The 55770-nt window shown below is 41.8% G+C and overlaps 2 protein-coding genes across 2 annotated transcripts; one reads left to right on the forward strand and one right to left on the reverse strand.

The window, feature by feature from the left end:
- The first annotated feature begins 9521 nt into the window (after positions 1–9521).
- LOC132864626 (zona pellucida-like domain-containing protein 1) lies at positions 9522–42451 on the forward strand. Its single transcript, XM_060898045.1, has 12 exons — positions 9522–9640; positions 30829–31128; positions 31703–31812; positions 31894–32120; positions 32332–32522; positions 34690–34762; positions 34842–34939; positions 35044–35127; positions 35270–35441; positions 35533–35629; positions 35727–35753; positions 42031–42451. Exons 3-12 carry the CDS (start codon positions 31719–31721, stop codon positions 42153–42155), a joined length of 1188 nt encoding a protein of 395 aa, XP_060754028.1. The 5' UTR covers positions 9522–9640; positions 30829–31128; positions 31703–31718; the 3' UTR covers positions 42156–42451.
- A 590-nt stretch (positions 42452–43041) lies between these two features.
- Positions 43042–44168, reverse strand: zgc:162608 (uncharacterized protein LOC100037332 homolog). The gene is made up of 3 exons (XM_060898046.1): positions 44123–44168; positions 43912–44011; positions 43042–43828 (listed from the first exon to the last, which is right to left on the reverse strand). The coding sequence occupies exons 1-3, from the start codon at positions 44166–44168 to the stop codon at positions 43042–43044; spliced, it is 933 nt and encodes a 310-aa protein (XP_060754029.1).
- Between the last annotated feature and the right edge of the window lie 11602 nt (positions 44169–55770).

Below are 55770 nucleotides of genomic sequence, written 5' to 3' on the forward strand. Positions count from 1 at the left end.
TATTATTATTATTATTATTATTATTATTATTATTGGCATATACTAAAATGGGGCGGCACGGTGGTGTAGTGGTTAGCGCTGTCGCCTCACAGCAAGAAGGTCCTGGGTTCGAGCCCATGGCCAGCGAGGGCCTTTCTGTGTGGAGTTTGCATGTTCTCCCCGTGTCCGCGTGGGTTTCCTCCGGGTGCTCCGGTTTCCCTCACAGTCCAAAGACATGCAGGTTAGGTTAACTGGTGACTCTAAATTGACCGTAGGTGTGAATGTGAGTGTGAATGGTTGTCTGTGTCTATGTGTCAGCCCTGTGATGACCTGGCGACTTGTCCAGGGTGTACCCCGCCTTTCGCCCGTAGTCAGCTGAGATAGGCTCCAGCTTGCCTGTGACCCTGTAGAACAGGATAAAGCGGCTAGAGATAATGAGATGAGATATACTAAAATGGAAAATTAATTCATTTTTCCATATTTTTTAAAATAAAATATTCATTCACGCTTATTTGTTTCACCACACTGCAAAGTCGAGATGTCAAATGTTCATAAATGCTCACTGCAGTACATTCAGCATGAACTGAGTCAACTAAGCTATTCCACAGACTAGGATTGCACAAGGAACCTGTATGTGAGGCCTTAAAGCTAGACGGCCTTTCGATTTCATAAGATCGGTGAAATTTAGTTCCCTTTGAAATGTGGTCATTGTGATCTATGCTTATTTCTGTAATTTCTCACAAAATATCAGGCCATTCTGTGGCTGGGAAGTTATTTAATTTGAGGGGATTAAAGCAAATAATGTGCATGAAATCGCTCGCTTCGCGCAGTCAAGCAGACAGAGGAAGTCCGTGTGTGTGCGCATGCGCAGGTTTACCTTTGAGCGTGCACTGACAGTTCCATCATTCTGTCTCTAAACGAACAGCTGATCACACCGAGGTGCTCGCTGAGCGCCGATGTTTGTTTATTAGTTTGGTCCTGCGTTTCCTTTCCTTCGTATAGAACATAACGTCTTTTCTTCTCGCTTTCTTTCCGTTACTGTAGTCAGTCTTTCACGTTTCATTCGCACACTCACGTCCTCCATTTTCCTCTCCTGTTTCAAATTTGTATCCCACAATGCCTTGCGCAAATGGGGAAAGCCCACCACGTGATGATGCATGACATAATATCTTGAATTGAGTCATGGTGAAGCAGGGAAAATAGTGGTGATTTTAGGGCCATGTGGCCTTAAATCCATTAATTGTTCTATTTAAAAAAAAATGAATAAAATTGGAAGTCTGTGATTCAAATTCAATAGCTTTCAGTCCATGAAACAAAAATAATTGGGTGTCAGGGAAAATTCTTTTTATGACCTACACTTGAAAAATCTGAAAGGCAGTCTAGCTTTAAACTTACAGCATGTCCACAGGGTCAACATATAGGTATTGGTTTTATCTCCCCTACAGCTGAAAGAGGTTTTACGACCTTGCATGTCCTATATAACCCCACTCTGGTCATGCTGCAGGTGGTCCGAGTGTCAGTTTTCTCGAGGAACTTTCACTGTGGTCTCACACAGCTGGACTATAAGTTCCATGTAGCCTCTTCTTGCCTTTCCAAGCAAAGGTCTTTGTGCAAGAGGCAGCTGTTAGTAACCAGTATGCATTTTGAGGGGGGAAAAGATGATAAGGTAAATAACCCACCTCGTTCACATACATTACACCCTAACCTGTATTTCAGATGGACACATGAGATCTAGGGGGAGTTTCACTCTGTGTAATCATATGGCAGAACTTGTCACCAAAAGACTGCAGAAACCTACAGCCTGGGCTAGGAAGAAATCAGCCCCAGTCTCAGGGGATTGTTTCAACAGTCCACTAGCCAGTTTCCTCTTTCAGTCTTCTCTGTAATGTGTGCCCAGAGAATGCTTCATGTACGGTAGATCATTCTGCTACCTCACATGCATCCATCTATTTCACAAAGATAACTAGATATACAGACAAACAGAGCCTCGCATCCACCTGATAGAGCTTCTGGGATCAATTTTCTTCAAAGCATTGGACTGAGTCTGGTGACAGTTCCTTTCTGTTGTCTCTCAACACGTGATTATATTCAGCTGGTCCAGATGGCTGAACAGTTTAGGGCTTGTGTAGAAATTATCTACAAACAAGCAGCAACCAGAGCCCTGGAATGCTGTCTTGATCAGAGACATCACTGTATTGAATGCGAGTCCTGTGCCTCAGGGGAATGTTGTTTTTCTTAAGCAGACAGTGAAATCCACTGTGTAGCCATTACTGGTGTTAGCTAATGTGAACATTTCAACCCCCAATCAGTTAGTTTAGGCTTCATATACTGGATCATTGCAGTGTGAGTTTGGAAAGGTTTTCTGAGAATGGTATAAAACTTTGCACGTGTCCATGATCACATCATTAAAGTGCATATCACGGGTAAAATCAGGAGCAAGATCAATGTAATTCTCCTATTTTATATTAAACTTTGGTCAAATATCTGTAACATTTTGTGCAATTTTTTTACCTTGACTTTCGTGATGTCGCGTGCGGGACGCCTCCCTCTGAATCCTACGTCAGCGCTGGTTTGTTTAAGAGAAAACGACCTGGTGGTTTTCTGCAAATTTCTTCAACGTTATCACGTAATTATTAAAACGGTTAACAGATGTATCGTAGGAGGGTGTAGCAACACCAATCATGATGGGATTAGTACTCATCGTTTTCCAAAAGACCGGACAATGAGAGAGAAATGGGAGCGCTTGGTCTACACAGGCTGTGCACTGAAACCGTGCAAAGCTCGCGCAGCCTGCTGGCGCTTCCGCAGGTGACGTCACGAATCTGGCTCCAGACTCATCTCATTCTAATTATCTCTAGCCGCTTTATCCTGTTCTACAGGGTCGCAGGCAAGCTGGAGCCTATCCCAGCTGACTACGGGCGAAAGGCGGGGTACACCCTGGACAAGTCGCCAGGTCATCACAGGGCTGACACGTAGACACAGACAACCACTCACACTCACATTCACACCTACGCTCAATTTAGAGTCACCAGTTAACCTAACCTGCATGTCTTTGGACTGTGGGGGAAACCGGAGCACCCGGAGGAAACCCACGCGGACACGGGGAGAACATGCAAACTCCACACAGAAAGGCCCTCGCCGGCCACGGGGCTCGAACCCAGGACCTTCTTCCCATGAGGTGATAGCGCTAACCACTACACCACCGTGCTGCCTGGCTCTAGACTCCCTTGGGATTTTTCCAGACGCGTTTTGTTATTTTATTTTTTTCTGCTGTAGACAGATGGCCTTGTGCAAAATTACCCTTCTGGATGAGTGTGTAAAGGGACATGCTTTCATATAAAAAAAACCTCCAGGATATGCATTTTAAGGGGTACAGGCAGTCTCATGGGTCTGAAGCAGAACAGCCAGGCATAGTCTTCTGTGCCTGTTTTTCTGTCATTTTCCACACCATCCTCATCAACCTTGAATATGTCCTGAGGCATAATAGTCACTAGACACAACACTGAGGAAAAGTTGTTTTTTTTCCTTCTCTAATAATCCTGGATATTTCCCCAGCTTCCCTAATTCATAATATAAGACCCATAGAATTTTAAAACTCCTGAATTCTGACAAGAGTCCATGAGCATTTCTTCCCCTTCACTTTATTCTTAAGAGCTTGTTTCTATGCTCAGGTTATAGGGCTCCAATCTTGTCATTGCTGAAGAACAATGACATGTGCTTTATGTTTACTTTTTTTTCTCTGTGCTTTCTACTCCTGTTCAAATTTGGTTTTGAAACTTTTGGCCATGTTGGTATTTTCCACATTTTGCCTTCTCAGCCACTTAAAGCTAGACCGCCTTTCAGATTTTTCAAGTGTAGGTCATAAAAAGAATTTTCCCTGACACCCAGTTATTTTTGTTTAGTGGAACGAAAGCTACTGAATTCGAATCACAGACTTCCAATTTAATTAGGTTTTTTTTAAAGAACAATGAATAAATTTAAGGCCACATGGCCCTAAATTCTCCGCTATTTTTTCCTGCTTCACCATGACCCAATTCAAGATACTACGTCATGCATCACGTGGTGGGCTTTCCCTGTTCGCGCAAGGCATTGTGGGATACAAATTTGAAACAGGAGAGAAAAATGGAGGACGTGAGTGTGCGAATGAAACGTGAAAGACCGACTACAGTAACGGAAAGAAAGCGAGAAGGAAAGACGTTATGTTATATACGAAGGAAAGGAAACGCAGGACCAAACTAATAAATATCAGCGCTCAGCGAGCACCTCGGTGTGATCAGCTGTTCGTTTAGCGACAGAATGATGGAACTGTCAGTGCACGGTCAAAGGTAAACCTGCACATGTGCACACACACGGACTTCCTCTGTCTGCTTGACTGCGCGAAGCGAGCGATTTCATGCACATTATTTGCTCGGTACTCACATCAAATTAAATAACTTCCCAGCCACAGAATGGCCTGAGATTTTGTGAGATGTTACAGAAATAAATATATCTCACAATGACCACATTTCAGAGGGAACTAAATTTCACTGATTTTATGAAATCGAAAGGTCGTCAAGCTTTAATATGCACACTCTTAATGTTATTCTTGAGGTGTTCGACATAATAGATCATGACAGTTTTATATCAGGTGGTGTGCTCAGGGAAGCGAATCATTTTTGCATTTTTTTGTGTTGGTGTTGGTGTGGATGGAATGTTTTTGAAACAGAAAAAAAACCCTACAACTATGCTTTCAAAAATATCCATATACATATGGACAGGGCCTTAGATCATCCTATGCTTCTTGCTCTGCCCTGTGATCTAGCCCTTGCCCTAGAGGGTGTGCTGACCACTTCTGAGGAAACAGATGGACTTGTTTACTCTTGTGCAGCAGGGATGTTTGAACCGACATCCAATGTACCTCACTACATGCACAAACACAAAACAATGAATTTCACTTTTACTGCTTTGTTTTCACATTTTGTTTCACACAAGAACATTCTGCACATCACTCACCCCACCACGGCACACCATCAGTGGACGATATGGAGTAAGGAATACCCCCAAACAGAATCTGAGAACCTGACAAAACACCCCAAGCCTTTATGTTCTGTTTTGTTCTGTTACATTACTTGCTAGATTCAAAATCAATCGATCAGTCGAATGCACAAGTGCCCACCTCTGCCATCGCAGTTCAAAACAGAAATGCTGCAGTTGTCCACTAGATGGAAGCATTTGTTTCCTGTTTCTACTGGTTCACTAATGCTTGCACTTAAATTTGAAATGGATCATACTCCCAGCAAGTTCTGGAAGAAGAAAAAAAAAGACTGTTGTAGAAAGTGTTGAAGTGTAGTTAGGCATACTGTGGATAACTGTGGTTAACGACAAGGACGCCAAAACAATTTGATCACCAAAACAATGCAGTCATTCATTTTACGTGGCACTTATCCATTGTGGGTCACAGGTGAGCTGGCACCAATGTAAGCAGATACTGGGTAAGAGGCAAGGTACATCCTTGACAGGTCACCAGTCTGTTGTGGGGCTAACACAGAGAGATAAGCCAGTATCTCACTGGGCTGCGACAGCCTGCGACTAGTTGGAGACACAACAATTGCGATAAAATATGCGAATTAGCGACAATTTTCACTTGGAACCACACTGAATTGATATTCGCATATTTTACCGCAATTGTTGTGTCTCCAACTAGTCGCAGGTTGTCGCAGCCCGGCTTTCCCTCGGCAGGCAGGGAAGTAGAGGAAGCCTCACAGAAACTGACTTGAGAAGGGTTCGCGATGGCTTTGCGACACCAGCGCCGCATTTGCGGCTATTTTGAGAGAAATTTTGTCGCACGAATTTTTTGAACATGTTCAAAATTTCAGCGACGAAGGAGCGACACTTTGTGACTCATGCGAGGAAATTGAGAAGCCCTGCGAATGTTTCAAGACACTTTTGAAACTCTCTCGCAAACAGAGATGGGTGTAACGCGTTACTAAGTAACGCGTTACTGTACTCACACTACAGTTGTCGGTAACGTAGTAGTGTAACACGTTACTGTTATAAGTTTATTAATCACATTACAGTTCCTAACGTAGTAGAGTAATGCGTTACTTTTATAAGTTCATTAATCACACTACAGTTCCTAATGGTGCGCACGTTCATTGCTGGATTTCTCCAGTGGATAGAAATCTTAGCCGAATCCGCCCTTAGCAGCTGCACTCTTCCCCATAATCCCAAAATCCCCAGACCGTGCATGCCTGCGCAATAGCCATGACATTAGACTTGCTCATGAAACTGGTGGTGGTGGTGTAATTCCAAGAATGGCAACGGCTACTACGTTTGAGGGGTGGCGATATTCCCACTATTTTCAATATGTGGAGAGAAAGGACAGAAATATAATCGTAAGATGCACCTTGTGCCCAGGTCAGAAGCTATTATCCACTGCTGTAAACACGACATCAAATCTGTCCAAGCACCTGCAAAGGCAACATGCTAACACAAAGCTAATAGCTAAAGACAGTAGGAGGCCTGATACTGCTACCGAATGCATGCCGACTCCAAACAAGCAGCAAAGACTTGATTTCTATCAGGTATCAAAAGCAGAGTTGGATAAGCTTGTTGCTTCTTTTATTGTGGAGGAAATGTTGCCTGTGAACACTGTGGAATCGCCGTCTTTTAGAAACATTCTTAGCAAAATACAGACTACAGGAGAAAGATAGCCATGGTCGGATAGGAAAACCTTTACACGCTATCTGGATCAGTGTTATGCTACAATGGAAAGTAACCTTAAACGAAACTTTGAGAGTTTAGATTATGTGTCTACTTCTGCTGACATCTGGACAAGTCATAATAAAAGTTTTTTGGGAATGACTGCCCACTGGATTAACCCAACCAATTTCCAGCGCGAGAAAGCCGCAATTGCCTGCAAACGAATTAAAGGACGACATACGTATGACGTTATAGCAAGTGAAATTGAGTTTATTCATTCCTTGTTTGGACTGTCACATAAGGTCACCGCCACTGTGACGGACAATGGGTCAGATTTTATCAAGGCTTTCAAAGTGTATGCGCCTCCAGCATCAGATACAGACGAGGGGGATGAGGAAGATGAGGGTGTAGCGTTCACAGATGTTGGAGAAGTGCTTTCCACCAACCCAGAGGGACAGTTTTCACTTCCTCCACACTTTAGGTGTGCGTCACACACACTCAATCTCATTTCAACTAATGATGTTGACAAGTGTTTGCCCTTGTCAAAATGTTTTTTAGAATTCTATAGAAACTCTATAGAAAATCCTATAGGAACCCCTCTTTCTATACAATCTCTATAGAACGCTATAGAACTAATACTCTATAGAAAATAGTTTCTATAGAAGTTGTATAGAAATAGTATAAATTCTATAGAAGTTGTACTCTATAGAAAACAGCTTCTATAGAATCTCAACAGAATTCTATATAAATAGTAGTCTATAGAAAACGATTTCTATAGAATTGATACAGAGTTCTATAGAGGCTCTACTTTATTAGGGCCAACAGAATTTTATAAATTTCATAATGGTTATTACCATAAAAACACAACTTGGTGGATTTTAAAGACCCTACAGAAATTCCAGTCTGAGACAAAAGGCCTTGCATCCAAAGAACAACTTTAGTACTTATCTCCAATAAAAATGTTCTTTATTTCATTTACTTTATCTCACATAATAACACTTCTGATCAACAACTCAATTGATCCAAATGTAAATTACAGTTTAAGACATAATTTAATAAATGTACTTCCAAAATAAACGCTGATATATGCTATATATTAATTTTCAGTCAAGCTCAATGGCATTTGGAAGAAGTGAAACAAACGTCTTTCTTTGTATTTTCATGTAAATATACTTATTTGCTATATCAGATAAATTACATGCTATCAATTCATTAGTGATTTCAACCTCTCTAATTTGATGCCCCTTAACTTTATATATACCTGTATTTAATTGAAACATTATTCAAGTAGATGTTAAACGTCGAAATATACAGTACAATTCTTTTTTACAGTTACATATATCATCTTCACATTCATTTTTACGGGCGGCATGGTGGTGTAGTGGTTAGCGCTGTCGCCTCACAGCAAGAAGGTCCTGGGTTCGAGCCCCGGGGCCGGCGAGGGCCTTTCTGTGCGGAGTTTGCATGTTCTCCCCGTGTCCGCGTGGGTTTCCTCCGGGTGCTCCGGTTTCCCCCACAGTCCAAAGACATGCAGGTTAGGTTAACTGGTGACTCTAAATTGACCGTAGGTGTGAATGTGAGTGTGAATGGTTGTCTGTGTCTATGTGTCAGCCCTGTGATGACCTGGCGACTTGTCCAGGGTGTACCCCGCCTTTCGCCCGTAGTCAGCTGGGATAGGCTCCAGCTTGCCTGCGACCCTGTAGAAGGATAAAGCGGCTAGAGATAATGAGATGAGATGAGATGTTAAACGTCGAAATATACAGTACAATTCTTTTTTACAGTTACATATATCATCTTCACATTCATTTTTACGGGCGGCATGGTGGTGTAGTGGTTAGCGCTGTCGCCTCACAGCAAGAAGGTCCTGGGTTCGAGCCCCGGGGCCGGCGAGGGCCTTTCTGTGCGGAGTTTGCATGTTCTCCCCGTGTCCGCGTGGGTTTCCTCCGGGTGCTCCGGTTTCCCCCACAGTCCAAAGACATGCAGGTTAGGTTAACTGGTGACTCTAAATTGACCGTAGGTGTGAATGTGAGTGTGAATGGTTGTCTGTGTCTATGTGTCAGCCCTGTGATGACCTGGCGACTTGTCCAGGGTGTACCCCGCCTTTCACCCGTAGTCAGCTGGGATAGGCTCCAGCTTGCCTGCGACCCTGTAGAAGGATAAAGCGGCTAAAGATAATGAGATGAGATGAGATTCATTTTTACACACTGCAACCACTAACTGCAGGGTCCCAATCCGACCATCTCTTAAGTGAAAGCAGGAATTATTTCTTTCTTGTTTCTTATGCTTTAAATGTTCAGATACGAAATATAAACCATTCTCAAGAACCAATCGTTCTGTTGACTTTCTATAGGAATTCTATAAGATTTCTATGTATAATCTCTATAACATTTCTATTAAAACTCAATAAAATTTCTATTAAAACTCTATAAAATTTCTACAAGAAGTCTATAAAAATTCTATAAAATTTCATTTAGAAATTTTATAGAATTTTTATAGATTTTTTTCCTATAGAAATCTATAGAAAATTTTACCAAGGGTGACATCTAATACCGAGTCCAAAGCGGTGTACAGAAGTGCCACTGGGAAGTGTTCGGCCCTCTGGACAAAATCAAGCCGTTCCACAGTGGCCGCCGAACTTGTGGAGGATATGTGTAAAAGAAAACTTATCGTGCCAACATCAACTAGATGGAATTCGTTCTATGACGCCCTGTCACGCATCACGGACATCCCTTCCCCAGAACTGAACTCTCTGTGTAGCAGTCTGGGTATTAAATCCTTAACTGAACGGGAATATACTTTTCTGAAGGAATACTGCACTGTTATGAAACCTCTCACAGTAGCGTTGGACATTCTGCAACGGGAGGACAACTGCTACTACGGTAGTCTGCTACCCACACTGGAGACTTTAATGTCCAGGACCTTGGTGCTACGAAATGGGCTCTCCCGGATGACAGCAGGTCTGCCAGATGTCATAGTTGAGGTATGCGCACTGTGATTTGAACTCTGAAATCATGCGTGTTGTATTGTGTGACGCAGATTGAGTCCAAGTTCAAGTTTATTGTCATATTGACATGTTGTCATTGCCGTTTACATTACAGTACATTACATTACATTAAACTTAGCAGACGCTTTTATCCAAAGCAGCTTACAAGAGATGGCAGAAACAAACTACAGATATGCGGATTATTACACAGAATAAGCAAAGCAAATGTTAACAGTGAACCTTTTTTCCGTAGGCCATCAAAACGAGATTTGCACCAGTGCTCGACAGCAAAGATGCCCTCCTCGCTGCCGTGACGTTGCCAAAGTTTAAAGTGCGATGGCTGAGGGAGAACGAGATGAGAGAAGCCGCGAATAATTTACTGCTTGCAGAGTGTCGCGCTCGCGCTTCAGTTCTTCATGCGCCCGTTTTGGGGAATAAGACTCCCGCCGCCTCCTACAGCACTGTGGCTGAGAAGGAGTTCTTTGACTTTGACGAGGAGGAAAACACGTCTTCCTTCAGCTGTGACACAGAAGTCATAGAGTATTTGCAATCGGGGTCAGAGATGGAAGTACTTAATCGGTTTCCTCATATAAAAAAGATATCAGTGAAATTAAACACAGCTACCCCATCTAGTGCGCCAGTCGAGAGGCTGTTCAGCCTGGGTGGTCTCGTGCTGAGGCCTAGAAGAAACAGGTTGTCAGACAACAGATTTGAAAGACTGCTCCTCATGCGCTACAATCATTGCTTTAGTGGGGGCACCCCCAGTAAGTTAACGAAGTCTGTTTGCAAGGCTAGACCGACAATCAAACGTGTTTAATTGACTTCATCTAGGTTAAATGGTCATTGTGGTATTTAAGTTTTAAGGCATTTATGCTGTGTTTTCTTTATAGACTACCTCTTATTTAACTTTTAACAGTGTCTGCAGGCGATTTAATTTGTGCTATTTTTAGTCAGTGCTGTTTTCAAGCTAGCCTCTTATTTGTTTTAGACTTTTTGGCCCTTTTCCACTACCATTTTTCAGCTCACTTCAGCTCACTTCAGCCCGACATGGCTCGCGTTTCGACTATCTAAGAACAGCACGACTCAGCTCGCTTCAGCCCTGCTCCGCCCCCAAAACTCGCACGGTTTTGGAGTGGGGCTGAAGCGAGCCAAACCGAGCTGAGTGAGGCTGGGGGCGTGAGGAGACACTCCCCTGTGCACTGATTGGTGAGGAGGAGTGTCCTCACACGCCCACACACGCCCCGCGAGCATGCTGGGATCTGTAAACACCGTAAACCTGGAAGAAGGAGAATTACGAATTACGAGAATTATGAAGCCTTATGCGCCTCGCCTCATCTATACGCTCTTGCCAGTATCTGTTGGCGTTGTCGGTGACAACAAGCCACAGCACCAAGATAGGCCGTAAGGTGAACCCCGTTTTCGTTTCATCTCGCTCCGACGTCTCCGAACTACGAAATATTTATTTTAAAACTAAGAATGAGTACTAGAAAGTGTGGCGGAAAAAGTTCTCACCTTATAATCCTGTCAATTCCTCGCACCGAGCGATCGCGTGGCGAAGTATTTTCCTCTAAAAATGACGTGTCGGGACATCACGTGACCGGTCTGGACCAATCGCGTTGCCGATTTTTGACCACAGATCAGCTGACAGCTTGCGTAATTACAGTCACATTAGTAGAAAAAGTCTCCAAAACACCCTCCAAAGTGGGTGAAATGTCTTCTAAGTCCTAAATAGTGCTTTAAATACATCACTAAGACAATATTGCATATATGTGGTATATTGAAGTGTTTATATTATTATTAGAATAAAAATAATTTTTATTATCACCATTATTATAGTACAAAATATGGTGTAATGGTCTATGACTAGGACCATTCATGTATTCATTCTCTTAGGTTATTAACTATAAAGTACTGATCAACCATAAAACAATTTGCTTGAAAAACAGACCTACAATGTTACACAGGCAGTAATGGAATAGAGTATTGACTCGTCATTGTGGGCTATACACACCATGGATTAGCCATAAAATGGCATATATAATATATAGGCAATGCTTGTGATTTCAGATCAAGATTTAAGAAATTGTGCAGGAAGGAGAAGAGTCCATAGGAATAATAATACACAATAATAATAATAATAATACAGGGTGGCACGGTGGTGTAGTGGTTAGCGCTGTCGCCTCACAGCAAGAAGGTCCTGTTTTCGAGCCCCGGGGCCGGCGAGGGCCTTTCTGTGTGGAGTTTGCATGTTCTCCCCGTGTCCGCGTGGGTTTCCTCTGGGTGCTCCGGTTTCCCCCACAGTCCAAAGACATGCAGGTTAGGTTAACTGGTGACTCTAAATTGACCGTAGGTGTGAATGTGAGTGTGAATGGTTGTCTGTGTCTATGTGTCAGCCCTGTGATGACCTGGCGACTTGTCCAGGGTGTACCCCGCCTTTTGCCCGTAGTCAGCTGGGATAGGCTCCAGCTTGCCTGCGACCCTGTAGAACAGGATAAAGCGGCTAGAGATAATGAGATGAGATGAGAATAATAATACAACCTATATATAATATTCCAGTTCTATTGCTCAGTTCAGAAGCACAATGGCAGGGATTCAAGTATTCACTACCTATGCAGCGGCACAGTAGAGGTAGGTAAATGCACTAGGCAGCACTATGCACCTGCAGCAGCGGCAACAAAGAAGATGCAAGACTGAGTCATCATACATCACACAACAGAACTATGTGGCAAATTGCAAACTTTAATAGAAAATGTAAACATCAAAACAGTGATATATACACATTACAAATGCAAATTTATATATACACAAAAAATATATATATATATAAAAATATATAAAAGTCCTGTGGCACGGTGCAAAAAGGCAGGGGTCAGCATCCAGGCAATGACCTAGGTGTCAGTGACAGAGAAAGAGAGAGGGGGGGAACACACACACACACACACACACACACACACACACACACACACACACACACACACACACACACACTATAACATTCAGTCAGGTGCTACTCCTCGTCATCACTGTCAGGGCACTGGTCGTCTTCCTTGTCCTCTGTCTGTATTCCACCGTTTGAAGGTAAATTCCTGGGTCACTCCGTGCTTCACAGAAGCTATATGCATATAGCACTGCTTACGTGCAAGAAGTTTTCTCCTTTTTGCCGTTATTTCCAAACTTTCCTCTCCTCCACTGCTGCTAGACGAGGCTGTGGCGGCTGCCATGTTGGTCTCTTGTTTATGAAATGGGGCTACGTCGCGGGTGTTTATGGGATATTTCAGCAACCGTGGAACCTGTTCTGTAGCGAAATCTTATTCCGCGGTCCCAAAATATCATTCCACGCCGATGACATTAGTTCGCTTTTTCAAGCCTTCGTGCGAAAAATTGACAGCATTACAAGGTGAGAACTTTTTGATGACATCATTTCATAATACGTCCATTTTTAAGAATTGGATATTATGTAGTTCGGAGACGTCGGAGCGGAATCTTGTTTCTGAAAGACTTTTCGGGGTTCACCTTACGGCCTAAGACCAGCAACACTAACGACTCCATGTCCTCCATGTTTATTGTTTACTATCCGGGTTGTGAGACTACCGCTTAAAAGGTCACTGATGTCACTGTTTGTGCCGCCTAACGACATCACCTGACGTCCACCCACTTTCGCTAACTCCACCCAATGTGTCCACCCACTTCCAGCCAGCACGGTTCAGCGCGATTGTAGTCGAAATGCAACTCCAACAGCCCCGCTCAGCTCGACTCAGCCCAACTCAGCACGGCACGGCTCAGCCCAACTCAGCCGCGTTGGTAGTGGAAAAGCGGCATTTGAGGATGCTTGTTTTTTTTGGCATAAGCCTGTCCACAGACCCATACTGACTCTTCTTCCTCTGTACCACTTGTTCATGTTGTCATCATGACATTTAAGCCTTAAATTTTTTTTATTAAAGGGCATTAAAGAAAGGCTTGCCTTGTGTCTTACTGATTGAAATAGGAAGTGTGCCTGCACATATAGGCCTAGGGTTTTGGGGTTTTTTTCTTAACGCTGTAGCTGAGTAATGCAATGTAATGTAAGGAGTTACTGTTCATAAAGAGTAATGAAGTAATGTAATGCATTACATTTTTTTTACAGTAGCGAGTCATGTGTAATCGATTACTTTTTTTAAGTAACGACCCCAACACTGCTCGCGAATGATGTTCGCAATTTGTCGCAAGCTGTCGCAGCCCAGTGATGTACTACCCATACACAGCCATTCACACACACATTCACACCTAAGGGCAATTTTTGGCCCTTTTCCACTACCCTTTTTCAGCTCACTTCAGCTCACTTCAGCCCGACACGGCTCGCGTTTCGACTATCTAAGAGCAGCACGACTCAGCTCGCTTCAGCCCTGCTTAGCCCCTAAAACTCGCACGGTTTTGGAGTGGGGCTGAAGCGAGCCAAACCGAGCTGAGTGAGGCTGGGGGCGTGAGGAGACACTCCCCTGTGCACTGATTGGTGAGGAGGAGTGTCCTCACACGCCCACACACGCCCCGCGAGCACGCTGGGATCTGTAAACACCGTAAACCCGGAAGAAGGAGAATTATGAGAATTATGAAGCCTTATGCGCCTCGCCTCATCTATACGCTCTTGCCAGTATCTGTTGGCGTTGTCGGCGACAACAAGCCACAGCACCAAGACCAGCAACACTAACGACTCCATGTCCTCCATGTTTATTGTTTACTCTCCGGGTTGTGAGACTACCGCTTAAAAGCTCACTGATGTCACTGTTTGCGCCGCATAACGACATCACCTGACGTCCACCCACTTTCGCTAACTCCACCCAATGTGTCCACCCACTTCCAGCCAGCACGGTTCAGCGCGGTTGTAGTTGAAATGCAACTCCAACAGCCCCACTCAGCTCGACTCAGCACGGCACGGCTCAGCCCAACTCAGCCGTGTTGGTAGTGGAAAAGCGGCATTAGAGTAGACAGTTGACCTAATCTTGTCTGTCCCTTTTGTCCTTGTCTGAGTGACATGTTGATCCTGAGACACCAGTAAGATGCTGACTTCTTCTGCTCCTCGGACACGTCTGATCCATCCTGATGCCCTGCGTCTGGCCGGAGTCTCATCACATTGCCCCTGTGGAGAACGGCCTCATATGGACAGTCGAAAGTCACACTTGGAAGACGCTCTGGACACTTACAGTAATACATGTATGTCTGAGGACTTCAGTTGACTTGCTAACTTTAGGACTGCAGTTGTCATGAACAGTTTTGTACTCAGGTTTCCATCAATGAACAGTTTATAACTTCAACAAAACAGACTTCATGTTAAAACTATAATGATTTTCCTGTTTTCACAGTTATACTTTGTGACCCTATAGGACACAGTGATAGAAGCGAGTTATTTATAATTACGCTATCTGTTATCACCCAAATGAGGATGGGTTCCCTTTTGAGTCTGGTTCCTCTCGAGGTTTCTTCATGTCGTCTGAGGGAGTTTTTTCTTGCCACCGTTGGCACAGGCTTGCTCATCAGGAATAAATTAGGGATAAAATGAGCTCATGTTTAAAGTCTTTAATTTTCTGTAAAGCTGCTTTGCGACAATGTCTGTTGTTAAAAGCGCTATACAAATAAACTCGACTTGACGAATCCACTTTGGACGGTAGGAGGAAACCCATGCAGACATGAGGAGAACATATAAACTCCACACAGAAAGGTCCCGGTCAGCCGGCAGGTTCAAACCTAGAACCTTCTTGCTGTGAGGTGACAGTGATAACGACTGCACCGCCATGTTAATGTTCCATATTATAACTACCATTAATATTATTTACCATATTATTGCCACTATTAAAAGTAGACGGCCTTTCAATTTCATAAAATTGGTGACATTTAGTTCCCTCTGAAATTTGGTAATTGTGATATATGTTTATTTCTGTAATATCTAAAAAACAAAAAACAAAACCCCAGGCCATTTTGTGGCTGGGAAATTATTTAATTTGAGGGGATTCCTGAGCAAATAATGTGCATGAAATCGCTCGCTTTGCGCAGTCAAGCAGACAGAGGAAGTCCGTGTGCGCATGCGAGGGTTTACCTTCTTCTTCTTCTTTCGGGTTTTACGGCAGCTGGTATCCACAGTGTTGCATTACTGCCATCTACAGGTTTACCTTTGACCGTGCACTGACAGTTCCATCATTCTATCGTTAAACGAACAGCTGATCACACCGAGGTGCTCGCTGAGCGCCGATATTTATTAGTTTGGTCCTGCGTTTCCTTTCCTTCGTGTATAACATAACGTCTTTTCTTCTCGCTTTCCGTTACTGTAGTCGGTCTTTCATGTTTCATTCGCACACTCGCGTCCTCCATTTTTCTCTCCTGTTTCAAATTTGTATCCCACAATGCCTTGTGCAAATGGGGAAAGCCCACCACGTGGTGCATGACGTAGTATCTTGAACTGGGTCATGGTGAAGCAGGAAAAAATAGTGGAGAATTCAGGGCCACATGGTTTGAAATTCATTAATTGTTCTATTAAAAAAATAAAAAATAAAATAAAATTGGAAGTCTGTGATTCGAATTCAGTAGCTTTTGTTCCACTAAACAAAAATAACTGGGTTTCAGGGAAAATTCTTTTTATGGCCTACACTTGAAAAAATCTGAAACACGGTCTACCTTTAATACAAGTCTTGCATTACAAGACAGTGTTATTAGAAATTGTCTTAACTTCTGTGACAAGGTACAAGAAAAGTGAACATGTGGATGTATTTAAAGCTTCGGGTTGTAATGTTTAAAAGTGTTTCTAGAGAATCATATAATTCCAAAGATACCTGATTTACATTATAACCATGCTATACAGTAGACGAGCTTCAGGCTTTCTGTTTACATTTTTGGGACGGAAATTTGCTCCACCAGCAGGGGAGAATTTAGGGCCACGTGACCCTAAATTCATTAATTGTTTTATTTTAAAAAAACCCTAATAAAATTGGAAGTGTGTGATTTGAATTCAGTAGCTTTTGGTCCACTTAACAAAAATAACTGGGTGTCGGGGAAAATTCTTTTTATGACCTACACTTGAAAAAATCTGAAAGGCAGTCTAGCTTTAATATTATTAATTTGCTCGGAGGAAAATGACAAAAAGCGTTAAATGCTTTTCTTCGAAACATATTTCTGTTTTTATGTAACATTTCTTTCAATATTTTCTCACTCTTTTTTTCTCACACTGTTAAGATGGCTGCAACATTTCAATAAGTGCCCCCACCATGACATACAGTAGGAAATGTTATTACGAACTGCAGGTGACATTGTTGAGTAGCTTCAATATAAGTTAAGTTGAGATAAATAAAAGGCAATCTTGTGATACCGTCAAACAAAATATTCACAATCAAATAGAAAAATATACTGTATGTCAATACAATTTATTATTAGATCATATTTAATTATAAAGTGATTCTTCTTTCTGTGATCCTTTTCGAAACAAGTTTTCCATGCACAAAAAATCGAAACTTTCAGTTACAAGAAGTTCTGATGAATGTAATGCATTTTAATACTACAGCTTTCAACCATCACTGTGCAGAAAAAGGTATGTAAGATTACAACCGTTCTACTTTCTTTTGTTTCAGACCAGCAGGGTGTTTTCCTTCAGAGCTAGATTGCTCCTGTTCTCTCATTTCCTCACCAATCACTAAAAGCTGCTGTGTCTGTGACCTTGACCTCAAATGGGTGGTCTATAAAAAGTGACCGATACATTATAATTAGCTTCTTCCCCTGGCTTGTCTTGTCAAAGAAGTGAGTTCAAGAAGCTTGTTAATTCTGCACTATCGTATAATGTGCATTGATGCATAATGTTGATGCTTTGATACTGGCTAGTACCCCTCTCATCTCATCTCATTATCTGTAGCCGCTTTATCCTGTTCTACAGGGTCGCAGGCGAGCTGGAGCCTATCCCAGCTGACTACGGGCGAAAGGCAGGGTACACCCTGGACAAGTCGCCAGGTCATCACAGGGCTGACACATAGACACAGACAACCATTCACACTCACATTCACACCTACGCTCAATTTAGAGTCACCAGTTAACCTAACCTGCATGTCTTTGGACTGTGGGGGAAACCGGAGCACCCGGAGGAAACCCACGCGGACACGGGGAGAACATGCAAACTCCGCACAGAAAGGCCCTTGCCGGCCATGGGGCTCGAACCCGGACCTTCTTGCTGTGAGGTGACAGTGCTAACCACTACACCACCGTGCCGCCCTGGCTAGTACCCCCGGAATGCAATTTCCTTTTTTTTTTTGCTGGTCATATATCAGTCAGTATATTGTGTCACGGTTCTGTACGTGATCATAGAACTATGGCGACATACTCTGTTTCTCCATTAACATTTTGTTAGTTGCCAGATTATACTGATCAACCCTTTAAAGGTGACATATTATACTCCTTTTCTACAAGTTAACACAGTTCCCTGAGGCCTTAATGAAATGTCTGTGACATACTTTGGTCAAAATGCCACATGGATAAAGCACAGCAGCTCCCTTCTCACCGAAAAGAGTGAGAAGAGAAAAGAAAAGAGCCCTGGTCAAAATGGCCTGTTCCTTGAAATGATAATGAGCCATTGGTCACCCCACCCCCCACTTCTGTTAGCCAATCACATAGCACGTGCCTCATGAATATTCAATCACAAAGGCAGATCTCAAGCATTTGAGTGGAGGTGCTCAAATGAGGGGGCGGCATAATGAGCTCACATTTTAATGAGCTCCACTTGTGACATAGAAAGGGGAGCTGAATCTGAACGGCTTGTTGAAGCACATGCTTTCTGAAAGAGGAAGAACAAAAGAAACTCGCTGGATTGTCTTATTTCAGAGTTTGTGGGTTGACAGGCTCCAGATACCCAAATGTATGTGTGTAACGACTGAAAATTTTACATTTTTAGAACATATCCACTTCAAACATTAAGAAAATAAAATGTTAATTTTTAAAGTGAATTAAGTACAAATAGTATTCGACACTCGTGCTCTGCATCAGGTAAAGCACGTTTAAGGACAAAAATTGTTGGCCATGGAGGTGTGGTGGTGCCTGCTTCCAGTTCACAGCTCCAGACTTCCTCAGCTCAGGTTACTCTGTGTAGAATTTCAAAATTTCCCTTTGTCCCTGTGGGTTTTCTCCCATCTCCCATAAACATGCCAGGATTGGCAACGCTAAAAGGCCCACACAGTGGTGCTTGAAAGTTTGTGAACCCTTTAGAATTTTCTATATTTCTGCATAAATATGACCTAAAACATCATCAGATTTTCACACAAGTCCTAAAAGTAGATAAAGAGAACCCAGTTAAACAAATGAGACAAAAATATTATACTTGGTCATTTATTTATTGAGGAAAATGATCCAATATTACATAACTGTGAGTGGCAAAAGTATGTGAACCTCTAGGATTAGCCGTTAATTTGAAGGTGAAATTAGAGTCAGGTGTTTTCAATCAATGGGATGACAATCAGGTGTGAGTGGGCACCCTGTTTTATTTAAAGAACAGGGATCTATCAAAGTCTGATCTTCACAACACATTTGTGGAAGTGTATCATGGCACGAACAAAGGAGATTTCTGAGGACCTCAGAAAAAGCGTTGTTGATGCTCATCAGGCTGGAAAAGGTGACAAAACCATCTCTAAAGAGTTTGGACTCCACCAATCCACAGTCAGACAGATTGTGTACAAATGGAGGAAATTCAAGACCATTGTTACCCTCCCCAGGAGTGGTCGATCAACAAAGATTGCTCCAAGAGCAAGGCGTATAATAGTCGTCGAGCTCACAAAGGACCCCAGGGTAACTTCTAAGCAACTGAAGGCCTCTCTCACATTGACTAATGTTAATGTTCATGAGTCCACCATCAGGAGAACACTGAACAACAATGGTGTGCATGGAAGGATTGCAAGGAGAAAACCACTGCTCTCCAAAAAGAACATTGCTGCTCATCTGCAGTTTGCTAAAGATCACGTGGACAAGCCAGAAGGCTATTGGAAAAATGTTTTGTGGACGGATGAGACCAAAATATAACTTTTTTGTTTAAATGAGAAGTGTTATGTTTGGAGAAAGGAAAACACTGCATTCCAGCATAAGAACCTTATCCCATCTGTGAAACATGGTGGTGGTAGTATCATGGTTTGGGCCTGTTTTGCTGCATCTGGGCCAGGATGGCTTGCCATCATTGATGGAACAATGAATTCTGAATTATACCAGTGAATTCTAAAGGAAAATGTCAGGACATCTGTCCATGAACTGAATCTCAAGAGAAGGTGGGTCATGCAGCAAGACAACGACCCTAAGCACACAAGTCGTTCTACCAAAGAATGGTTAAAGAAGAATAAAGTTAATGTTTTGGAATGGCCAAGTCAAAATCCTGACCTTAATCCAATGGAAATGTTGTGGAAGGACCTGAAGTGAGCAGTTTATATTTGGTTGCGGTTATTGCTGCACAAAGGGGTCACACCAGATACTGAAAGGCGAAGAAATCTTTCACAAGAAAAGCCACAAGCTGAAAGAGAAAGAAAATGGGTAAAAATGAATTAATAGAAATGATGAGTTGTAGGAATTTAATTCTAAATAGTCATGTTTATTTTGAAATCACTGCGAAATCCTTGGGGATCTGACAAGTTGACCTGAATCCACTCAGTGTTTTCATGAATCCTGTGTCTTTTGTTTTCAAAACATTTTGCTATGGGGCGGCACGGTGGTGTAGTGGTTAGCGCTGTCGCCTCACAGCAAGAAGGTCTGGGTTCGAGCCCCGTGGCCGGCGAGGGCCTTTCTGTGCGGAGTTTGCATGTTCTCCCCGTGTCCGCGTGGGTTTCCTCCGGGTGCTCCGGTTTCCCCCACAGTCCAAAGACATGCAGGTTAGGTTAACTGGTGACTCTAAATTGACCGTAGGTGTGAATGTGAGTGTCTGTGTCTATGTGTCAGCCCTGTGATGACCTGGCGACTTGTCCAGGGTGTCCCCCGCCTTTCGCCCGTAGTCAGCTGGGATAGGCTCCAGCTTGCCTGCGACCCTGTAGAAGGATAAAGCGGCTAGAGATAATGAGATGAGATGAGATGAGACGAGACATTTTGCTATAAATCCCACCCCTGTCAAAATGGTTCAACCCACCATCCACCCACAAAACCCCTCTATCTGACCCAAGTGGTACAGTCCCTCGGGTTCCCCACGTAAACCCGGAAGTGCCGGAGTTTGAATGCCGGTGTGTAAAGTGAATACAGAAATGTCATCACAAAGTTTTACCCAATAAATGAGAATGTTTTTCACAGCCCGTGTGTACATTTGCATTTCTTGATATTAGTCAAAGTGAACACAGATGAGAGATGTAAATGACAATGAGCATTTTGAATGAGACATGACAAACATTTGGTATCCAAAAATGGCGCTAGGCCTTTCCCCGCTCTCCCCACAGCACAGTTAATGCTAGGCCTTTCCCCACTCTCCCCACAGCACAGTTAAATGAGTGAAAATGAAGTGATGGCAAACAGTGATTAATGCTGAGCATAGCTTATGAAACCAGTTATAGTGATCAATTCAAACAGTCTGGACAAGGAAAGAAAACAGCAATACACTAGCGACAGGTCAGCTGATGGTAAAGTGGTGGCAAAAAGCTGCCTGCGCACTGTTAGCTTAGCTTTAATATCGCCTGCACGGTTTGGCTCCTGTTGCAACTTGGCCCACAAGGGGAAACATTTCAACCAAACACCTGGAAAACTTTATATATTTTCATTACTTTTCGGTGAAATTTGCCATTCTGTGTTCAAAATAATAAAGTATGTCCCCTATGATTTTGGTGTAGAGCAGAGGAAAACACTGGGTGGGGGAGGGGCTGTTTCTGTCCCGCTCAATCCACAGAAATGACGTCAGAGAGCAAATGATCTCGCGAACGCAGTGATTTTCTAAGATGGACACAGTGACGAAGATGAAAATGACAAACTCCAGATGTGTCGTGTTCTGTGTCAAACGGCTGGCTAGCTGTATTGGAGCTATTAGAGAGCAGCAACTGCAAGTCGTGCGGATTCGTCATTTTAGACCCATATGGAAAAGAAATAGAAGAAACTTATAAAAAATACAGTATATAACTTTCCATCACCTTCAGTTTATGTTTCATGTATTGTGCATCATATAAGGAATATGATTTACTCCTGAAAGTGGCCACTTTTGCATTACTGTCATATATTGTTCTGATAAATACGCAAATCATACAAGTTTCATTTTGTTCAAATTTACTCAGGATCTTATATCTGGTTTCACTGTTGTATACTTTACATACAAGTTTCAGACAAAGGACATACAAATTTTATAAGATTTATCTACATCTTTTCCATATGGGGATGAGCTGCTTTGCAGGCTGCTTTAGAACATCCCCACACCAAAACTAGCTCTATTAGTATTTACTCACCATGGAAACCAGTTTAACCTTTAACTGAACCACACTCCTATCTGTAATTACAGTTTAAACCTTCATATTAGTGGAGCTCCTTTGGCCCACGCGAGTGGGGCCCCATAGGCACAGAGTGTGGAGACATAAAGAAACCCATCAAATTGTTTTCTGATGGTTTCGGTCCTGTGTGGGTGGGCCCGCCACCCCAGGAAACCCAACAGCTCAGTAGTGAGAAACCCATCAAATTGTTTTCTGATGGTTTCAATCCTGTGGGTGTGCCTACCACCCCAGGAAACCCAACAGCTGAGTAGTGAGAAACCCATCAAGTTGTTTTCTGATGGTTTCGGTCCTGTGTGGGTGTGCCTGTCACCCCAGGAAACCCAACAGCTGAGTAGTGAGAAACCCATCAAATTGTTTTCTGATGGTTTCGGTCCTTTGTGTGTGTGTGTGTGTGTGTGTGTGTGTGTGTGTGTGTGTGTGTGTGTGTGTGTGTGTGTGAGCCTGCCACCCCAGGAAACCCAACAGCTGAGTCGTGAGAAACCCATCAAATTAGTTTCTGATGGTTTCAGTCCTGTGTGTGTGGGTGTGCCTGCCACCCCAGGAAACCCAACAGCTGAGTAGTGAGAAACTCATCAAGTTGTTTTCTGATGGTTTCGGTCCTGTGTGGGTGTGCCTGCCACCCCAGGAAACCCAACAGCTGAGTAGTGAGAAACCCATCAAGTTGTTTTCTGATGGTTTCAGTCCTGTGTGGGTGTGCCTGCCACCCCAGGAAACCCAACAGCTGAGTAGTGAGTAACCCATCGAGTTGTTTTCTGATGGTTTCGGTCCTGTGTGGGTGTGCCTGCCACCCCAGGAAACCCAACAGCTGAGTAGTGAGTAACCCATCGAGTTGTTTTCTGATGGTTTCAGTCCTGTGTGGGTGTGCTTGCCACCCCAGGAAACCCAACAGCTGAGTAGTGAGTAACCCATAGAGTTGTTTTCTGATGGTTTCGGTCCTGTCTGTGTGTGCTTGCCACCCCAGGAAACCCAACAACTGAGTAGTGAGTAACCCATTGAGTTGTTTTCTGATGGTTTCAGTCCTGTGTGGGTGTGCTTGCCACCCCAGGAAACCCAACAACTGAGTAGTGAGTAACCCATAGAGTTGTTTTCTGATGGTTTTGTTCCTGTGTGGGTGTGCCTGCCACCCCAGGAAACCCAACAGCTGAGTAGTGAGTAGCCCATCGAGTTGTTTTCTGATGGTTTTGGTCCTGTGTGGGTGTGCCTGCCACCCCAGGAAACCCAACAACTAGTGAAGTAGTTGGGACAGTATAGTAGTGAGTAACTTGTCACTGTTGTCACCCAACATTTTGTGCAACATAAGGAAACAGTATAGTAACTATAATGGTAGAAAAATAAAACAAAAGAGGCTGGCTATGATATAAGAAAATTCTACAACCCAGAAACATATGGGAGCTCCACTTTTAGTCAGTGCCTAAATCTATATATTACTGGTATATGAGCCAAGAATGAATTGTACACTTCAAATAGCAGTTGACCAACAGTTATTTGGGACACTGATTCACCAATGTATCATTTCAGAATTCTGTTTCATGTGGTCACAGACTCATGGAGTTACGACTCCTTTTAGGTCAGAGCATCAGATTAAAGTCTCTAGTCTCACAATTCCCAGTCTGTCTCTTTACACTGTTTAGCTGGTATCATAAATAAGTCTGATGGCCACAGGTCTTTCATGAAATGTGATCACGCAATAGTTGCTGCATGAAAACATACCCAGGAAGAGCACACAATGGCAGATATAGCAGGTTATAGTTTTATCTTCTCTTTGCATCATGTGAATGACATTTTGGACACTTTTTTTCTTTCCTCCTTCTAATTCTGCCTCTATTTAAAGCTTGTTTAGGGATTACAGATGGTTTAACTTCACTGAGTAGGACACTGGATCATGTATTTTCTAACTTTTATTATATTTATAAAAAGATGTCTTAAAACCAGACCAAAATTTGTCACTGTTTTAATTGTGTGGTAGTTAAAAAGACATAAAATTCTTTAGTGTGCATTTGTGACTTTAATTCTGCAGGGTGGTAATTTGTGTAATTAGTGAATCTGAATACATCAGATGTCATAATAAAAAATCCATCAAGTTTTTATGTGCAGTTAATACTTACCGAGGTCAAGAATAACAAATTAGTTTGGATCATTATGTGGGAGTTGATGTATGACGTTAATCAGGAGTTACTTTTGTTCTCAGCTTGCTCACATGCATTTATGCATGCAAACAAATGCTCAACATTAAAATATTTTAATATCTCATGAAAGAGGCTATAAATTTTAAATAGTGAATAATATTTTTTTCACATATGATTATTTAAATTGTATAACATGGAAAATCTCTTCAGAACTCCTATCCTTAACTTCTGATGTCTGCTAGCAAACAACACTCCTCTTTATTGTATCTTTGTGCCAGATAACTTTGTAATGTAAAACTGTCCCCTGACACTCATATCCAGGATTAATGCAATCTGAGCACAAACTATTTGAATTGAATATTGTGTTTGGCTTCACTGAGAAGTTCATATTAAAAAGTATCCACCAAAGGAGTGTCAGATACATGTTTCTTACTTCTTTGTATGCTTTGTATAAGATAACAGCTTTTGCTTGGTCAGACAGGCTTTTAGCCTGTAGAGGTTTCTCAAGTCACTCAGATCCTGGAAGATAATATCCACTAAACCCATCCATCCATTATCCATAACCGCTTATCTTGTGCAAGCTGGAGTCTATCCCAGCTGATGATGGGTGAGAGGCGGGGTACACCCTGGACAAGTCGCCAGATCATCGCAGGGCTGACACATAGGCCAAGTTTACATTAGACCGTATCTGTCTTGTTTTCTTCGCGGATGCATTGTCCGTTTACATTAAAACGCCTGGAAACGCCGGGAAACGGGAATCCGCCAGGGTCCACGTATTCAATCCAGATCGTGTCTGGTCCGGTGCTGTGTAAACATTGAGAATACATGGATACGCGGATACGCTGTGCTGAGCTCTAGCTGGCGTCGTCATTGGACAACGTCACTGTGACATCCACCTTCCTGATTCACTGGCGTTGGTCATGTGACGCGACTGCTGAAAAACGGCGCGGACTTCCGGCTTGTATCACCTTTCATTAAAGAGTATAAAAGTATGAAAATACTGCAAATACTGATGCAAATACTGCCCATTGTGTAGTTATGATTGTCTTTAGGCTTGCCATCCTTCCACTTGCAAGTGGTAAGTGACGCGCATGCCCGACATGCACTGAGATCACACACACAGCGGCTCAGTCCCAAATCACTGCTTGTGCACTCCACTCGCGCGCTCTGTGAGCTGCGCAGGGCCGGAGTGCGCACCCTCCAGAGGGCACTCGCTGTTCAGGGCGGAGTGATTTGGAGCGCAGGATGCCTGCAGAGCCGAGCGTATCCGTGTATTGGCGTTGCTGTGTGCACGCGAATCGTGTATTGGCATTGCTGTGTGCACACTAATCATTTTAAAAACGTTAATCTGATGATCCGCTGATACGGTCTAATGTAAACCCCACCTTAGAGACAAACAACCATTCACACCTACAGTCAATTTAGAGCCACCAATTAGCCTAACCTGCATGTCTTTGGACTGTGGGGGAAACCAGAGCACCCGGAGGAAACCCACGGAGACATGGGGAGAGAACATGCAAACTCCACACAGAAAGGCCCCCGTTGGCCACTGGGCTCGAACCCAGAACCTTCTTGCTGTGAGGTGACAGTGCTAACCACTACACCACCGTGCCACCCCACTAAACCCAGCTAAAGCTAATTATTTTTGGCACTGCGCAATATATATATCATATTTACTGTATGATATATACCTGCACAACTGGCTTGACTAGAACTGCATATTATATGCTTTATTGGCTCATAGAGCTTTTCAAATTTTTATTTTGTTTATAGGGGATTATTTTGTTTCTTGGGGAATTTTACAACCCCAATTCCATAAATTTGCGACAGTGTGTAAATGTAAATAAAAAACAGCATATGATGATTTGCACATATTAAAACTGTATGGCTCCATAGCAAAAGAGTCTGGGTGCTAAACTGACCTGCTTGCAGTCCAGACCTGTCTCCCATTTAAAACCTTTGGTGCATTGTGAAGTGCAAAATATGACAAAGGAGACCCTGAACTTGAGCAACTGAAAGTGTATATCAGGCAAGAATGGGGCAACATTTCTCTTTTAAAACTACAGCAATTGGTCTCCTCAGTTCCCAAATGTTTACAGAGTGTTGTTTAAAGTAGCAGTGATGCAACACAGTTGTAAACATGCCCCTGTCCCAACGTTTTTGAAACGTGTTGCTGATATCAAATTCAAAATGAGCATATATTTTTCCAAAAAACAATAAAATTTCTCAGTTTCATCATTTGATATGTAGTCTTTGTACTATTTTCAATGAAATATAGGGTTTCCATGATTTGCAAATCTTCACGTTCTGTTTTTTATTTATGTTTTACACAGTGTCCCAAATTTATGGAATTGGGATTGTGAAATGTCATAAGTGAAGATTCAAAAGCATAAATAACTACAAATGCTTGTACATCATACTATATATCTATTCCCTTTGTTTTGCACTTATGGGTAGTTCATGTACTCCTCAGAATCACTGAAACAATTAAAAGCAAATTCTGAAAGCTCATAAGAGCTATTGCTTTTTTTGTGAGATATTCTGCATGCTGGACAATTGCGTTTGACTGAAACAACAGAATATCAGCTTTAGTTTGAGCATATTTACACGCATACTGGATAAATCATGGTGGTACAGTAGGTAGCATTGCTGCTTCACAGCATGAACCCCAGCATGGTTCAGCAAAAGGAAAAAAAATGCTGTTCTAAATTGCCTGTAGGTGTTTATATGTGTGAATTTGTGTATGTGTGTGGTGCTCTGTGATAAACTGGCATCCCATCTGGGGTGAATTCTCCTGGGATTGGCTTTGGATCCACCACAGCCATGACCAGAATAAAGCGCTTACTGAAGATGAATGAAAGAAACAGCATGCAATCTCAGACATACTGCATAAACTGTGAAACATGGTGACTTGTGGCTGACAGGATGAATTCTGAAATGTACAAAGGTTCTTAACTGCTCCTTACACATCAAGGAAGCACTTCAGAAGTGTGGGTATCCCAACTGGGCTTTTGTCAAGACCAGGAAAAGAAACATAACAGACAGGTAAGAAAACAACGACAAATGCAAGAACACTGTCATTCCCTACATTTCTGGACTATCTGAGAAACTCAGGAGGATCTTCTACAAACACAACATTCCTGTACATTTCAGACCCAGTAACACTCTGAGGCAGAAATTGGTCCACCCTAAGGACAGAATACCCAGACACAAACAGGACAATGTAGTGTATGCAATTCAGTGCCATGAGGAATGCACAGACCTGTACATTGGGGAAACAAAACAACCACTTCACAAGCACAAGGCTCAACACAGGAGAGCTAGTTCCTCAGGCCAGGACTCTGCAGTCTATGTCCATCTCAATAACAAAGGACACTCGTTTCAGGACTGCAATGTACGCATTTTAGCCACAGAAGACCAGTGGTGTGAAAGAGGAGTAAAAGAAGCCATATTCATCAACCTGAAATGGCCATCACTGAACAGAGGAGGTGGTCTGAGACACCACTTATCAGCCACCTACAATGCAGTCCTTGGCACACATCCCAGAAAAATGAATACACATCCACACCAAGGCTCAACTGACTTCAATAACTTACACGATGGCAGAGAGAGCCAACAACCCACAGATCACCCTAATGACCCTCTAGGCTGCTAACACTGTTCACATCCGGCCTCCAGTGGCCCTAACAACCTACAGGATGATCGTGACCTCAGTGACTCTCCTTAGGGTTGCTTTTGGTCCACGAGAGAATAAATACCTGGGACTTCCCGCTAGTCAGACAGAACTGAAGAAGGCTTTTGGATGAGAGGTGAAATGTTTTCAAGGATTTCAAACAGTCTAGCTGCCTTTTTTAGCACCTACAGTTTATGATGACCTGGATGACTGAGGCCCTGTCCACACGGCAACGGATTCAGGTGACTCCGATACAATTGCTTATCGTTTAGGCCTGGCGTCCACACGGCACCGGCGTTTTGGGTGCCCAAAACGCAATCTTTTTGAGAACGGGTTCCAGAGTGGAAAGATCTGGCAACGTTGCCGTTGCGAAGTCGTCTGGATGAGTAGAACGGATTTGTTTACGATGACGTCACAACCACATGACTGTGAGTGCTTCACGCCGGGTAGAAGTGTAACGAACTCGATGCGAGTTGTCAACAAATCCTATAACTTGGTTCATGAAACGCGCTTACAAAATATTTTCACTGTGAATATTTATTGTGTAATGGTGCAAAGTGAGAGAGAGAGAGAGAAAATAGCCCCTAGGGCAGAGTCAATCCCGCCAGCAAAAATAGGGAAAAAAAGGAGTGATCTCACCTCTTCAGATGTTGGTTTAAGTCCTACAAAAAATTCCTCAAAAAGGGCGTAGAACAACAAATTAATCCATCAACATGTAGCATTCAATTTATTCCGGACCATTAAAGACGCTGCCTTCCGCGTAGAATCATACGTCATCCTCGCCGCCATATTGGATAGGTCAAAGCGGAGAATAAAGATTCATATGCTGCGTTTAACTGTACTAACAGGTTTACCGTCCAAACGAGATCACATGCCTACAATACATTCCTCAAAAAGGGCGTAGAACAACAAATTAATCCATCAACGTGTAGCATTCAATTTATTCTGGACCATTAAAGACGCCGCCTTCCGTGTAGAATCATACGTCATCCTCGCCGCCATATTGGATGGGTCAAAGCGGAGAATAAAGATGCCTCATTCATGTGCTGCATTTAACTGTACTAACAGGTTTACCGTCCAAACGAGATCACATGGGATTACCTTTCACAGGTGAGACTGGAAAAATACTTTTCATTGTATTTGGTCATTATAATGTAATTTTACGAACAGATTTTTCTGACTTTGTGGCTAATATGAAGTCTCGCGCATAATAGTTTATGCGCATGCGTCCTTACTTCTTCTATTGTTCTGGTGTCTCCGAAGGGACCGTCTTACAGTGCCCCTAGAGGTGTGGCATGTGTATTGCATCGTTTTCAGCAACCGTTGCGTTGCCATATGGACCTGATATTTTACTGATTGTTGCCCATTTGGACGCGATATATTTTTAAATAACATCTCGTTGCCGTTGTCATGTGGATGTAGCCTGAGAGCCTTCACAGACATATTCTTAACTGCTCAGGTCCATCCACATGCCTCAGAATTCAAAGGATAGTGAAGTTCATGGAGGCTGGACAATATTACCCAAACTATAAAACAATTGAGTGGCTATGGAGTTTTTCAGGGCAAAGCAATGAAAATTTGTGATTAGACAGGGAGTCATGGTAGCATGGTGGTGTGGTGGTTAGCACTGTTGCCTCACAGTAAGAAGGTCCTGGGTTTGAGCCTAGTGGCCGATAGGGGCCTTTGTGTGTGGAGTTTGTATGTTTTCCCTGTGTCTGCGTGGGTTTCCTCCGGGTGCTCTGGTTTCCCCCACAGTCCAAAGACATGCATGTTAGGTTAACTGGTGACTCTAAATTGACCGTAGGCGTGAATGTGAGTTTAAATGGCCGTTTGTTTCTATGTGCCAGCCCTGCAATGATCTGGCGACTTGTCCAGGGTGTACCCACAACCCTGCACATGATAAGTGGTTACGGATAATGGATAACAGTGAGTCATCCAAAATAAAAACTTACTGAAGACTAGACTTGCAGTCCCAGAGAAGCAGTAACTCCAAAAAAAGTATGAATGGGATTTACTGTATGGGACAATAATGTAAATATATATGTCATTTACCAGCTGGGAGGTCCATATCGTGAAATACCGTGACCTAGGTCTTGAAAGTACTGACCAAGGCCCTCTGGGCCGAGGTCAGTATTCAAGGCTGAGGTCACGGTATTTCACCATACGGATCGACCTTAAGCTGGTAAATAATATATTTATTTTTTCTTTACCAAATTCTAACAGAAAATGAGAGCACCCGAAAGGGGAAACTGAGCCGAGCCGAGGCGAGCCGCCATTTTGAATCCTCATTCATGGCTATAATGCAAATGGCTTCCTCTTTGGTATACAAGTGCACTTCCATGGGAGAAAAAAACTACATTTTGCCGCCTATGTAGTCCCCTATTTATACAAAATTGAGTCATTCAGGATTCAGCCATGTTTTTGCTCTGCTTTAGCAAGTTACAGGTTTTTAACTTTTTCCTGAAATGTTTTCTTTTATTTCTTCTTCCTCAGGGTAGTAAAACTCGCTTTCGCTGTGAACACTGTTGTTATCGCTATCCATGCTGTAAAATTAATGCTATTCTCCTGAGAAATGTGAAAATAAATGTTGACAAAAATTGCTACTATGTTTGTTGTTGTTGTGAACGAGCGAGTCGCCAGAGGTTCATAACCAGGGTCCGTAACTGGGGTCCGTACCATAGGATATGGGCCCTCTCGCAAGCCAATCAGAGCGCAGGATTTGATGGAAATCGGGCCGCGAAAAAAATAATTTATTTTATTTTTTAATTAATAGGTATTTGAAGTCATGGACTATGGATAAAATGTGTTGTTTACCAAGTATATTACGTGATTTTGATAAATCTGAAATACTGGATGTGAGCCATGAATACACCCTGGATGGGACAACAGCTCATCACAGAGCACCATGCACACACATTCACTCCTCGCCAATCCACCTACCATCATGTTTTTCAGAGGTCAGAAGAAACCGGAGAACCTGGAGGAAACCCAGGTGGACACATTATGGAAAACTGAGCTCAGGATCAAACCGGGGACCCTGGAGCTGTGAGGCAGCAAGACTACCTCCACTCCTTGGAATGGAGTTCAGTTTCAAAGAAATTATGAGACATATGGTATATAGCATTGGGTGGAGGGGTGATATGTGTGTGTGTGAGATTCCCCTAGACCTACCCACTTGTTCACACTTCTGATATCTGGACTTCTAACACTATATAAGTGGAAGCTTTGTGCATAGCTGTCTCAGGACTAAACAAGGTAGGGTATACTGAACTAACTTTTCAGCTGAAACTTAAATGCTAATCTGATTTTCCAGAAATGCAGTGTAATATAATCAATCTTGGTGGTCAGTCAAATATCCTTAATAATAATAATAATAATAATAATAATTTTTTTTATAAATTTTTTTTAATTTAAATATTCTGATTTTTTTTCTTAACACAATTTCATATTTCTATAAAAGTTTTATTGTGTATATATATATATATATATATATATATATATATATATATATATCTCCAGCCAAATGTTAGATTATTAATGTACTTATATACACAAGCCTGAGCCGCACCTTTGTTACATTTGCATGCTGCTTTTGAATTTTGAAATAATTTTTTAATAATAATAATAATAATAATAATAATAATAATTCATTTAAAGAAAATATTTGCAACATAATCTTCAATTCTGTAATATTTTCATGAAATTTATATTTGATAGAACTTCGTTTTTATACTATAATTTTATTTCATATTTGAAGTTGAATTTGCTAATACTTGACAATATAATACTTCACAATTCTAATTAATTATTTCTTGAGGATTTTCTCCAGCAGTTGAAAACACAGGATGCTGCGTTTGCTATGTCTCTCAGTGCTAATGCTGGCCTTGCAACCAGTACTCTCCATCTATAACTGCTCCTCCCTTTACAACAGGGTGCCAAGTGAGTCTCAAACCTATGAGTGCTGATCTTTGGCCATGTCTCTCATGTTACCAGATACTAATCTTCTGCCTGTATGCTCAGATAACGATGACCTGAAGGTGGAATGTGGAGTCAGCGTCATCAGTCTGGAGGTTAACTTGTGCACGGCACAGTGGGCGGGCTTCAACCCCGATAGCCTGGCCCTGAATGGCATGCACAATAATAGCCAGTGCAAAGGCACTATAGACACCAATATGGACCCTTATGTCATCCGGTATCAACTCGCTGTCAATGACAGTCAGGGCAACCTGTGCCGGCAGTCACTTCAGGTGAACACCATGCATTTCTGTTTTACTTCATGATTTCTTATGAAAACAGGAATAATGAAACAGATTTATTCTGATTCAGATGAACCTGAAGTGAATTTTTATAATGGTTAAAGTGGTGGTGTCACCACCTGTATAGAAAAATCATATGTGGAAATGAAATAATAATATGGACTGGGAAAACATGATGATGGCTCCAGTGTTTGGTGTTCAGATTGTAAACGAGATTCCTAGTGCCTCGGGACCTTTCAGCCAGTTCTCCACCATCCAGTCGGTCATCATCACCAGCTACATTGACACCCCAACCTCCTCAGTGGGTGCTGTCAGCTATTCCACTGACCTCTACTATCAATTCTCCTGCCGTTACCCACTGGAGTACCTCATCAATGACACCAAGATAGTAGCGTAAGTTTCAAATCTATATCTGTCCATTTAATTGGTTTCACTTGTTCATGTTAAAAGACAAAAAACAAAATCAGATTGAACACATGATCTTACACACTTAAAGGGATCCTCTAGCGCATTTATTCTCAAACTTGTTTTAAGTAAAAGTAGTCACAGATTTCAAAAATTACACTTTCATTTTTGGAGACCAAATGGTGTTCAAGAAAAATGAATTTTCTTTAAAATGTCATATGTATGGGCGGCACGGTGGTGTAGTGGTTAGCGCTGTCGCCTCACAGCAAGAAGGTCCAGGTTCGAGCCCCGTGGCCGGCGAGGGCCTTTCTGTGCGGAGTTTGCATGTTCTCCCCATGTCCGTGTGGGTTTCCTCCGGGTGCTCCGGTTTCCCCCACAGTCCAAAGACATGCAGGTTAGGTTAACTGGTGACTCTAAATTGAGCGTAGGTGTGAATGTGAGTGTGAATGGTTGTCTGTGTCTATGTGTCAGCCCTGTGATGACCTGGCGACTTGTCCAGGATATACCCCGCCTTTCGCCCGTAGTCAGCTGGGATAGGCTCCAGCTTGCCTGCGACCCTGTAGAACAAGATAAAGTGGCTACAGATAATGAGATGAGATGTCATATGTATGTGATGATATCAGGTAGCGGTTGCTTGGAGCAACTCAGCCGTTTATATTCTCTGTTTACATTGTAGTTTTACAAGTATTTTGACTGAATTTATCAGTTTTTAAATAAGTGTGCCTCATTGTGTAGCATGTAAATGCCACAATTATGCTAAAAAGAAAGCACAAGCTGGAACTAGACTGCATTTCCACAGAGAAAATGCAAAGTGTGCTTGATCAGCTGTAGCAGAGCATCACTGACAGAAACTGGATCAGACATGAGACCTTGCGCTGCAAAATCTTTTTTTTTTAACATGATCTACAGAAAGTGTGTGTGGCTCCATGCTCTAAAATCTCGGTTTAAAATGGCTCAACTCATAGCACGACATGACACTTTGTGATATAAGATCCTCTGCTACAGCTGAAGAAGCATACTTTGCATTTTCTCTGCGGAAATGCAGTCTAGTTCCAGCTTGTGCTTTCTTTTTAGCATAATTGTGGCATTCATATGCTACACAATGAGGCATTCTTATTTAAAAACTGATAAATTTGGTAAAATACTTGTAAAACTATGATGTAAACAGAGAATATAAACAGTTGAGTTGCTCCAAGTGACCACAACATGACGTCATCGCATACATCACCACCGTAGGAATTCCATCTGGCATTTTAAAGAAAATTCATTTTTCTCAAACACGATTTGATCTCAGGTGGCACGGTGGTGTAGTGGTTAGCGCTGCCGCCTCACAGCAAGAAGGTCCGGGTTCGAGCCCCGTGGCCGGTGAGGGCCTTTCTGTGCGGAGTTTGCATGTTCTCCCCGTGTCCGCATGGGTTTCCTCCGGGTGCTCCGTTTTCCCCCACAGTCCAAAGACATGCAGGTTAGGTTAACTGGTGATTCTAAATTGACCGTAGGTGTGAATGTGAGTGTGAATGGTTGTCTGTGTCTATGTGTCAGCCCTGTGATGACCTGGCAACTTGTCCAGGGTGTACCCCACCTTTCGCCCGTAGTCAGCTGGGATAGGCTCCAGCTTGCCTGCGACCCTGTAGAAGGATAAAGCGGCTAGAGATAATGAGATGAGATGAATAAGTTTAAGAATAAATCTGCTGGAGGACCTCTTTAACCTCAGTAGAGAGCATCAAACCATTTGGGTTGTCATGTCCTAATCCTGAGTGGCATGTTAGTGCAGTGATCAGCACCGTCACCTCACGACAAGAAGGTTCTGGGTTCCCCTCGTGCTTGCATGGGTTTCCTTCAGATGATCCAGTTTCCTCTACCAGTCCAAAGGTCATGTGGATTAGGTCAACTGGCTACTCTAAATTGCCCATAGGTGTGAATATGAGTGTGAATGGTTGTTTGTCTCTGTGTTAGCCCTGCTATAGATTGGGATCGCCCAGGGTCTACCCCTCCTCTCACCCATAGTCAGCTGGGATTGGCTCCAAGTTTCCCCTCGACGCTGACAAATAAGCAGTGTAGATAATGGATAGATGTCTGTCCTAAACCTAGTCAACTGATTTATATGGTATTCGTCAACATAGCAATATTTAAAAAATGGCATGTTTTTCATTTCCAGATCATCAGTGTCAGTGGCCACCAATGACAAAAATGGAAGTTTTATTGATACTCTCAGCATGAGCGTTTACAATGTAAGTCAGTTTACCAGCTTCATTTTAATGTGTTCAGAAGATATGTTTTAAAAGACACTATAATCCAATCGATTCTTAGGATTCTACCTTTTCCTATCCATTGGTGGTTCCACCTAGTGGACTAGAACTGCGCACCAAGATCTACGTAGAGGTCAAGGCAGTTAATCTTTCTGGGAAGTAAGAGCACCTCTTAATTAGTGGCAACTATAAAATCATTAGAGATTTGTTCATTTATTTTGAAGGAAATGATTAACTTTTTATTTGTGTTTTATTTGTCATAGCTTTAATGTCCTCCTGGACCACTGCTTTGCTACTCCATCTGCTTACAGCTCCAACAACAGTGAACAATTTGACTTTTTCACTGTGTGAGAAATACAGCTTCTGTCCATAACTCGTGGTTGAATAACAATCCACTACATCCTGCCTCTTTTACTGTTTATTACATCCTGCTTAATTCATTCTGATTTATGGATAAAGAGTCAGGTTCCTCCATCTGTTCCTCCACAGATGTAACGCTGACTCTCGGACTTCTATCTTGAGCAACGGGGTCTCCAAAACCAGCAGGTTCTCCTTTGAGGCTTTTCGTTTTGTGGAGCATCGCAACCAAGACAAGTCCTCCATTTTCCTTCACTGCATACTGAGACTGTGTGAGCCTGACAAATGTCTGAACATTATCAATGTAAGCAAAGAGTTTTACTTGGTTAATTTTTTGAATCATGGCAAATAGGTATGACGCGTAATTTACAATGGATCGTGTGCTTCTTGTGCAGGGTTGCAGTGTCAGAAGAAAGAGATCTGTGGATGTGGAATCTGGACAACCGACCATGGCTACTGTGTCAATGGGACCAATTTATACAGCCACCCAAAGTAAGTGTACAAGCTTCACAATACTAAATATGCACAAATAATTAATTTAGTTTATGAATGTCTGTCATTACAAAAGTTCTTGTAATGCTTTTTTCAGCTACTGAGCCAACTGCTTCTGCTTATGGTAAGAAGTTTTTGAAGCTTTATGTTGAGAACGTCCTGGTAATGTCATATATTGAGCTAAAGTTCTGTTATTATGTGGTGTTCCATGTTTATAGAATAGTGCTTCTCAACTGGTGGGTCCCAAAAGTGGGTCACAACATTTTTAAGATTGGGTCATGGACTGCTGGGGGGGGGGGGGGGGGGGGGGGGGGGGGGGGGAGTGTTGCTAAATGCAAATGATAAGACTTAACAAAATGAAAAACCCATGGAAAAATACGACAATGAAGCAAATTATTGTTTCAAAAAAGTAAAAAATATAATCAAATAACAATAAAATGATTGCTCCCTATAGCCAATGAAAAATGTAGTCATGTCACGCTGTGCGTCCAATAAAATTCTGTTAATTTTGGTGCTAATTCACCTGTAAACAGTTGGTGCTAACATTGATAAACGGAGTGAAATTCCCTTTCCCTATAAAAGGCTGGGGAAAAAAAAAACCCTATGCAATGTAAACGAAAATATGACAAGCATGGTTTGCGTTAGAACTGCAGAAAGTACTGTTATAGTCAAGTCACTAAACCTCGAATCCAAGTCCAGTATCGAGTCCCCAGTGTTCAAGTCTAAGGCCCTGTCCACACGGCAACGGATTCAGGTGACTCCGATACAATTGCTTATCGTTTAGGCCTGGCGTCCACACGGCACCGGCGTTTTGGGTGCCCAAAATGCAATCTTTTTGAGAACGGGTTCCAGAGTGGAAAGATCTGGCAACGTTGCCGTTGTGAAGTCGTCTGGATGAGTAGAACGGATTTGTTTACGATGACGTCACAACCACATGACTGTGAGTGCTTCACGCCGGGTAGAAGTGTAACGAATATCACCAGGAAAAAGCCTTACAGAGCACTAGTGAGAGTGAAACACGAGCTTGGATATTATTATTATTATTATTATGTTCAGTGTTAGTTCACAGTAGTAATGCAAGAAGTAGAATAGTGACAGTAATAGTGAAGCAAAAACATGCAATTGTACAAACACTGCAGCTCTACAGCAAAATATTCATTTATGAAATGGTCTGATTCTTAACACCAGTAGTGCCAATGATCTTCTCATTGCGATGCGATGTGAGTTGTCAACAAATCCTATAACTTGGTTCATGAAATGCGCTTACAAAATATTTTCACTGTGAATATTTATTGTGTAATGGTGCAAAGTGAGAGAGAGAGAGAGAGAGAGAGAGAGAGAGACTCTGCCCTTAGGGCAGAGTCAATCCCACCAGCAAAAATAGGGAAAAAAGGAGCGATCTCACCTCTTCAGATGTTGATTTAAGTCAGACAATACATTCCTCAAAAAGGGCGTAGAGGAGCAAATTAATCCATCAACGTGTAGCATTAAATTTATTCCGGACCATTAAAGACGCCGCCTTCCGCGTAGAATCATACGTCATCCTCGCCGCCATATTGGATAGGTCAAAGCGGAGAATAAAGATTCATGTGCTGCGTTTAACTGTACCAACAGGTTTACCATCCAAACGAGATCACATGGGATTACCTTTCACAGGTGAGAAACAACAAATTAATCCATCAACGTGTAGCATTCAATTTATTCCGGACCATTAAAGACGCTGCCTTCCACGTACAATCATACATCATCCTCGCCACCATTTTGGAGAGGTCAAAGCGGAGAATAAAGATTAGCTGCGTTTAACTGTACCAACAGGTTTGCCGTCCAAACGAGATCACATGGGATTACCTTTCACAGGTGAGACTGGAAAAATACTTTTCATTGTATTTGGTCATTATAATGTAATTTTACGAACAGATTTTCCTGACTTTGTGGCTAATATGAAGTCTCGCGCATAATAGTTTATGCGCATGCGTCCTTACTTCTTCTATTGTTCTGGTGTCTCCGAAGGGACCGTCTTACAGCGCCCCTAGAGGTGTGGCATGTGTATTGCATCGTTTTCAGCAAGCGTTGCGTTGCCATATGGACCTGATATTTTACTGATCGTTGCCCATTTGGACGCGATATATTTTTAAATAACATCTCGTTGCCGTTGTCGTGTGGATGTAGCCTAAGTCATGAAAGAAAATTTCAAGTCGAGTCTGAGAACAAGACTTCAACTGCACCATTTGACGGTGGCTGTTGCTGCCTTTATGTGAAAGCGTCTCTGCTGCTGTGTTGGACTAACGTTCCTGCTCGACTGACACATTTTAGTTAACAGGCTACAGATAAAAAGCTTGTTCATCGCTCAACAAGCCCTGCCCACTATCAACAGAGCAATGAACATAGCGTGTCACTTCCTTCTCTGGGTGGAGTCTCGCCAAATGATGATTGATAGTTCTTCTCCATATGGAACACATAGCAGTGTATTTTTCCCCACTGCACGAGAAGTCTGTATAAGCAAAGCAGACAATCCTAGGTGCTTTCTCTCCAGGCATTTTAGCGCCATTAATGTTAGTTTGTTCCTGAACATGACGTATGAACAGGTGAATGTGCATTCTCTTGCACAAAATAGTATAAAAATGAATGTAGATATAAATATCTCATCTCATCTCATCTCATTATCTCTAGCCGCTTTATCCTGTTCTACAGGGTCGCAGGCAAGCTGGAGCCTATCCCAGCTGACTACGGGCGAGAGGCGGGGTACACCCTGGACAAGTCGCCAGGTCATCACAGGGCTGACACATAGACACAGACAACCATTCACACTCACATTCACACCTACGGTCAATTTAGAGTCACCAGTTAACCTAACCTGCATGTCTTTGGACTGTGGGGGAAACCGGAGCACCCGGAGGAAACCCACGCGGACACGGGGAGAACATGCAAACTCCACACAGAAAGGCCCTCGCCGGCCACGGGGCTCGAACCCGGACCTTCTTGCTGTGAGGCGACAGCGCTAACCACTACACCACCGTGCCGCCCTAGATATAAAAATTTTATGCCAAATTATTATGGCATGTTACAGAAAATAAAGAAAAAATCTGAGTCCTCATCTCCAATTTACGAGTCCAAATGCAGTTAATGCACGAGTCCGAGTCATCAGTGCTGAAATCCAAGTCAAGTCACGAGTCCTTAAAATTATGGCATGAGTCGGACTCGAGTCCGAGTCCTGGACTCGAGTACTACTAGCCTGCCAAAAACCATGAAGCCAACGAAATTCATGAACAGACAAAACGTTCAAGCCAGAAACACAAGCCTGTTGAGCTTTTTGTCATGTGCACATGTGCACTGTTCAGGAGCAATCACTTCACTCATCGCATTTCAAAATGCAAAAATAACCCACACAGTGACAGAGAGGCTTGTTGTACCCACTGCTGTTGACATGACCACAGAGATCCTCGGCGCAAATCAGTTTAAAAAAAAAGGATCTTGTTCTCCAGTGACACCATACGGAGGAGAATAAGCCAAGTGATTAGTATGCACTCAAACAACAGATGTATCTGATCATGTCATCTTGATTTTGAGACGCTTATCACAATGAAATCACACCCACAGGTCTCTTGTTGATTTGCACAAGCTGATTTCAGCTCTCTTCTTGTTCGCTGCAGTTAATTCTCCTTATTATTATGTTTATGCATGTAATAGTTGTGCATATTTCATATTGGTGTACAATTTGTAATTTAATATTTGTCTCAGTATTTGCTTTATTTGTTAGGCTAGGTAAATTGCACTTAGTCTGGATTATACGTATGCATATATAATATATTGACACAAGTGTTTTACTGGGAAATATGCCACTTGTATTTTTCATACGAACTACATGTGGGACATGGAGAACCAAAACCATGACATACCATGACATAAATTTCTATATCTCACTCGTAAGGATGAATTGTTTTGATGAATTTGGGCACTTTTTGTTTGTGAATGTGTCGATAAAATAAAAAGAAAATCACATGGTGGCTTGAAGATATGAAGTTTATTTTCTCTTATTGAAAAACTTGCATTTTTCATACGAAATACATCATAGATATGAGTGACATATTTAAATAATATTGGCTGGCCTTGAGTAATCTATCAGATATATTCCATTCAGCTAGCATGATATTGAACGAGTCAAAGATGAGTAGCTGAATGGAATATATCTGATAGACCACGAAAAAAAGCCAGCCAATATTATTATTATTATTATTATTATTATACATACACATTCTCTTCATATCAGCATTCTTAAAGGCCAATGTGACCTTACCCGCGACTCGGTGCTGTTAGCGCGGCAGTCCAGTTACCTTCCAGCCAGTGTAGCATTCATCAGTAGTGTTAATTAAGGCCAATGCTAGTACAGTCAAGCCAGTGCTATTGAGAGCTAGTAGCACAGACTAACGACTGAGAAACTAAGATTTCTGTCTCCAGACTCTTCTTCGACGCAGCTCGCTCTAGTATTTTTCACTCATACTTAAGTATTCATTTCCCGATGTAATTTACTTAGTTACTTTTAAAATCAACATCGACAACTACACACAACAAACAACCAAAATTCTCTCAAAATCTTCCGCTTTTAATGAAGCAAACCTTGTGGCCATGTTTGTTTACAAACTGTCACAGTCACTCACTAGTGCAGAAGTTTTACATCTCTGACGCGTCTCTTTTCCAGTTTTTCGATGTCTGTTGGTATGTTTTTCTCTTGTAAACATGCGTGAAGAATATATAATGAAGTTTTGGTAGCCTTTCCGGTGTTCAGCACATCTTCAGTTTCAGTTTTCAGTTTATTTATTTAGTGTTTAATCCTATCAGTAGCACTGGATTAGCCTCATCTTCTCTCTCTCCAAAGAAATGATTGTGTGCATGCGCCACAATCAGTCTCCTCAGCATTGTTATGGCTGTTCCAGTTATAATCCCTTCTTTTAGTGCATGATTAAACCATAAACTCGATGCCTTCATGCAGCTCTAAATGTGCTATCTTGTGTCATTTTTTGAACGGGGGGGTAATGGGTTGCGTCAACTTGGTCAGGATGTAAAAGCAGGTTTGTGACCTAAAAGTTTGGGAACTGCTGGTGTAACTGATGGGCGTGCTGCTTTCAGGTCATCCTGCAACTCTTTTTGAGTGACTGCTAGCATCTCTCTTCCTTTCCTTATCATTAGTCTGAGAGAGCATTGCGAAATCTTGCATGGGGCCACCTGTGTGCCGAGACAAATTGCACCAGGTCCAATTTGCATATACAACTTGATTTATTTTTAAGGTAACCCTGAGACACATACAGTATACACACTATGTAGTGTATGAATGCTTTCTTTTTTAAATACTTCATTTTCTTTAAAATGATTCATTCTTAAAAAAAATATATATTCATTGGCATAAATAAATATATATTTTTATAAATACAAAAAAGTCAAAAGACATTATGTGTATTTGAAGTGGATACTGTCAGTGCCTTGGAAGCATATCACAAAAACTAAAGTGTCTGAATATTTACTTACTGTTGTAACCTTTAGACTGTTTTTTTTCTTTACTTTTTAATCATGCGTACAAACTACTCGAGGAAAATACATTTACACTCTTGCTTTTTCTGTTTGTTCCTTTCCCCTCTTTTCTGCTTTATTTTTTTAAAACCTCTCCTCTTCTTAATCTTTTAATTTTTCAATTATTATTACCTTAATGTGATTTTATTTAATTTATTAGCTGTAGCCTTGATGTAGCTTATACTTTAGACTGTCCTCGTACAGCTCCTTGGTTAAGGAAGGATGTTTTTAACTCTTTACCCCTTAATGACAACATATGATGACCCCGTGTATATCCCATAATGACGACATATGACGATCCTGTGTATATCCTATACTGACGACATATGACGACCCCGTGTATATCCCATAATAACGACATATGATGACCCTGTGTATATCCAATAATAACGACATATGATGACCCTGTGTATATCCCATAATAACGACATATGACGACCCCGTGTATATCCCATAATAACGACATATGACGACCCCGTGTATATCCCATAATAACGACATATGACGACCCCGTGTATATCCTATAATGATGACATATGACGACCCCGTGTCCCATAATGATGACATATGACGACCCCATGTATATCCCATAATGATGACATATGACGACCCCGTGTATATCCTATAATGACGACATATGACGACCCCGTGTATATCCCATAATGACGACATATGACGCCTTGTCTAAAACCTTGTCTTTAGACTTTTTTTCTTGTAAATATGTTCTAAGGGTGAACAGTATATACATATACAAGGGTGGCTGTAGCAACTGCTTTAAGGGGTAAAGAGTTAAATGTGCTTTCTAAATACATTTGAATTGACTTGACTTATTAATTTAGCAGGAGGCACTGGACTGTCGAATAAAAGCCAGGACAACATGGCTGGAGCGGTGATCAGGGCGATATTTGCCTCTGCTGGTGCATTGCTACTCGTTCATGCTGAAGAAGGTTTTGTAGGATGGTGATCTACCTTATATTTTCAAATAAATGAGCAAGCAGCTGGTCTTCTGCTCTGGACTCAAGCAGCAAAATTTGATCCAACTGATAAGACAGATTAGTATATCATTACACCTTAATGAAGGATGGAAGATAATATGGAATATGTTATAAAGTCCACACTATTGAAGCAAATATTGTAAATGCATGAAGGAACTGCAAATAAATCATTAAAGATATTTTAATCTTGTGCTAAAAACTATTTTCAAATCTTCTCAAGGTGTAAGTACAACATCTTGCGTTTTGGATACCTCTGTGTATTTAGATGATGATTTATAATAATGCAATGTTGTTGTTGTTGTTGTTTTTTTTTAATTAATTGCGATGTGTCACACTTAGGATAATCTTATCTAATCATTGTGTTTCTCTTTAGAAATCATTGTGGTAAACAAGCATTTAGTGACAGTGCTGATTTATATACTACTTTGATCCTATAATTAATTGATTATATATTATGCAAACTTTGTTGGTTTTATTCAAGAAGACACTGAACAATTGAACACACACACACACACACACACACACACACACACACTATTTTTTTTCAATGTATATACATTTATTTAAAAAATGTAACATTTTAGATTATGATAAAACAAAGCTCAATAAACCTGCATCTAAAAAAATTCATCCATTGGTGTTTTCTTGCACTGGACCTAATATAAATTAGACAAACAGACACTACATTTTTCATTTCTGTATAAAAAGTTGTAGACATTTTTGGAGACAGTCTTCTACAAAAAGACAATAATTCACACTGTACAGTCTCACTTCTATTTACATTAAAGAGGTAATTCTAACATGAATGGAAAGAGAGAGAGAGAGAGAGAGAGAGAGAGAGAGAGGCACATCTCTCTAGTTGATAGTGTGTACGATGTCCTGGAGTAATGCATTTAGTCTCATGGAGAAATCCTCTTGTATGGAGTCTATGTTTACATGACTTGATGGCTCACCTTTACTCTGCTTTTCCTCAAGCAGGGATATTTGCTGCAATAAATCAGCAATAAATTTCTGATTCTGCCTTGAGGAACCATCACAGAACTGGTCCACTTTGGAAACTATTTCAGGTCCTAAGGGTTCTGATGAAGTGAGGAGTGTTGTTAATGAGACTTTCAGTGCTGCAATCTTGCCCTGTAGCTCCAAACTGAATGAGCAGATCCGTTGGCCCAGTCTGGCCGTCATCTCCTCCCAAAGATCCTTCCTACTGTTGTCTTTGTCCTTCTCAATTGCCTCAAATGCTTTTGTTTTAAAGTCCTCAAAGGCAGTGGTTCTTCTCTTATGACTGTCATCCATAGCTTGACTGATCTTCTCTATTGCCTCTTGGTGGACTGAAGGTCCATCAGATTGAACCCCTTGGACGGTCATCATGAGATGACCGCAGAGTTGATGAGTGTTGGATTCAAGAGCCATTTGGAGGTCCTTGGTAAAGGGAGACAGGAGTTCATGGACATTAGTTGGGGTGACCTTGGGGTGGCTGGGGTAAGGAGAGAGCCTCTGACGGAGATTCAGAAGTTCTTGTCTCAAGCGAGCTCGTAGACGGTCTGACTCCTGGCTCAGTTTATGCCTGAACTCAGCTGCCATAGGGTTCAGGGAGTCCGGAGAGTAAAGGTCACTGCTCACCACATGGCTCTTCCACATTCCACTACAACATATGAATTGTTGTTTTTAGACCTATCTTGTGCTTACCATGAATATTAAATATGACATACTATAACAAAAACTCACTCAAATTGTTTGCTGGGATCTTTTTTATCAATGGCCAGGTTTGCATCCTGGATACTCCAAACTCCTTCTTGACTGGCAGGATCTTGATTGACAGGAAATGCTACATGGTAGACAAGGTACAAGAGTGTGAGCTTAATCTTAACTCTTTAAAGCAGATCTTTAAAGATTTCTTGAATAAAACAGTTCATTATAGATTCCAAAGGACACAAACCTGTCGTGGTCCACAGTGTCAGAGCAAAGATCACATATAGAAGCATGCTTTTTTTTTCTTTAAAGAAAACTTTTGTGTTCACTCTGAAATATAGAAGAGAGAAAGTGAATTATTGATGATCAGAACCTGCTAAATGTCACAGCTCAAATCAGGATATCATCAATGTGATATGTCAAGTTCTCACCTTGTAGTAAGGGTCTGTAAGGTACACTTCTCAATCCTGTCTTTTAAAGCAGTCTCTTATCAGAGACCTTCCTGCACTCTGCCTGTGTCAACAGATACCACGTGGGAGGTCAGTATGATAGCAGAGTGGCGCGAGAAATGGCAGCGATCCCTTTGATTGGCTGTCTCATAGTTTTAACATTCAACAGCTCTTCTTCAGAGTAATCTCAGTGCTGTCATAGCAAGGTCAGGAATGACGCACCACAGAGTCGGGCGAGGTCAAAGCTACTTCGGATGATTTTACTACCAGATGTGGTTGACACCTCTGATTTAGACTGGTTACCTCATATCTAACTAAAACGTTGCCCATGAATCTGACTGCTTGACAGTTTTTAAAAAGGTCATTCTATGAAATACAGGACAAAATGTTAGCACTACTCTTAGCCAGGATGTGTCCTTCATGGTTATCATGACACAAAGATCCCAGGAAATGCTTTCCGTAATCTTTGTTGACTGTGATATCTGATGTCCAGAGAACAAAGGTGGTGTTTGTTGGCATTCTTCTGGGAAGGTGTTGTTTGAGTTTATCCATTTGTCTTCTGGGATGTAACTAGTGATAATCAAAAGCCAAAGGTGGATCTCTCTGAAGTTCTGACAGCCACACAAACAAAACTTCATCTTTACAGATGTACCGCTAAAGTCCTCCATAGGTTAAACCAACAAAACATTAAAATTTATTCGAAAACCCAAAGCTGTTTTTACTTTATTTACTAAAGCACATGATAAGTGAAGTAGATTCCAGGGATTTGCGGATGGAATTGGTCTTGCTCTGGTCAATGATTATTTCCTGTAGGCAAACAATTTGAATGTACTCAATATTTTTACTTCTGTCCCTGTTTACGCTTGAAGTCCTTGAAGCAAAGAGTACATATGCACAATAAAGAGTGTACACCGTATGCCAAATAGTGTTAGACTTTTTTGAAATATGTACCGAACATCAAACTTATAATAATTTCACACATGAAAATTGATGACCGTCTCATTCAACCTTGTACTTGTATCACATCAAATATTATGTAATATTGATTTTATTTCTTGATTTATTAGTTTGTATCAAGAGGAGAAAAAAAACACACCTAAAGACAGTGCCTATGGTCATGTTACACAATGCACACATCATGAGGCATAAGTGGTCAATAAATAAGGATGAATAGTATGCTAAAACATACTATTGGTTGGTTTGATCTGAGTTCTCCAAACTGTTTCCCAGACTTCATGAATGTATGCATTATTCTGAAAAAGATTACTGCAAACAGCATTACCTCTAGATAAACATGTAGGGAGCCTGAAACCAAAGTGTGTCAAGGGGAGTTTGGATAGATACTGCCCTTATGCAGTATATTAAATTTGATATTGTAACAAGAGAATAGATTAAAAATATTACTTATTATTGGTTAAAACAGGGTTGTGTTGCTTGTGAAAATTCTGTTAAAAGAAATAAGTCTGTTCTATCAACACAGAATCATTTACCAAGACATATTTGAGTCTTGTACACTTTTTTTAAAATATAGAAATACCAAAGAGACTCCTTTAAAGCTAGACTGCCTTTCAGATTTTTCAAGTGTAGGTCATAAAAATAATTTTCCCTGACACCCGATTATTTTTGTTTAGTGGACCGAAAGCTACTGAATTCAAATCACAGACTTCCAATTTTATTAGTTAAAAAAAAATAGAACAATTAATGAATTTAGGATCATGTGATCCTAAATTCTCCGCTATTTTTTCCTGCTTCACCATGACCCAATTCAAGATACTATGTCATGCATCACGTGGTGGGCTTTTCCCGTTCGCACAAGGCATTGTGGGATACAAATTTGAAACAGGAGGGAAAACTGGAGGATGTGAGTGTACGAATGAAATGTGAAAGACCGACTACAGTAACGGAAAGTGAGAAGAAAAGACGTTATGTTATATACGAAGGAAAGGAAATGCAGGACCAAACTAATAAATATCGGCGCTCAGCGAGCACCTCGGTGTGATCAGCTGTTCGTTTAGCGACAGAATGATGGACCTGTCAGTCCACTCTCAAAGGTAAACCTGTAGATGGCAGTAATGCAACACTGTGGATGCCAGCTGCTGTAAAACCCAGAAGAATTAGAAGAAGAAGGTAAACCTGCGCATATGCACACCGACTTCCTCTGTCTCCTTGACTGCGTGAAGTGAGTGATTTCATGCACATTATTTGCTCAGGAATCCCCTCAAATTAAATAACTTCCCAGCCACAAAATGGCCTGTTTTTTTTTTTTTTTTTAATTTAGATATTCCAAAAATAGACATATATCACAATGACCAAATTTCAGATGGAACTAAAGTTCACCGATTTTATGAAATCGAATGGCCGTCTAGCTTTAAAAATGCTTCTTTGAAACTATTATTAGGTCACCAGTTGAAATCCCTTTTAATTTAAAATGTACATATCTGTGCTCTATTCCTGATGACAGATTAATATTGGCTGGCGTTGAGTAGTATATCAGATATATTCCATTCAGCTAGCATGATATTGAATGAGTCGAAGACAAGTATCATGATATTGAATGAGCATGATATTGAATGAATCGAAGACAAGTTCAATATCATGCTAGCTGAATGGAATATATCTGATATACCATGATAAAAAGCCAGCCGTTATTATTATTATTATTATTATTATTATTATACATACACATTCCTTTTGGGCGTTCAACGTGTCTTTCCTTTTCAAAATTCTCTCAAAATCTTCTGTATTTAATGAAGAAACCCTGGCGGCCAAGTTTGTGTACAAATTGTCACAGTCGCTTGCTAGCGCGGAAGTTTTACATCTCTGATGTGCCTCTTTTCCAGTTTTTTGATGTCCATTGGTATGTTTTTCTCTTGTAAACATGCATGAAGAATAGCTAATGAAGTTTTGTTAGGCTTTTGGGTATTGAACGCATCTTTCTCTTTCCCAGCTAACAAAGAAATTCTTCTGCGCATGTGCAGCAGAAAACTTTCTCATTGGATATTCGCATCAGCTCCGACGTGTGACATCATGTTGTCTTGACAACCATGCAATATCGTAAACCATATTGCACGCTCATTCTCCATTGGGTAGAGTGACATAATGCAAGTAGGATAAACAATATGATAACAATATTGCATGCTATCAAACCAAATGAATGAAACCTGCGAGAAGGGAATATAATACATGTTTTTATTCCATGTCCTGTATGTATAAAATTGAATAATATTCCACATTATTTTACATACTTTAAGCTTTTGGCTGAAAAAAATTCTTTGCATCAAAATGTTCAAATACAGGAACAAAGATTAGAAATATTTGCAGAATAAAAAGATACCGATATCATAAAGGCATAACGTCTGTAGAAAGTTCAAGCAGCTCAGGAATACACCCCCCCCCACACACCAGCACAAGTAGATGGCACATAGCCTGGGAAATCCCATGCTGCTTTGTGCAATCGTTCCGATCTGAAAAGACAGCATGGAAACTATGGTCTAAAGGCTCGCCTGAGTTAGGGAGCCAATCAGAGAGTGGGGAGGGGTGGAAAGATGGTGACGCGTACTACTCGACAAACGGAAGCTTGTAGTTTATTTGGGACTGTTTACGGATCACATTTAACATGGCGGCGAGCGATACGAACCAAACTTTCGATCAAGCTTTAGACACTGTTCTGAATAGTTTAGAGCGAAAGTTTGTTTTAAAAAAAGAACAGCGTTTGGCATTACAGTCTTTCTTCGCCTCTTCGTCTTCTTCGTCGCTCTAACTACGTCACCGGGTACAACTGCCATGATTGGTCATGGGCTACGTATACGCCAAATGATAGACATTCGCAACATCCAATAAACGGCCGTTGACAATCGTAAACCACACCTCCCCTACGAGAAATTCAATAGGCGGATTCCAGACCATATTTCACTTGTGATATGGTCTGGTGTTAACCAGACTAGATGGCACACTAACTAGGAGGACTCCTGTGAGGCTTCCAGAAACCATCACCATCGAGTCCTTTCCTCTTGCACAGACATCTACAAGGTCCAAAGAAGTACCATCAGAGAGTTCCTGCACCAAGGTTCAACTGCAGACCTGATTGGGCACACTGTCAAAAAAAAAGAGAAAGGTACTAAACTCTACTTGTTCCTGGATGGAACCCTCAGCAATACATTATTAGTTTTGTACCTTTTGTTCTTTTGACGATCATCTGCCAATTCCCACCCAGCAGCCACCCTGCCCATCATACAACAGCCATTGACCAGACAGATTGAAGGATAACACCTGCTTCCTCTGAGACACGAAGCCAGCCAACCATATCTTTTTGAACTGCTGCTCATGCTAGATCACAGGACTATATCACCCGCATGGAGGAAAGCACTATCTACCCTCTTCCACATACATGAGCTCACAGACACCTGTGATTGGCTAGTGTTGCTGTGATTGACAGGGCAAAGAGAGCACAAGATCACTCACATCCAGAGCATGGCCAATTGTTGATATTAAATGTTATGTAAGCCGATAGATGTTTTTGCATAGCTAATGTCATTGTAACTAATAGGACTACTATTACTTATAGGACTATGTATACATACACATATAAATCCTCAAACTACTCAAAGTATACATACATGTATAAATACATACCTTGGATTTCTTTGCACAGTACCCACACACCCAACGTCAATATACACAGCATATATTGCATTATAACTATTTATATAATATTGTTAGCTTTTTCTCTGCAACTATTTTGATTTTATTTTGCACAGCATTGTATTGCACATACATACATACATACATTTCCTTAAAGTCTGCATTTTATACCACATACAGGTCATAAATGTTTTTGCAGTCTATGTTTTTATATCTTTTATACAACCCCGATTCCAAAAAAGTTGGGACAAAGTACAAATTATAAATAAAAACGGAATGCAATGATTTGGAAGTTTCGAAATCCCATATTTTATTCAGAATAGAACAAATAGGGTGTTCACACGGCACATTTGCATCGATGCTGCACCGATGTATTTTGTTGCGATATATCTTACACCGGTGTAAATTTTGCGCAGCGTTCACACGTCACAACCCTGCTTACTAGAGAGAAGCGTGTTAGCACCGGTGCAGCCCCACTTGCGGTCACACGGCAGTTTCTGCGACCGTGTTATAGTAGCAAAAACTTTATTACTATCATTTCCTTTGATAGTAAAGTTTTGATATTTCCTTTTATTACTATCATTTCCTATCATTATTACTATCATTTCCGATAGTAATAATGCGGAAATGAAATATGCGCATGCGTGAAAATGTACTTCTTTTTCCCGGTTGTCATGGCATCACCAAGCGCCGGGAAAACAACGTGGATGAAGACACCAGTGTTGCCAGATATTGCTGACGTTTTCCATCCCAAAATATGTTCAAATCCGTCAAAATGCACTTAAAACTGCCAAATCTGGCAACACTGGAAGACACGCAGTTCTGTTGTTGTTGATATTCGCCATTTTGGAAGCGCAAAATACCAGGATGCAAGTTATGCAATGCCCGTACGTAATCAACTCTCCTCACGCGTAGCGAGTCTACCCCTGTAGCGTTCAGACGTCCCATTTTATATCGGTGCTGCCCCGCAAACTAGCATTTACTCCAGAGTAAATTTCTTAAACCACCTCCCGAGCAGGGTTAGATTTGCACCGGTTTAAGCAGCTTTCAGGGGCTACACCGGTATAACTTTGTACCGTGTGAACGCTCTACCGGGGCAGCCCCGGTGCTACACCGGAGTAAAAGTTGCCGTGTGAACACCCCTATAGATGACATATCAAATGTTTAAACTGAGAAAATGTATCATTTAAAGAGAAAAATTAGGTGATTTTAAATGTCATGACAACAACACATCTCAAAAAAAGTTGGGACAAGGCCATGTTTACCACTGTGAGACATCCCCTTTTCTCTTTACAACAGTCTGTAAACGTCTGGGGACTGAGGAGACAAGTTGCTCAAGTTAAGGGATAGGAATGTTAACCCATTCTTGTCTAATGTAGGATTCTAGTTGCTCAACTGTCTTAGGTCTTTTTTGTCGTATCTTCTGTTTTATGATGCGCCAAATGTTTTCTATGGGTGAAAGATCTGGACTGCAGGCTGGCCAGTTCAGTACCCGGACCCTTCTTCTACGCAGCCATGATGCTGTAATTGATGCAGTATGTGGTTTGGCATTGTCATGTTGGAAAATGCAAGGTCTTCCCTGAAAGAGACGTCGTCTGGATGGGAGCTGTTGCTCTAGAACCTGGATATACCTTTCAGCATTGATGGTGTCTTTCCAGATGTGTAAGCTGCCCATGCCACACGCACTAATGCAACCCCATACCATCAGAGATGCAGGCTTCTGAACTGAGCGCCGATAACAACTTGGGTCGTCCTTCTCCCCTTTAGTCCAAATGACATGGTGTCCCTGATTTCCATAAAGAACTTCAAATTTTGATTTGTCTGACCACAGAACAGTTTTCCACTTTGCCACAGTCCATTTTAAATGAGCCTTGGCCCAGAGAAGACGTCTGCGCTTCTGGATCATGTTTAGATACGGCTTCTTCTTTGAACTATAGAGTTTTAGCTGGCAACGGCGGATGGCACGGTGAATTGTGTTCACAGATAATGTTCTCTGGAAATATTCCTGAGCCCATTTTGTGATTTCCAATACAGAAGCATGCCTGTATGTGATGCAGTGCCGTCTAAGGGCCCGAAGATCACGGGCACCCAGTATGGTTTTCCGGCCTTGACCCTTACGCACAGAGATTCTTCCGGATTCTCTGAATCTTTTGATGATATTATGCGCTGTAGATGATGATATGTTCAAACTCTCTGCAATTTTACACTGTCGAACTCCTTTCTGATATTGCTCCACTATTTGTCGGCGCAGAATTAGGGGGATTGGTGATCCTCTTCCCATCTTTACTTCTGAGAGCCGCTGCCACTCCAAGATGCTCTTTTTATACCCAGTCATGTTAATGACCTATTGCCAATTGACCTAATGAGTTGCAATTTGGTCCTCCAGCTGTTCCTTTTTTGTACCGTTAACTTTTCCAGCCTATTATTGCCCCTGTCCCAACTTTTTTGAGATGTGTTGCTGTCATGAAATTTCAAATGAGCCAATATTTGGCATGAAATTTCAAAATGTCTCACTTTCGACATTTGATATGTTGTCTATGTTCTATTATGAATACAATATCAGTTTTTGAGATTTGTAAATTATTGCAGTCCATTTTTATTTACAATTTGTACTTTGTCCCAACTTTTTTGGAATCGGGGTTGCATTTATATTTTTTATACTTTTCTGTTTTCAAGTCACCGCACAGTCTTAAAGTATTTCATTGCACATTGTGTATACTGTGTATGGTTGTGTGTGTGACCAATAAAATTTGATTTAAATTAACTGTAAATAAATTAATAAAAGTCTAATGATGCATGACTAGTCATAACCATTAAATGCAGAATGATAGTGATGGGTAAACACATTGTATTACTGTCATACTGTATGTCTAACAATTGACCTCTCACCATTACCTTGTTTGATATGATGATATTGTAATGACTGTATTATTAATCCAGGCAGATAGTTATATCTCACATAGCCAGTGAGATATAGTGCTCTCAATGAATTAAGTACTGCAAGTAGGGGAAAGGTCAGTCTAGTTTATGTGTGTAATGACATCTGGGTCATAGTATCTGTATACTTGCCAAAGTCCATTATTCAGTAGTAGAGTACAAGATTGCATAATATCATGCATATCCAGTTTAGTGAACTATTACCACTGTAATAGTATAAACAGTGCATCTGTTTCCAACTACTTCAAATATTATTATCCGTCACAAAAACCAGGCACAGAATGAGAGGATGAAAGTGCAGTTTGACAGCTTTTAAAAGTTCAAAGTTACAGACAATTCCAAAAGAGTACGCAGAAATATAGTCGATAAGCAGGCATGGGTCGGGTGATTTGCAAACAGGCATAATAGGATAATCCAATACTCAAAGTCCGTACACAGGAACAAGTCAAACACAAAAAGCAGGCATAAACAAACAGCTTGGTAATTAGCAGTGAAAACCAGGACAATACTTCACAGCGAACTTGAGTGAACAGAGTCCTTAAATACTGTGGAGTAATGAGGCTGTAATGATGAACAGGTGTGTCTTGTCAGTATTCAGGTGATGGAGAGTGGTGAGGAGCATGATGGGAATTAAAGTGCAGGGTTTGTTGTGCAGTGAATGAAAGTGCAGAAGACAGAAAACGGACAGTGGATGTGACAGATTTCCTTGCCCAATGAGCTCCCTCTGGGAGCTGAACATGTGTGAGGGATGCCTCTGGGATGGGGACCAGGTTTGCTGGAGTGCATGGCATGAAACTCTCGAGTTAGCATAGGGTCAAGGATGTTCTTAGCTGAGACCCAACTTTGCTCCTTGGGGTGATACCCCTCCCAATCTATGAGATACTTGGGGTCCCATTCCTTCTCTGTGAATCTAGGGGGACATGGGTAGTGTAAGCGGGCTAAGCTTAAATTCTGAGGGGCTCTGTGAGAGTGCTGGCTGAGGTATGGGATGCAAGTGGTCCAGATGTGACAGGCTTAAGCTGAGAAACATGGAAGGATGGTGAAATACAGCTGTGACAGGGTAACTCAAAATGGTAAGTGGCTTCATTAATTCTTTTGAGAACTTTATAGGGTTCAGTGTAGCAGATGTTTAGCTTAAGATGTTCAGCCAATTTCTGAAGGTCCTTAGTAGCCAGCCAGACTCTGTCCCTGGCTGGTACACGAGGTTTCTCTCTGATTGGGGTCAGTGTTTCCTTTGTGTCTTTGCGTGGCCTGGTTGATACATTGGTGGATGGCTTTCCACACTTTATCACTCCTTTGGAACCAGTTATCAACTGCTGGCAGGTCTGTGGAGCTGTTGTTCCAAGGTATCAAGGCAGACTGGAAGCCTAGCACACATTGGAATGGTGTGAGAGGGGTAGCAGTGTGCAGCAAGGAGTTTTGCGCATATTCAGCCCACAGGTAGAAACATGACCAACGTTCTTGGTTGTCAGCACAAAATAAACAAAGGAATGTGCAGATTTCCTGATTTCCTGGCTCAACTTGGCCATTGGCTTGGAGGTGATACCCTGATGTGAAGCTCATGGTGATGCCCAGTTTATTCATGAAGGCTTTCCAAACTTGAGAGGTGAACTGGACACCTTGATCACTTACAATATCTTCTGGGATTCCAAAATTTCTGAACACATGGTTAAACAATATTTCTGCTGTTTTAAAGGCTGTGGGCAGACTGGAAAGAGGTACCAGGTGCAAGAAGAAGCAAAAAAAAAAGTGGTCACAGATGACCAAAATGGTGTTTTGCCCTTGAGATACTGGGAGGTCAGTCAAGAAGTCCACTGTAATGTGGGTTCAGGGACACTGAGGAGTATGTAAGGGCATAAGCCTGCCTGCTGGCAGTAACCTGGGGACTTTGGCTCTAGCACAATCAGAGCAAGATGAAATAAATTTATTGATATCAGAGATCATGTAGGCCACCAATATTTGACCTTTAGGAGCTGGTATGTACGGTGAACCTCTGGGTGGCCTGTCACCAGAGAGGTATGAGCCCAGGTGATTAGTGATGAGGTGAGCCCTGTAGCATGGGGGGACATAATGTGAAGTTGGCTGTACACCCAGTGGGAGTGCGATTTGGTAGTGTGTGGGCTAATTCACAGCTGATCTCCCAGGTTGTGGCATTTATGAAGCAGGAGGGAGGCAGAATAGGTTCAGGCATAAGTTCAGGTTCATGGTTACCATGCTAATGAGGCAGAGATGTGACTGCAAAGTGGAGTAGTACCAGTGAGCAGATCAATGGCACAGTCAAATGGTCGGTGCGGGGGAAGACCACTGGCTTTCGTTTTGCTGAAAACTTCTATGAGTGTATGGTACTCCTTGGGAATTTGCACTTATTCTGTGGTTTCTGGGCTTTCCACTGTGGTTGAGGCGAGGCAGGGGGTGAATGTAGAAGGCAGTGTTCTAGATAGTGTGGTGACCATTGCAGGATTTCCCACTTGACCCAAGAGATGACTGGATTGTGCAGCTCCATCCATGGCATGCTAAGAAGCTTGTGGTTTCTTTGTGCAGGACCCTGACATGGAGTACCAGTGTTGGAGTGCAATGTGTTACTGTACGAGCACCAATGGGTCCTCCATCAATAGCATAAATGGGCAAAGGCTTGGACAAAGGAAGTAACAGCATCTGGAATCCTTCTGCCGTGTGATGATCGATGAAGTTGTCTGTGGCTCCAGAGACTATTAGAGCTGTAAAGACAGAAAAGGGAGCTGTAGTATTCTATTTGTACTGGCAGCATCAAGGATTTGCGAGAGAGAGAGAGAGAGAGAGAGAGAGAGAGAGAGAGAGAGAGAGATTGTAACTGACTCACCGGAACTGGGTGAGAGACTGCAGGGTTTCTCTCTCTGCTAAACTCCTTGACAGGAGTCTTTTGGCATTGCGGGCAGTCAGATATGAGGTGCTCTGTTTTGCCACAGTCGAAGCATCAACCCTCTTGTCATTGCTTAGCTGGGTGCGGCCAATCTGCATGGGTTCTGGGTTGGCAGGTGGAGGTGTCAAACATATGAGATCAATGAGGGAGTCGAGGGTGACCTGGTCGTCATGGCAGGTGAGCTCCGTGAGAATGTCTGCATTCAGTCCATGGTGGAAGATAGCCTTTAGTGTGGGCTCGTTCCATCCACTTCCTGCAGAACTCAAATGAGTACTCAGTGGCACGTAGTGATCCTTGCTGATTCGCCAGCAAACTTTCACCAGTCTCTTTGCCTTTAGGTGCATGATTGAACACACGCCAAAACATCAAGACAAACTGTTCATAGTTGAGCATGGCTCCATGGTTCTGCTCCCAGACAGCAGTAGCCCATCGGCTAGCTTTGCCTGTTAGCAAGTTTATGAACTGAGCCACCATGTCCTAATCTGAAGCTCCTTCTTGAGCGGTGAAATACATGAAGCATTGCCTGGCACTGAGCGGCTTCACAGGTGAACTTATCCAGTCATGCAATCAAAGAGCTGGTGATGACTGAACAAGCTTGTGTGAAGTGAGGCATAGAGACTTGTAACAGCATGTCAGCCAGCTGCATGAGCCTCTTCTTGGTGGCATGGAGACGTTGTTGTTTTTCCAAAAGCTGGCTCTGGTTGATGAGCATACTGCATAAGTTCTCCCATTCTGCTGCATCCATGTTGGGTTGAAATATTCGGTCATGAAAACCAAGCACGGAATGACAGCTTTCGAGTGCAGTTTGACAGCTTTTAAGAAAAGATCAAAGTTGCATCTAATTCCAAAGCAGTAGGCAAAAACATAGTCAATAAGCAGACATGGGTCGAGTGATTTGCAAACAAGCATAAACAGGATAATCCAATACTCACATTCAGTAAACAGGAACAGGTCAAACACAGAAAGAGC

This window comes from Neoarius graeffei, chromosome 17, assembly GCF_027579695.1.
Source record: "Neoarius graeffei isolate fNeoGra1 chromosome 17, fNeoGra1.pri, whole genome shotgun sequence".
Taxonomy (NCBI): Eukaryota; Metazoa; Chordata; class Actinopteri; order Siluriformes; family Ariidae; genus Neoarius; species Neoarius graeffei.

Coding starts and splice junctions, on each gene's coding strand:
- zgc:162608 (XM_060898046.1), bottom strand. CDS start 44,168: ATGCTTCTATATGTGATCTTTGCTCTGACACTGTGGACCACGACAG. Junction 44,012..44,122: donor GACACTGTGGACCACGACAG/GTTTGTGTCCTT, acceptor TCTACCATGTAG/CATTTCCTGTCAATCAAGAT. Junction 43,829..43,911: donor GATCCCAGCAAACAATTTGA/GTGAGTTTTTGT, acceptor CATATGTTGTAG/TGGAATGTGGAAGAGCCATG.
- LOC132864626 (XM_060898045.1), top strand. CDS start 31,719: ATGCTGCGTTTGCTATGTCTCTCAGTGCTAATGCTGGCCTTGCAACCA. Junction 31,813..31,893: donor CCTTTACAACAGGGTGCCAA/GTGAGTCTCAAA, acceptor CTGTATGCTCAG/ATAACGATGACCTGAAGGTG. Junction 35,128..35,269: donor CAATTTGACTTTTTCACTGT/GTGAGAAATACA, acceptor GTTCCTCCACAG/ATGTAACGCTGACTCTCGGA.